Source organism: Pristiophorus japonicus, chromosome 18 (genome assembly GCF_044704955.1).
Source record: "Pristiophorus japonicus isolate sPriJap1 chromosome 18, sPriJap1.hap1, whole genome shotgun sequence".
NCBI lineage: Eukaryota > Metazoa > Chordata > Chondrichthyes > Pristiophoridae > Pristiophorus > Pristiophorus japonicus.
This window is the reverse complement of record NC_091994.1, coordinates 3,014,957-3,086,376: the sequence shown is the minus strand read 5'-3', so window position 1 is coordinate 3,086,376 and position 71,420 is coordinate 3,014,957. Positions and strand designations below refer to the sequence as shown.

The following is a 71,420-nucleotide window of genomic DNA, read 5'->3' as shown; positions in this document are numbered from 1 at the left end:
CACAAAGGGACAGTGAACCGACTTCCCCTCTGGATTGTCCCCGGAGACCCCCCCAGCACTGCTGGGGAGAAGCTGGCTGGTAAAACTAAACTGGAAATGGGATGATATCCATGCCATGTCATTAGAGGAACAGACCTCCTGCTCAACAGTTATAAAGTGATTTGAACATCTCTTTCAGCCAGGTGTGGGCACTTTCAAAGGGGCCAAAGTCAAAATCTACATCACACAGGATGCTAGACCGGTCCATCACAAGGCCAGAGCTGTACCCTATGTGATGAGGGAAAAGATTGAACACGAACTAGACAGGCTTCTGCGGGAAGGCATTATATCACCTGTGGAATTTAGCGACTGGGCAAGTCCCATCGTCCCAGTCATGAAGCCTGATGGATCCGTACGAATCTGTGGGGACTACAAATCTACCATAAACAGAGTCTCCCTACAGGACCAGTACCCGCTGCCCAGAGCGGAGGACTTATTTGCCACATTGGCTGGAGGTAAATTTTTCTCAAAATTAGATCTCACATCTGCGTATATGACGCAAGAATTGACCGAGGAATCCAAGCTACTCACCACCATCAACACATATCGAGGCCTTTTCATGTACAATCGATGCCCATTCGGCATCAGGTCGGCAGCTGCCATATTCCAGCGCAACATGGAGAGTCTGCTCAAGTCCATCCCGGGGACGGTTGTATTTCAAGACGACATACATATCACGGGCAGGGACACCGACTCCCATCTCCGTAATTTGGAGGAAGTACTAAAGCAGTTGGATCGGGTAGGCCTACGAGTCAAGAAATCCAAGTGCCTGTTTCTCGCACCCGAGGTTGAAATTTTGGGCAGAAGGATTGCCGCTGATGGAATCCGCCCAACAGAGTCCAAAACAGAAGCAATTCGCCTGGCACCAAGGCCCCGGAATGTCTCAGAACTGCGCGCCTTTCTCGGGCTACTCAATTACTTTGGGAACTTTATGCAGAACTTAAGCACGCTGCTGGAGCCTCTCCACGTGCTACTCAGGAAGGGGTGCGATTGGTTTTGGGGGGACGCCCAGGAACGTGCCTTCAATAAGGCACGCAACCTTCTGTGTTCCAACAGTGTTTTGACTTTCTTTGACCCAGGTAAAAAGCTAGTTCTCACATGCGATGCGTCAGCGTATGGGGTCGGGTGCGTTTTGCAACATGTCAATAGTACGGGCAAATTACAACCCATAGCTTATGCCTCCAGGTCACTTTCGCGGGCGGAGCGTGGGTACGCTATGGTAGAGAAGGAGGCGCTCGCGTGCGTTTACGGTGTCAAAAAGATGCACCAATACCTTTTCGGGGCCAAGTTCACGTTAGAAACCGACCACAAGCCTCTCACGTCCCTCCTATCCGAGCGCAAGGCAATAAATGCCAACGTCTCGGCGCGAATTCAACGGTGGGCACTCATGCTGGCGTCCTACAACTATACCATAAGGCACAGACCAGGCACAGACAACTGTGCCAACGCGCTCAGCAGGCTACCCCTGGTGACCATGGAAGGGTCTGATGAACAGGACTGTGAGATAGTCATGGCAATCAATGCCTTTGAGTCCACAGGTTCGCCCATGACGGCTCACCAAATCAGAGTCTGGACGGCCAGCGACCCCACGTTATCCTTAGTAAAAAGATGTGTCCTAACCGGTGACTGGGCAGAGGCTCGTGATGCCTGCCCCGAGGAATTAAAACCCTTTCACAGGCGCATGCATGAGCTATCACTACAAGCAGACTGCCTGATGTGAGGCAGCCGAGTAGTCATGCCTCTGCGAGGCAGAGAGGCATTTTTCCGGGAGCTCCACCGTGATATGGTTTTATCGTTTTTCACTTACCCGGTGAGGCGGGGAGGCGAGCCCTGAGGGGCTCTCGTTTCTGGTCGGAAGTGCCCGGGCGGCAAGGAAGCAGTTGAGGCTAGCTCATTGAATGTATTCAAATCACAGATAGATAGATTTTTAACCAATAAGGGAATTAAGAGTTACGGGGAGCGGGTGGGTAAGTGGAGCTGAGACCATGGCCAGATCAGCCATGATCTTGTTGAATGGCGGAACAGACTGAGTACCATGACAGAAATTCGAGGGGGAGATGGAATGAGATAGGGGACAAAGTGTTTGTACTAAACTATGGCAGGGGTGCCAAATGGCTTGCAGGGACAGTAACGGGCAAGGAAGGAAACAGGCTACTGGTAGTACAAATGAACAATGGCAAAACCTGCCGGAGGCATGTAGACCAAGTCAAAAGCAGATTTACCAACAACACTGTGGAACCAGAGGCAGACTACAATGTGGAACTCGCACCACACCTGGTGGACAGACAGAGGGAACAACCTGAGGAAAGGGCAATCCCAACAGACAGCCCAGGTGAGTCAACAACAATCACACCAATCGAAACAGACAGCCCAGGCGAGATACCAGCAACCACACCCAAAAAAAAACAGACACCAAGGCGACCAACTGAACCACAACTCAGACGCTCCACGGGAGAGCGTAGACCACCTGAGAGACTGAACCTATAAAGACAATAAGACCTTGGGGGAGAGTGATGTCATGTATCTTACATTATTATATATAACTGTATCCTAACATGCTATACATGACTGTAATAAGATATGACCTGTAACCACCAGCATACCTTACCACCAGGGGTGCACTTGCAAGAGACAGGTATATAAGGGCAGGTCTCAGGCAAGTGCAGCATTCCAGAGCTGTGAAATAAAGGTGCAGGTCCAGAGTGACCTTGACTTCACTACATGCCTCATGTGAATCTGTACTGAGGGGACAGGACTTTACAGTAACCATGTTTCTCACCACACAATTGTTAGAAAGATTTGAGGGAGGTTAAGGAGAGTTTTTTTTCGCCCAGAGGGTGGTGGGGGTCTGGAACTCACGGCCTGAAAGGGTGGTAGAGGCAGAAACCCTCACCACATTTAAAAAAGTACTTGGATGTGCACCTGAAGTGCCGTAACCTGCAGGGCTACGGACCGAGAGCTGGAAAGTGGGATTAGGCTGGATAGCTCTTTGTCGGCCGGTACGGACACGATGGGCCGAATGGCCTCCTTCCGTGCTGTAAATTTCTGTGATTCTGTGAGGACACAAGGTCACTGCTCTGTCACCACACTTCACATGCTCAGCAACAAGCAGAGTCGCCAACGCACCAGGATTGGGCCGGAGTCTCCGGGAATCGTGGATTAATCTCCGGGACACTGCAAACGACACCCAGGAGAAAAATCATCGGGGCAGTAAATAAAAAATTGGGAGTGAAAATTGACTTAGGTACATCACCTCTGGAGCCTGTTGCACATCCTGTCCAAGATTTACTTCCAATGACTTCAATACAGCAGGTACAGCAAGTGATCAGGAAGGCAAATGGAATGTTGGCCTTTATTGCAAGGGGGATAGAGTATAAAAGCAGAGAAGTCCTGCTACAACTGTACAAAGTATTGGTGAGGCCACACCTAGAGTACTGCATACAGTTTTAGTCTCCATATTAAAGGAAGAATATACTTGCATTGGAGGCTGTTCGGAGAGAGTTCACTCGGTTGATTCCTGAGATGGGGCTGTTGACTTATGAGGAAAGGTTGAGCAGGTTGGACCTATACACATTGGAGTTTGGAAGAATGAGAGGTGATCTTATTAAAACGTATAAGATTCTGAGGGGGCTCGACAGGGTAGATGCAGAGAGGATGTTTCCCCTCGTGGGGGAATCTAGAACTAGGGGCATAGTTTCAGATTAAGGGGCCGCCCATTTAAAACTGAGATGAGGAGGAATTTCTTCTCTCAGAGGGTGGAATTCTCTGCCCTTGAGAGCTGTGGAGGCTGGGTCATTGAATATATTTAAGGTGGAGATAGACAGATTTTTGAATGAAAGGGGAGTAAGGGTTATGGGGAGCGGGCGGGGAAGTGGAGCTGAGTCCGTGATCAGATCAGCCACGATCTTATTGAATGGCGGAGCAGGCTCGAGGGGCCAAATGGCCGACTCCTGCTCCTATTTCTTATGTTCTCTCTGTTCCTCCCCCCCCTCTCTCAGGGGAGGGAAGGGGAAGGTGAGGGGAGGAGGAGGGAGGGGAGAGGGGGGGAAGAGGGGGAGGGGAGGGCGGAGGGGCATGGTGGGTGTCTGAAGACTGAGTTAGCAGCAGTTTGCGCCCAGGTGTTGACAAACTACACGATGGGAGAGTCACCAACCCAAGGCAGCAAAGGAGGGTTCACCACCTGCCGCCCCTCCGACTCCCGGCCCCTGACCCCCGGCTCCGACCCCCAGCCTCCGACCCCCGGCCCCCAGCTTCGACCCCCGGCCCCCAACGCCCGGCCCCTGACCCCCGGCTCCGACCCCCAGCCTCCGACCCCTGACACCCCGCCTCCGACCCCCGGCGCACGAACCCGACCCTGACCCCCCGACTCCGACCCAGAACCCCGGCCCTCGACCCCTGACCACTGACTCCAACACCCGACTCTGACCCCCGGCCCCCGACCCGACCTGCGAACCCCGACTCCGACCCTGACCCTCAGCCCCCGACCCCCGACTCCAACCCCGACCCCCTCCCCCAGCCTCCGACTCTGACCCCCGGCCCCTGACCACGACCCGCGACCCCCGACTCCGACCCCGACCCCCGACTCCAACCCCGACCCCCTCCCCCAGCCTCCGACTCCGACCCCTGACCACCACCCGCGACCCCCGACTCCGACCCCGACCCCCGACTCCGACCCCGACTCAGACCCCGGCCCCTGACCCCTGACCTCCAGCCATCGACCCCCAGCCCCTGACTCCAACCCCCGGCCCCCAACCCCCGGTCCCCGACCCCCGACACCCGGCTTCAGTCCCCCCCACAGCCAAGCTCGAGACAGTATTAAGTGTGTGTGTGTGTGTGTGTGAGCTGATTGCACAGTGTTCAGTGCCATTCGTAACTCCTCAGATAATGGAGCAGTCCGTGCCCGTATGCAGCAAGCCCTGGACAACATTCAGGCTTGGGCTGATAAGTGGCAAGTAACATTCGCACCACACAAGTGCCAGGCAATGACTATCTCCAACAAGCGAGAGTCTAACCACCGCCCCTTGATATTCAACGGTATTCCCATCGCCGAATCCCCCACCATCAACATCCTGGGGGTCACCATTGACCAGAAACCTAACTGTACCAGCCACATAAATACTGTGGCTACAAGAGCGGGTCAGAGGCTGGGTATTCTGCGACGAGTGTCTCACCTCCTGACTCCCCAAAGCCTTTCGGCCGTCTACAAGGCACAAGTCAGGAGTGTGATGGAACACTCTCCACTTGCCTGGATGAGTTGCAGCTCCAACAACACTCAAGAAGCTCGACACCATCCAGGACAAAGCAGCCCGCTTGATCGACACCCCATCCACACCTTAAACTATCTCCAACAAACGAGAATCTAACCACCGCCCCGTGACATTCGAAGGCATTAGCATCACCAAATTCCCACCATCAACATCCTGGGGTTCACCATTGACCAGAAACTCAACTGGACCAGCCACATTTCCACCACCAGTGCACCGTGGCTGTAGTGTGTACCAGTGCGAGTGTGTGAGCATGTGTGAGTGAGTGTGAGTGAGTGTGTTGTGTGTGTATGAGAGTGTGTGTGAGTGTGAGTGTGTGTGAGTGAGTATGTGTGTAAGAGAGTGTGTGAGAGTATGTGTGTGAGTGAGTGTGTTGTGTATGTTTGAGAGTGTGTGTGGGTGTGTGAGTGTGTGTGTGTGAGTGAGTGTGAGTGTGCATGTGAGTGTGAGTGTGTGTGTGAGTGTGAGTGTGAGTGTGTGCGAGTGTGTGCGAGTGCGTGTGAGCGTGTGTGAGTGTGAATGTGAGTGAATGTGTGTGGGTGTTTATGTGTGTGAGTGTGAGTGTGTTTGGGTGTGTGTGAGTGTGAGTGTGTGTGAGTGTGTGAGTGTGAGCGTGAGTGTGAGTGTGAGTGTGGGTGTGGGTGTGGGTGTGAGTGTGAGCGTGAGTGTGAGTGTGGGTGTGGGTGTGGGTGTGGGTGTGAGTGTGGGTGTTTATGTGTGTGAGTGTGAGTGTGAGTGTGAGCGAGTGTGTTTGAGTGTGTGTGGGTGTGCAGTACAGTGTGGGGAGCAGAGCGATCAGCGTGGGGCACGTGCTCCTCAGTGTTACTCTGTTTCCGGGGATTCCCTAGTCCAGAGTTAATCTGCTGCAGCCACTCACACAGCCCAGTGAATCTCTTATCAACCTCATACAGCCACAGCTCACAGCTCAGGGAACGCACACACTGCCTGCCCAGCACCACGCACAGCACGTACACACTCACACCATCGCTCCACCGCACGTACACACTCACACCATCGCTCCACCGCACATACACACTCACACCATCGCTCCACCGCACGTACACACTCACACCATCGCTCCACCGCACGTACACACTCACACCATCGCTCCACCGCACGTACACACTCACACCATCGCTCCACCGCACGTACACACTCACACCATCGCTCCACCGCACGTACACACTCACACCATCGCTCCACCGCACGTACACACTCACACTCACACCATCTCCCCACAACATGTTCATCATCATAGGCAGGCCCTCGAAACGAGGATGACTTGCTTCCACGCCAAAAAAAGGACGAGTTCACAGGTGTTTCGAATGAAGAACCCGAACTACATGTTGAAGGGTGGAAGGTGCCTGTGCGTGGATTTTTTTAACGTGGGGCTTGACCGAGCTAGATCTTGGTCCAGTGGCAAGGATTAACCAAGCCAACTGGAGACCAGCTCTGCTGCACGGACCTAGTGCGCCCACATATCGCACAGTGTGGGCTGGCCCGTGCTGCCCCTGGGCCCCTGGGCCCCTGGCCCCGAAGTCACGCCTCCCCATGGCCCCGATCACGTTCCTCTACAGTCTCTCACCGCTCCTGCTGCATCTGCCCACGCTCCAATCACGACCTGGACCTTGGTGACGTCACGCTTCGCTGCCGTTGCCCTCCTGCACCAGCTCGCGTGGCAGGCCAGACCTGCGAGAGCACACACACACTCACTCACACCATCTCCCCTCCGCGCATATCACGTACAACAACCACAACTTGCATTTATATAGCTCCTTTAACTTTGTAAAACATCCCCAGGCGATTCACAGGAGCGGTTATCAAACAAACTTTGGTACCAAGCCACACAAGGGGATATTAGGACAGGTGACCAAAGGCTTGGTCAAAGAGTTAGGTTTCAAGGAGCATCTTAAAGGAGGAGAGAGAGGTGGTGAAGTTTGGGGAGGGAGTTCCAGAGCTTGGGGCCCAGGCAGCTGAAGGCAAGGCCGCCAATGGTGGAGCACTGGAAATGCATGGGTGCTGATGTCAAGCAGAGTTGGCAGCAAACTGAGGCCACACAGATCAGAGGGGCGAGGGGGACGGGGGTGAGGGGTCCTAAATTAGACACTCAGGGTGTGAAGTTAGCTGCTCTCAGCCTCTAAGCTCAGGGTTCCTGCTCCCGATTGCTCTCCAGTGACTTCCTGCTAGGTCAGCACGGGGCAAGAACCGGTTCCGGCTCAGTTTGTGATGCTCCCCATGGTAGAATGTCCGACTGACACGCACTGTCTATATCAGTCTTTACGGTAGAGGACACTAACAATATCCCAACAATGGATAGTCAAGGGGCTATAGGGGGGGAGGAACTTAACACAATCACAATCACTAAGGAGGTGGTACTCAGTAAGATAATGGGACTAAAGGCAGATAAATCCCCTGGACCTGATGGCTTGCATCCTCGGGTCTTAAGAGAAGTAGCAGCAGGGATTGTGGATGCATTGGTTGTAATTTACCAAAATTCCCTGGATTCTGGGGAGGTCCCAGCAGATTGGAAAACTGCAAATCTAACACCCCTATTTAAAAAAGGAGGCAGACAAAAAGCAGGAAACTATAGACCAGTTAGCCTAACATCTGTGGTTGGGAAAATGTTGGAGGCCATTATTAAAGAAGCAGTAGCAGGACATTTGGAAAAGCAAAATTCGGTCAGGCAGAGTCAGCATGGATTTATGAAGGGGAAGTCACGTTTGACAAAATTGCTGGAGTTCTTTGAAGATGTAACGAACAGGGTGGATAAAGGGGAACCAGTGGATGTGGTGTATTTGGACTTCCAGAAAGCATTTGACAAGGTGCCACATAAAAGGTTACTGCACAAGATAAAAGTTCACGGGGTTGGGGCTAATATATTGGCATGGGTAGAGGATTGGCTAACTAACAGAGAACAGAGAGTCAAGATAAATGGTTCATTCTCGGGCTGGCAACCAGTAACTAGTGGGGTGCCGCAGGGATCAGTGCTAGGACCCCAACTATTTACAATCTATATAAACGACTTGGAAGAAGGGACTGAGTGTAACGTAGCCAAGTTTGCTGATGATACAAAGATGGGAGGAAAAGCAATATGTGAAGAGGACACAAAAAATCTGCAAAAGGACATAGACAGGCTAAGTGAGTGAACAAAAATTTGGCAGATGGAGTATAATGTTGGAAAGTGTGAGGTCATGCACTTTGGCAGAAAAAAATCAAAGAGCAAGTTATTATTTAAATGGAGAAAGATTGCAAAGTGCTGCAGTGCAGCGGGATCTGGGGGTACTTATACATGAAACACAAAAAGATACTATGCAGGTACAGCAAGTGATCAGGAAGGCCAATGGTATCTTGGCCTTTATTGCAAAGGGGATGGAGTATGAAAGCAGGGAAGTCTTGCTACAGTTATACAGGGTATTGGTGAGGCCACACCTGGAGTACTGCGTGCAGTTTTGGTTTCCATATTTGCAAAAGGATGTACTTGCTTTGGAGGCAGTTCAGAGAAGGTTCACTCGGTTGATTTCAGAGATGAGGGGGTTGACTTATGAGGAAAGGTTGAGTAGGTTGGGCCTCTACTCATTGGAATTCAGAAGAATGAGAGGTGATCTTATCGAAACATATAACATTATGAGGGGGCTTGACAAGGTGGATGCAGAGAGGATGTTTCCACTGATGGGGAAGACTAGAACTAGGGGGCATGATCTTAATAAGGGGCTGCCCATTTAAAACTGAGATGAGGAGGAATTTCTTCTCTCAGAGGGTTGTTAATCTGTGGAATTCGCTGCCCCAGAGAGCTGTGGAAGCTGGGACATTGAATAAATTTAAGACAGAAATAGACAGTTTCTTAACCGATAAGGGAATAAGGGGTTATGGGGAGCGGGCGGGGAAGTGGAGCTGAGTCCATGGTCGGATCAGCCATGATCATATTAAATGGCGGAGCAGGCTCGAGGGGCCGAATGGCCTACTCCTGCTCCTATTTCTTATGTTCTTATGACCACTAGAGGGAGGTAGCAGAAGGTGACTGGCGCCAAAGATAGTCTACCCCAGCCAGAGTTGAGGGGGAAGGGGGGAGAAAATAGGTGGAAACTGACTGCAAATATAAAAGGGACGACATATTGGGTGACCCTAATGGTGGCGGCAGAAACTGGGGTTCGCACCCCACTTACACTTCTAAAATGTGGAGAAATCACCCAAAGATCCGTCGCAGTGTGAGATCGGACCTGAGCAGGGATTGGAGGAGAGTTTGAGGAAAGATACAGCATAGAAGGAGGCCATTTGGCCCATCGTGCCTGTGCTGGCTCTTTGAAAGAGCAATCCAATTAGTCCACCTCCGTAACTTCGCCCGTTTCCGTCCTTGCCTCAGCTCATCCGCTGCTGAAGCCCTCATCCGTGCCTTTGTTATCTCCAGACTTGACTATTCCAACGAACTCCTAGCCGGCCTCCCACATTTTACCCTACGTAAACTAGAGGTCATCCAAAACTCGGCTTCCCGTGCCCTAACTTGAACCAAGTCCCGCTCACCTATCACTCCCTGTACTCGCCGACCTACATTGGCTCCCGGTTAAGCAACACCTCGATTTCAAAATTCTCATCCTTATTTACAAATCCCTCCATGGCCTCGCCCCTCCCTATCTCTGTAATCTCCTCCAGCCCCACAATCGCCCGAGATGTCTGCACTTCTCTAATTCTGCCCTCTTGAGCATCCCTGATTATAATCGCTCAACCATTGGTGGCCGTGCCTTCTGTTGCCTGGGCCCCAAGCTCTGGAACTCCCTCCCTAAACCTCTCTGCCTCTCTTTACTCCTTCAAGATGCTCCTTAAAACTTACCTCTTTGACCAAGCTTTTGGTCACCTGCGCTAATTTCCACTTATGCAGCTCGAAGTCAAATTTTTATCGCATAATACTCCTGCAAAGCGCCTTGGATGTTTCACCACATTAAAGGCGCTATATAAATACAGATTGTTGTTGCTGTAGTCACACTGCCCTCCCCGCTCATTCTCTATAAGTTGCGGGAAGAGTAGCAAAGCTCCAGAGAGTGGTGGCGATGGGCACAGGCTGGCATTCGGGCAGGCGGAGAGCTCAGGGTTGGGTACAGAGATCCTGATGGACATTGAAAGCCATGGACGGTGTTTCTAAGCCACATACAGGTGCAGCGCTGCGTAGCGCCACCAGAAACCATGTGGTGTAACCTTCTGCCAACGCGCGATGCCCTCGAGATCTGAGCAGTTAGTGCGTGTGAAACAATGTTTGTGTGTTTTTCTTCATCGAGAGATGCTGTAGGACTTTTCCCTTCGGGTTTTAAACACCGTATACGATCACTGAGACACAACAAAGATTAGATTTTTCCAATACAATGGACTTTTATTAAAAGAAGAAAAGAAAGACTTGGATTTATATAGCGCCTTTCACAACCACCAGACGTCTCAAGGCGCTTTACAGCCAATGAAGTACTTTTGGAGTTTGGTCACTGTTGTAATGTAGGAAACGCAGCAGCCAATTTGCACACAACAAGCTCCCTCAAACAGCAATGTGATAATGAACCAGATAATCTGGGCTTTTTTGTTAAATTGGTTGAGGGATAAATATTGGCCCCAGAACACCGGAAATAACTCCCCTGCTCTTCTTTGAAATAGTGTCATGGGATCTTTTATGTCCACCCGAGAAAGCAGACAGGGCCTCAGTTTAATGTCTCATCCAAAAGACGGCACCTCCGACAGTGCGGCGCTCCCTCATTACTGCCCTTCCGACAGTGCAGCGCTCCCCCAATACTGCCCCTCCGACAGTGCGGCACTCCCTCAGTACTGCCCCTCCGACAGTGCGGCACTCCCTCAGTACTGCCCCTCCGACAGTGCGGCGCTCCCTCATTACTGCCCCTCCGACAGTGCAGCGCTCCCTCAGTACTGCCCCTCCGACAGTGCGACACTCCCGCAGTACTGCCCCTCCGACAGTGCGGCACTCCCTCAGTACTGCCCCTCCCACAGTGCGGCGCTCTCTCAGTACTCATAGGCGGTCCCTCGAACGAGGATGACTTGCTTCCACAAGATTTCACAGATATTTCAATGAAGGACCCGATGTTCCAGTCTTGAAACATGAGGGGTTGGAAGATGCCTGTGTGTGGATTTTTTTAACGTGTGGTGACCGTTGCACAGTATCTCCCTCAGTACTGCACTGGGAGTGTCAGCCTAGATTTTTTGTGTGCTGTCTTGAGCCCACAACCTTCTGACTCAGGCGAGTGTGCTACCCACTGAGCCACAGCTGATACTGACAAAATAATCAAAAGACTTTAAGTTCCCTAGTTCAACAATACTGAGTTCAGTTTTTAAAAGTATCAAAAAGAAACTACAGATTTAAAATTCCTTTCCCGCAATGAGTGTGCGCCAAATTCAGCTGGTATACATACAGTCCTTCTCGAGGGATCAGTTCGAGTTGGTCGTAGACTCCAAGATTCGAATGGCCTGATCGAACACCTCCCTGTAGTTCTTCCTCAAGACACGTATTCTACAGCCTTTGTTCTTCATTCAAATACTGTCTTGCACGCTTCTTTTGTGCTCAAGGAGGAATTTCTTCTCTCAGAGGTTTGTAAATCTGTGGAATTCTCTGCCCCAGAGAGCTGTGGAGGCTGGGTCATTGAATATATTTAAGGTGGCGATAGACAGATTTTTGAACGATAAGGGAGTAAAGGGTTATGGGGAGTGGGCAGGGAAGTGGAGCTGAGCCCATGATCAGATCAGCCATGATATTGAATGGCGGAGCAGGCTCGAGGGGCTGAATGGCCGACTCTTGCTCCTATTTCTTATGTTCTTACATTCTTCGTGATTGACCTGTCTTCCAGCTTCTGTCTGGCCAGAGATAACTTACTCCTTTGGCTGATTGGCCAATTCTGCCGTCAAATGGCATGCTGTCTGCCTGACAGACTGCACATCCCCACCCCATTGTCTCTTTTTTCAGTCTTAAACACAGATTTTTCACCCACAAGCCTTCAACGTGAGGAGGGGTCAGGGCTCTGGGCAGAGGTGGCCTGCTGTGTCCTCTCTCTAGCCAGGCCAGATTAAAGGCCTGATGGGCCTCGGGCAAACTGATCCAAATGGATCTGTCATTATCTTTGTTCATGTTCATTACATTCCGTACATGATTCTGATTCTGAGTTCGAAAACATAGACCGGTATATTCAACAATGAAAGCATATGTTCTGATTCTGGTAACATTGCATTACTAGATCCCTATTCATAGTTGCTCTTTTATTGTCTATTCTACAGCCTATTTGGGAGGCCTTATATTTTTTTCCTTCAGTTATTGGTGGGCCTGAGGCTGTAGCCCCATGGTCAATCCGCCCGTGTCTCTAGCACTGTCCCAAGATCAATTCCTGTAGGAAGAATTCATGTAGTGCCTTTCAGCACCACTGGACATCCCAAAGCGCTTTACAGCACCACCGGACAACCCAAAGCGCTTTACAGCCAAACAAGTACCTTTATGGAGTGTAGTCACTGTTGTAATGTGGGAAATGCGATAGCTGATTTGCGCACAGCAAGCTCCCACAAACAGCAATGTGACAATGACCGGATACTCTGTTTTAGTGATGTTGGGTGAGGGATAAATATTGGCCCCAGGACACCGGGGAGAACTCCCCTGCTCTTCTTTGAAATAGTGCCATGGGATCTTTTACATCCACCCGAGAGAGCAGACGGGGCCTCGGTCTGACAATGCGGCACTCCCTCAGTTCTTCCCCTCCGACAGTGCGGCGCTCCCTCAGTACTGCCCCTCCGACAATGCGGCATTCCCTCAGCACTGCCCCTCCGACAGTGCGGCGCTCCCTCAGTACTGCCCCTCCGACAGTGCGGCACTCCCTCAGTATTGCCCCTCCGACAGTGCGGCACTCCCTCAGTATTGCCCCTCCGACAATGCAGCACTCCCTCAGTACTGTCTTTCTGACAATGCGGCACTCCCTCAGTTCTTCCCCTCCGAAAGTGCGGCGCTCCCTCAGTACTGCCCCTCCGACAATGCGGCATTCCCTCAGCACTGCCCCTCCGACAGTGCGGCGCTCCCTCAGTACTGCCCCTCCAACAATGCGGCATTCCCTCAGCACTGCCCCTCCGACAGTGCGGCACTCCCTCAGTACTGCCCCTCTGACAGTGCAGCACTCGCTCAGCACTGCATTGGGAATATCAGCCTAGATTTATGTGCTCAAGTCCCTGGAGTGGGACTCGAACCCACAACCTTCTGACTCAGGTGAGTGTGCTGCCCACTGAGCCACAGTTGACACTGTATAGCGCAGGTGGATGTAAAAGATCCCACGGCACTATTTTGAAAAAGAGCAGGGGGAGTTCTCCCCAGTGTCCTGGGGCCAATATTTATCCCTCAATCAACATAACAAAAAAAAAATCTTGTCATTATCACATTGCTGTTTTTGGGAGCTTGCTGTGCGCAAATTGGCTGCCCCATTTCCCACATTACAACAGTGACGGTTAACCAGGCCAATATCCCCAGCATTGAAGCACTGACCACACTCGACCAGCTCCACATAGTCCGCATGCCTGACACGAGACTCCCAAAGCAAGTGCTCTATGCAGAGCTCCTTCACTGCAAACGAGTCAAAAGTGGGCAGCGGAAACGTTACAAGGACACTCTCAAAGCCTCCCTAATAAAGTGCAACATCCCCACCGACACCTGGGAGTCCCTGGCCAAAGACCGCCCTAAGTGGAGGAAGAGCATCCGGGAGGGCGCTGAGCACCTCGAGTCTCGTCGCCGAGAGCATGCAGAAACCAAGCGCAGGCAGCGGAAGGAGCGTGTGGTAAACCTGTCCCACCCTCCCCTTCCCTCAACCACTGTCTGTCCCACCTGTGACAGAGACTGTAATTCCTGTATTGGACTGTTCAGCCACCTGAGAACTCATGCTAAGTGTGGAAACAAGTCTTCCTCCATCCCGAGGGACTGCCGATGATGATGAGTACAAGTGACTACACTTCAAAAAAGTACTTCATTGGCTGTAAAGCGCTGTGGGAGTTCCGGTGGCCGTGAAAGGCGCTATAGGAATGCAAGTCTTTTCGATAAATGGAAGTATTTCCCTTTTTTGGCCGTGCCCAGTGCATCGGGGCTTTTAGGAGGCGGGGCATAGCTTGAAGAAATTTGTTATTTTTTGCAAATAAAAAGTCTGTGCCCCAATTGGTGGAGGCAGTGACTCCCCCTCCTGGCCGGCCATTGGCTACATGTCTGAGATCTTGTCAGTTTCAGACATTAAAGTGTTTGCGAGAAGCCCGAAGGGGAAGGGGAGACAAACCGAGAGAGAGAGAGAATCGGCGCATCAGGTGCTCTGTCCGCTGTCCGCGCCGCAAACAGCGACCAGCGGTGCGGTAGATGAGCGAGCCAGCCGCACAGTGACTTTGCTTGAAGACAAGGCAGAGATGAAGGTGGGCAAGATCCGCGGGTTTAGCCTGGAGGCGGACAGGGCGGACGATGCGGTGTACAGCCGCGGACAGTCCGTGTGTGGCCGGGTGGTCGTGGAGCTCCGCGCAGCCGTCAGGGTTCGCTCGCTGGCCGTCTACGCCAAGGGCATGGCCTCCGTGCACTGGCTGGAGAGCAGGAGCGTGGGCATGAACACCGTCTACTCCGACTACAGCTCCTTCCACACATACTTCAAAAAGCGGCAACAGGCCATCCCAGGTCAGTGTGCGGGCCATTGGCACACTCGGTGTGAGTGTGAGCATCGGTGTCTGAGAGTGTGTGAGAGTGAGCATTGTGAGTGTGTCAGAGAGATCCTTGTCAACAAGTGTACAGTGTGTGAGAGAGTTTGTGAGTGTGTCAGAGAGATCCTTGTGGACGAGAGATTGAGTGTGTGTGTGTGTGACATTCATACACCCCGTTTGCTGAATGTTGATATAGGGAGGTGGGGGAGACTTGTCCCAAAATCTAGCTGTGGGATCCTGCTGTCTGTCAGTTGTGTAATTTGGCTGCGATACAGAATTGAGTTAAACACAAACAACAAAGAAATTATTGGGAATCTCCTTCAACTGTCTGATGTTTAGTAAACAACCGATAAAGCAGGCGATTCTCTCCAATATCCCCCCGCCCCCGCCCCCTTCCCCCCCCCTCGCGCCCCCACCCCCCGTACCCTCCCCCCCTCCACCCTCGCCTGCACCCATCAAGTTCATTCCTTTAAACTTTAACGGCGTAACCTATTTAGATACATTGCTCTTTAACACACCAAGCAGGGTTTAATTTTTGAGAAGGTCTGTAATCTGTTTACACTCATTTTGAAGCTAACTCTTACTCCTGCTATTTCCTGTATTGACCGCTCAAAAACACTCCGATGTGCGTACACATACACACACATCCACACCCAAACGCAGCCTCCAGCTCCACATGTGCACACACTTGCATGCACACACAATCTCAATGTTCATGTGTGCACACATGTGCAAAATACTTGGAGTCACTCATGCATTGCTACATCCACACTCTCTGTTACAAGCACACACTCTTCTGTGTGCACACCATTATGCACTCACAACACTCACATATAGGGGTTCCATGTTGTCATCATCATAGGCTGTCGCTCGAAATCGAGGAAGACTTGCTTCCACTCTAAAAGTGAGTTATCAGGTGACTGAACAGTCCAATATGGGAATTACAGTCCATGTCACAGGTGGGACAGACAGTGGTTGAAGGAAAGGGAGGGTGGGGAGTCTGGTTTGCCGCACGCTCCTTCCGCTGCATGCGCTTGGTTTCTGCATGCTCTCGGCGACGAGACTCGAGGTGCTCAGCGCCCTCCCAGATGCTCTTCCTCCACTTAGGACGGTCTTTGGCCAGGGACTCCCAGGTGTCGGTGGGGATGTTGAACTTTATCAAAGTTTGTCGCCATCCTCCGCCTGTTACAGGATGCCATGCATTCCCTGAGATAGCGAGATAGAAAAAAGGATCAGGACTATGACTGTCCTTTTAGAAAAACCTATCCTTCATGCTGCAGTATGTACCACCACCTGTCCAATCCAAAACTCTGCTGCCCCTATCCAAACTCATGCCAAGTCCCCTGCGCTCATCACCAATGTTTAGACTCATTTGTGTTTGGCCCCTTTTAATGGGCTGCCATTCAAATTTCTGCACATGCGCATTTTTTTCATTTACGCACCAGTTGTGCAGGACCTCCAGACTGCCGCATGGCCACGCAGATTATCGGGGGCACTGCCCATCACCCCCTATGCTCGCTGACCTACTTTGGCTCCCAATCCAGCAACATTGCGATTTTCAAAATTCTCATCCTTGTTTTCAAATCCCTCCAGTGCCCTTGCCCTTCTCTATCTCTGTAACCTCCTCCAGCCCCACAACCCTTCCGGCACGGACACAATGGGCCAAATGGCCTCTTTCTGTGTCATAATTTTTCTATGATTCTATAAGCCCTCTGAGATCTCTGCACTCCTCTAATTCTGGCCCTTTACGCAGACCCGATTCCCATCGCTCCAGCACTGGTGGCCGTGCCTTCAGCTGCTGGGCCCCAAGCTCTGGAATTCCCTCCCTAAACCTCTCTACCTGTCTCTCCTCCTTTTAAGATACCCCTTTAAACCTCCCTCTTTTTGATCAAGCTTTTGGTCACATGTCCTAATATCGCCTTATGTGGCTCGGTGTCAAATTTTGTTTGCTAATCGCTCCTGTGATAGGCCATGGGACGTTTTACTACGTTAAAGGCGCTATATAAATGCAAGTTGTTGTTGTTCACATTCTGCATCAAGATTGCTTCACCCCAGACTCCTTCAATCCTGGACTGAGGATGCTGCTCTTTCACAGCTCGGTCCCTGTCAACTGTGACTCAGAAGGCAGCACTCTCTCTCACCTGTGGGTTTAAGCCCTACTCCAGATAATCGAACACATAATTCAGGCTGTCACTCCCAGTGCAGTGCTGAGGGAGCGCCGCACTGTCGGAGGGGCCGTACTGAGGGAGTGCTGCACTGTCGGAGGTGCCATCTTTTGGATGAGACGTTAAACCTGCTCTCTCAGGTGAACTTAAAAGATCCCACGGCACTATTTCAAAGAAGAGCAGGGGAGTTATCCCCGACGTCCTGGAGCCAATATTTATCCCTCTATCAACATCACAAAAAAACAGATTATCTGGGTTATCATATTGCTGTTTGTGGGAGCTTGCTGTGCTCAAATTGGCTGCCTCCTTTCCCTACAGTGCAACAGTAACTACTGTTGTAAAGTACCTCAATCTCTGTAAAGCGCTTTGGGTAGTGAAAGGCGCTATAGAAATGCAAGCTTTTCTCCCAGAGTTACCCGTAGCAGTGACTGCGAGATTAATCTTTAAATCCTGGAGACTGCAGGGTCAGTTGGCCATCCCTTGGTTCACCCCCCTCTCTCCCCGCTCCCTCAGCATCGGACTACTCCTGGAGTGGGCTACACAGGGTGCAGAGGTGAGGCATTGCTGCCAGTCTCGGCCGGGAGTGCGGGAGAGGGTTCAGACTACGCCCTATGCCTGCCTGTTTATGTGTCGCTGACTGCCTGAGGCGAGGGAGGGAGGGAGGGAGGGGGGAGGGAGTTGGCTCAGGCTCCTGCTTGCTCTCCAGTGCTTGGGGTGATTGCTGGGAGCCTTTGAACACAGAAAGAGGCTCATTCACAGCATTTGGTCATAAGGTTGCCTCGTGAGAACACGGCATCAGTGCCTGCCTTATACTGGCAATTTTGTGCTAAATTTGCACCCACCGCATAGAACAGCCAGATCACACAGTACTTCATTAATCTCTCCCCACACATCAAAGTGGGGTTAGCCTTTGGGTCAAGCAGGCATTACAGAAAGAACTTGCATTTATATAGCGCCTTTCATGACCCAAGGACCAAAGTTCCCGCTAAGCGGCCGTGCAGAGATGGGACGGGTCCCGCACAGGCCGTTCACCGGGTTCCCCATCGTGCACATGTGGACATTTAACGGGACCACGCACTGAAATAAACAGGCCACGCAGAACAAAGGGCGCTCACGGGGAACGTTGCTCGGAGCGTCGCAGCTAATGTACGTTTGAAGTGTAGTCACTGTTGTAATGTAAGAAACGAGACTGCCAATTTGCGCACAGCAAGCTCCCACAAACATCAATGTGATAATGACCAGATAATCTGTTTTAGTGATGTTGGTTGAGCGATAAATTTTGGTCCCAGGACACCGAAGAGAACTCCCCTGCTCTTCTTCGAAATAGTGCCGTGGGATCTTTTACATCCACCTGAGGGGGCAGACCGGGCCTCGGTTTAACACCTCATCTGAAAGACCGCCCCTCCGACAGTGCGGCGCTCCCTCAGCACCGCCCCTCCGACAGTGCGCCGCTCCCTCAGCACTGCCCCTCCGACAGTGCGGCGCTCCCTCAGCACCGCCCCTCCGACAGTGCGCCGCTCCCTCAGCACTGCCCCTCCGACAGTGCGCCGCTCCCTCAGCACTGCCCTCCGACAGTGCGCCGCTCCCTCAGCACTGCCCCTCCGACAGTGCGCCGCTCCCTCAGCACTGCCCCTCCGACAGTGCGCCGCTCCCTCAGCACTGCCCCTCCGACAGTGCGGCGCTCCCTCAGCACTGCCCCTCCGACAGTGCGGCGCTCCCTCAGCACTGCCCCTCCGACAGTGCGCCGCTCCCTCAGCACTGCCCCTCCGACAGTGCGGCGCTCCATCAGCACTGCAGTATTGTCAGTTTGGCTTATGGACTGCAATCTTGGACCCACAACCTTCAGGAGGGAAATGTGTTGAGGAAGGGATGTTTCCTTTATGACTGGGCGCTTATGTGACTCTGCGGTTGGGTGGGGCTTTGGTTTAATGTCTCGTCCAAAATACGTCATTCCGATAATGCAGCATTCCCTCAGTACTGCCCCTCCGACAGTGCGGCTCTCCCTCAGTACTGCCCCTCCGACAGTGCGGCACTCCCTCAGTACTGCCCCTCCGAAAGTGCGGCGCTCCTTCAGCACTTCTGTAATATTTCAAAAGTTAACACAATTATTGTAACATCTCCTCTGCAAGATGAACAGGGCACTTTTCTCTTAAAGGGGCAGTGTCTTCATGCAAAGGGAATTGGGTGAACCATTTACTTTTAGCCAGTGGAGTGAGTGCAGTTGAAGTCACTGCCGACACGATGCTGTCACACACACGGGACACGATGAAGTAATTTTTTTTCAATGCCATTTAATCTTGCTTCTGGACTTTCCTTTTTTTAAAACAAAAATAGCCTATTTTTCAGAAGATACGGTCCAAATATTGATACCATGACCCTGGGACGTGGCGCTGACCTGAAGGTCACTCACTCATTCCTCATTCTTTAATATGTTGCAATGGCCTCAGGTGGAATGTGGTCTGGTCAGGGAGCAAACTCTGTTTGCACTGTGAGGGCAAAGTACCGTGAGTTCATGCATACAGAGACAGCGGAGCAGGCAGGAAGTGCGACTGTCACCCCACTGCTGTTACCCCTCCCCCCACCCCCACCCCCACCGAGGGTCCCTACAGATTGGCAGCTCAAGCCCCACGCATGGGACGGGCCACATCGTCCACATGCCCAACACAAGATTCCCAAAGCAAGCGCTCTACTCGGAGCTCCGACACGGCAAGCGAGGAAGCGAGGTCCGGTTGTGGGCAGAGGAAACGCTTCAAGGACACCCTCAAGGCCACCTTGAAAAAGTGCAACATCCCCACTGACACCTGGGAATCCCTGGAGCAAGACCCCCCAAAGTGGAGGAGAAGCATCCGGGAAGGCGCTGAACACCTCGAGTCTCTTTGCCGGGAGCACGCAGAAGCCAAGCGCAAACAGCGGAAGGAGCGCACGACAACCCAGGCTCCCCACCCACCCACCCGTCCCTCCAACCACCGTCTGCCCCACCTGTGACAGAGATTGTAGGTGCTGCATTGGTCTCATCCGTCACCTGAGAACTCGTGTTGGTGTGGAAGCAAGTCATCCTCGACTCCAAGGAACAGCCTAAGACGGGTGGGTGGAAAGCTCGGTCCGCATGAGGCTCGAGACTCCGTCTAAATTGTCAGACTGCTTGTCCGACATCCAGTAGCAGATGAGCAGAAATTTCCTCCAACTAAATATTGGGAAGACTGAAGCCATTGTCTTCGGACCCCGCCACAAACTGCGTTCCCTCTCTGTCGACTCCATCCCTCTCCCTAGCAACTGCCTGAGGCTGAACCGGGTTGTTCGCAACCTTGGTGTGGTATTTGATCCCAAGCTGAGCTTCCAACCACAGATCCAGGCCATCACCAAGATGGCCTACTTGCCTTGGTGTCCTCCTGCAGCCCCTACAACCCCCCGAGATCTCTGCGCTCCTCCAATTCTGGCCTCTTGTGCAGCTCCAGATTCCCATCGCTCCACCATTGGCGGCCGTGCCTTCAGCTGCCTGGGCCCAAAACTCTAGAATTTTCTCGCTTAACCTCTCCACCTCTTTATCTCTGTCTCCTTCTTTGGGAAGCTCTTTAAAACCTACCTCTTCGACCAAGTTTTTGGTCACCTGCCCTTATAAATCCTTATGATGTTCGGTGTCAAATTTTGTTTGACAATTGCTTCTGTGAAGTGCCTTGATGTATTGCTATGTTAGAGGCACTATATCATCAAAGACATTATATATTCAAGGCAGAGATAGATGGATTTTTGGAGTTTAGGGGAATCAAGGGATATGGGGATCAGGTGGGAAAGTGGAGTTGAGGTCGATGACCAGCCGTGATCTTATTGAATGGCGGAGCAGGCTCGAGGGGCCAAAAGGCCCACTCCTGCTCCTATTTTTTTATGTTCTTATTTATATGTGATATGCGCGGTGGGGAAGTGGCAGATGGAGTATAATGTCGGAAAGTGAGAGGTCATGCACTTTGGCAGAAAAAAATCAAAGAGGAAGTTATTATTTAAATGGAGAAAGATTGCAAAATGCCACAGTACAGCGGGACCTGGGGGTACTTGTGCATGAAACACAAAAGGTTAGTATGCAGGTACAGCAAGTGATCAAGAAGGTCAATGGTATCTTGGCCTTTATTGCAAAGGGGATGGAGTATAAAAGCAGGGAAGTCTTGCGACAGTTATACAGGGTATTGGTGAGGCCACACCTGGAGTACTGCGTGCAGTTTTGGCTTCCATATTTACGAAAGGATATACTTGATTTGGAGGCAGTTCAGAGAAGGTTCACTAGGTTGATTCCGGAGGTGAGGGAGTTGACTTATGAGGAAAGGATGAGTAGGTTGGGCCTCTACTCATTGGAATTCAGAAGAATGAGAGGTGATCTTATCGAAATGTATAAGATTATGAGGGGGCTTGACAAGGTGGATGCAGAGAGGATGTTTCCACTGATGGGGGAGACTAGAACTAGAGGGCATGGTCTTAGAATAAGGAGTTGCCCATTTAAAACTCAGATGAGGAGGAATTTCTTCTCTGAGGGTTGTAAATCTGTGGAATTCTCTGCCCCAGAGAGCTGTGGAAGCCGGGACATTGTCTATTTCTGTCTTAAATTTATTCAGTTTCTTAAACGATAAGGGAATAAGAGGTTATGGGGAATGGACAGGGAAGTTTGCCTGAGTCCATGATTGGATCAGCCATGATCGTATTAAATGGCGGAGCAGGCTCAAGGGGACATATTGCCTACTCCTGCTCCTATTTCTTATGTTCTTATGAGTGTCAGGAGGTAGCGTGTGTAAATGTGGGCTGCCCCGACCTGTGTGAGAATACCACCGCAGGTCGGGGTTATAGAGCTGGAGTGCCGGGCCCTGGAACATCGTGGGTGGAGGTGCGGGGAATGAGGGTACGGGGCCCAGAAGAGGCGAGGGCCCAGAGGCAGCACGGGCCCAGCCCACACTGCGATATGTGTGCGCACTAGGTCCGTGCAGCAGAGCTGGTCTCCAGTCATCCTGGTTAACCCTTGCCACTGGATAAAGGCCTAGCTCTGTCGAGCCCGTGTGGTGGCTGGTGTGCAACGGTCAACACATGTTAAAAAAATCCACGCACAGGCATCTTCCACCCCCTCAATTGGAGTTCAGGACTGGAACATCGGGGCCTTCATTGAAACATCTGTGAACTCGTGGAAGCAAGTCATCCTCGTTCGAGGGACCACCTGTGATGTGCGCTGGGAAGATGGTGTGAATGAGTGTGTGCTGTGGGGAGGTGGTGTGAGAGTGAGTGTGTGAGTGGGGAGGTGGTGTGAGAGTGAGTGTGTGAGTGGGGAGGTGGTGTGAGTGAGTGTGTGCTGTGGGGAGGTGGTGTGAGAGTGAGTGTGTGAGTGGGGAGGTGGTGTGAGAGTGAGTGTGTGAGTGGGGAGGTGGTGTGAGTGAGTGTGTGAGTGGGGAGGTGGTGTGAGAGTGAGTGTGAGATGTGGTGAGACTGAGTGAGTGTGTGAGTGGGGAGGTGGTGTGAGTGAGTGTGTGAGTGGGGAGGTGGTGTGAGAGTGAGTGTGAGATGTGGTGAGACTGAGTGAGTGTGTGAGTGGGGAGGTGGTGTGAGTGAGTGTGTACGTGCTGTGCGTGGTGATGGGCAGGCAGTACGTGAGTTCCTTGAGCTGAGCTGTGGCTGTGTCCGGTGGATAAGGGATTTGCCGGGCTGTGTGATGCCAAGCTGCAGAGTGGCTGCAGCAGATTAACTTTGATTTTTTTCTGATGATACTCCTGCGGAGCCTCTTGGGGAGTTTTACTCCGCTGAAGGAGCCGTTGTTCCTGTTCTTCTTCTTTTTGTTGTTCTTGTTTTTTTTTATCTCACAATCAGTCCTGTGAAGCGCCTTGGGGTGTTTCACCACGTTAAAGGTGCGAATACACGTCGTTCTTCTTGTCCTTGATGATGGCGATGTTGACATTAGCCACGGTTCCCGCTCCTCATCACTGTCCAGCGACCCCGCCGCACAGCTCCCGATTGCAAGGGGTGTTTATAGACATTGGGTGAGAGGAGAAGGGGGCTCTCCACCCCCACATTAACCTGATGACACTTGGTGTCTGAACTCGGGCAATAATGGACCAGTGGGTGACAGATCAATGGGTGGTCAGTGTGTGTGGGACTGTGCCCCAGTGAGAGTCAGTGTGTGTGGGACCCCCCAGTGAGAGTCAGTGTGTGTGGGACTGTGCCCCAGTGAGAGTCAGTGTGTGTGGGACTGTGCCCCAGTGAGAGTCAGTGTGTGTGGGACCCCCCAGTGAGAGTCGGTGTGTGCGGGACCCCCCAGTGAGAGTCAGTGTGTGTGGGACTGTGCCCCAGTGAGAGTCAGTGTGTGTGGGACCCCCCAGTGAGAGTCAGTGTGTGCGGGACCCGTACCCCAGTGAGGGTCAGTGTGTGCGGGACCCGTACCCCAGTGAGAGTCAGGGTGTGCGGGACCCGTACCCCAGTGAGAGTCAGTGTGTGCGGGACCCGTACCCCAGTGAGAGTCAGTGTGTGCGGGACCCGTACCCCAGTGAGAGTCAGTGTGTGCGGGACCCGTACCCCAGTGAGAGTCAGTGTGTGCGGGACCCGTACCCCAGTGAGGGTCAGTGTGTGCGGGACCCGTACCCCAGTGAGGGTCAGTGTGTGCGGGACCCGTACCCCAGTGAGAGTCAGTGTGTGCGGGACCCGTACCCCTGTGAGAGTCAGTGTGTGTGTGAGAGTCAGTGTGTGTGGGACCCATACCCCAGTGAGAGTCAGTGTGTGTGTGAGAGTCAGTGTGTGTGGGACCCATACCCCAGTGAGAGTCAGTGTGTGTGGAACCCGTACCCCAGTGAGAGTCAGTGTGTGTGGGACCCGTACCCCAGTGAGGGTCAGTGTGTGCGGGACCCGTACCCCAGTGAGAGTCAGTGTGTGCGGGACCCGTACCCCTGTGAGAGTCAGTGTGTGTGTGAGAGTCAGTGTGTGTGGGACCCATACCCCAGTGAGAGTCAGTGTGTGTGTGAGAGTCAGTGTGTGGGACCCGTACCCCAGTGAGAGTCAGTGTGTGGGACCCGTACCCCAGTGAGAGTCAGTGTGTGTGGGACCCGTACCCCAGTGAGAGTCGACCTGATCAGGAGAATGGGTGAAATAGGAAATGCCTTTAATGCCAAATGGGGGAAGTTTTATGCTGCCTTTAAACATCAATGATCCCTTTAAAGAGTGACAGTCCCCTTCCGCATGAGAATGTGCAGATATGGTGAGACGTGACTTGCTGACAGGGCGGTGCCGGAACAAGGCTGATGGAGTTCGGGACGTCATTGAGTAGAATCCGCGCTGTGTTAGGCCGGATTACAGCCCACCAGCCTGGGTTGCTGCAGTTTCGATGCAATTAAAACTTTCATTTTTGGAATGAAATCGCCATTAATTTTCCACCGACTGAAATAATGCCTCAGAAATGTTGCAATTTATGGATCACATTTTAAGTAGTTACATGACATTATTAGTTGAGCATTTATTTATCTGTAATTGAATTAGGAAAGACAGGGCATGGATAAATGTAAAGCAACACGCTATTTACGAGACCTTTATTGCGAAATTTAATAATTTTATAAAGGTAATTAATCCGACAGAGATTCCCCCAAAAATGTGTTGCTAATTTAGTGTGGGATAAGCACCATTAAAATGGCATTTCATGCGTTTCATTGAATTTTGCAAATTTTCGGTTTAAAAACGTGCTACGAAATGTTGTCGCTGCCTTAATATTGAGATTGGGCTAGCCAAACTGGAAGCAATACGGTGGAGGAGGATTTCCTGGAGTGCATAAGGGATGGTTTTCTAGACTAATATGTCAAGGAACCAACTAGGGGGGAGGCCATCTTAGACTGGGTGTTGTGTAATGAGAGAGGATTAATTAGCAATCTCATTGTGCGAGGCCCCTTGGGGAAGAGTGACCATAATATGGTGGAATTCTGCACTAGGATGGAGAATGAAACAGTTAATTCAGAGACCATGGTCCAGAACTTAAAGAAGGGTAACTTTGAAGGTATGAGGCATGAATTGGCTAGGATAGATTGGCGAATGATACTTAAGGGGTTGACTGTGGATGGGCAATGGCAGACATTTAGAGACCGCATGGATGAACTACAACAATTGTACATTCCTGTCTGGCGTAAAAACGAACCCGGGGACTGGGAGAAATTTAGAACTCAGCAGAGGAGGACAAAGGGTTTGATTAGGGCAGGGAAAATGGAGTACGAGAAGAAGCTTGCAGGGAACATTAAGGCGGATTGCAAAAGTTTCTATAGATATGTAAAGAGAAAAAGGTTAGTAAAGACAAACGTAGGTCCCCTGCGGTCAGAATCAGGGGAAGTCATAACGGGGAACAAAGAAATGGCAGACCAATTGAACAAGTACTTTGGTTCGGTATTCACTAAGGGACACAAACAACCTTCCGGATATAAAAGGGGTCAGAGGGTCGAGTAAGGAGGAGGAACTGAGGGAAATCCTTATAAGTCGGGAAATTGTGTTGGGGAAATTGATGGGATTGAAGGCCGATAAATCCCCAGGGCCTGATGGACTGCATCCCAGAGTACTTAAGGAGGTGGCCTTGGAAATAGCGGATGCATTGACAGTCATTTTCCAACATTCCATTGACTCTGGATCAGTTCCTATCGAGTGGAGGGTAGCCAATGTAACCCCACTTTTTAAAAAAGGAGGGAGAGAGAAAACAGGGAATTATAGACCGGTCAGCCTGACCTCAGTAGTGGGTAAAATGATGGAATCAATTATTAAGGATGTTATAGCAGCGCATTTGGAAAAAGGTGACATGATAGGTCCAAGTCAGCATGGATTTGTGAAAGGGAAATCATGCTTGACAAATCTTCTGGAATTTTTTGAGGATGTTTCCAGTAAAGTGGACAAGGGAGAACCAGTTGATGTGGTGTATTTGGACTTTCAGAAGGCTTTCGACAAGGTCCCACACAAGAGATTAATGTGCAAAGTTAAAGCACATGGGATTGGGGGTAGTGTGCTGACGTGGATTGAGAACTGGTTGTCAGACAGGAAGCAAAGAGTAGGAGTAAATGGGTACTTTTCAGAATGGCAGGCAGTGACTAGTGGGGTGCCGCAAGGTTCTGTGCTGGGGCCCCAGCTGTTTACATTGTACATTAATGATTTAGACGAGGGAATTAAATGTAGTATCTCAAAATTTGCGGATGACACTAAGTTGGGTGGCAGTGTGAGCTGCGAGGAGGATGCTATGAGGCTGCAGAGTGACTTGGATAGGTTAGGTGTGTGGGCAAATGCATGGCAGATGAAGTATAATGTGGATAAATGTGAGGTTATCCACTGGTGGTAAAAACAGAGAGACAGACTATTATCTGAATGGTGACAGATTAGGAAAAGGGGAGGTGCAACGAGACCTGGGTGTCATGATACATCAGTCATTGAAGGTTGGCATGCAGGTACAGCAGGCGGTTAAGAAAGCAAATGGCATGTTGGCCTTCATAGCGAGGGGATTTGAGTAGAGGGGCAGGGAGGTATTGCTACAGTTGTACAGGGCCTTAGTGAGGCCACACCTGGAGTGTTGTGTACAGTTTTGGTCTCCTAACTTGAGGAAGGACATTCTTGCTATTGAGGGAGTGCAGCGAAGATTCACCAGACTGATTCCCGGGATGGTGGGACTGACCTATCAAGAAAGACTGGATCAACTGGGCTTGTATTCACTGGAGTTCAGAAGAATGAGAGGGGACCTCATAGAAACGTTTAAAATTCTGACGGGTTTAGACAGGTTAGATGCAGGAAGAATGTTCCCAATGTTGGGGAAGTCCAGAACCAGGGGTCACAGTCCAAGGATAAGGGGTAAGCCATTTAGGACCGAGATGAGGAGAAACTTCTTCACCCAGAGAGTGGTGAACCTGTGGAATTCTCTACCACAGAAAGTAGTTGAGGCCAATTCACTAAATATATTCAAAAGGGAGTTAGATGAAGTCCTTACTACTAGGGGGATCAAGGGGTATGGCGAGAAAGCAGGAATGGGGTACTGAAGTTGCATGTTCAGCCATGAACTCATTGAATGGCGGTGCAGGCTAGAAGGGCTGAATGGCCTACTCCTGCACCTATTTTCTATGTTTCTATGTTTCTATGAGATGATGCGTTAACAAGACGGGTCTGCGGTTGCTGTATATATTTTGCAGGTTTTAATACTGTGCCCCGGAAGAGAGATGAGCAAATAGCGGCTGCTTTAAAAAAATAACCTAAGGTCTTTAGCTTAAAAAATGCTGCAGGGGTTGCCAGAGTGACAGTCAGTGATTGACTGGCGCGTGAGCCCTTCAACTTAAGGAGGAACGCAACCTCTTTAAGGTCGTATCTTGCAAAAACCCTTAAAGACAGAACTGTTACTGAGAACTAAATTATACACGATTTTGGCAATTTTTTTTAATGCCACAAAGGTGCAAAGTTCTCGGTAGCTTCCCACCAAACTCTCCAATATTTATTAAAGGGGTATTACCAATGTATTTCTGCATGGTGAAAAAAGAACTTGCATTTCTATAGCACCTTTCTCGACCATAGACGTCCCAAAGCGCTTTGCAGCCAATGAAGTACTTTATTTTGAAGTATAGGCAACGCGGTAGCCAGTTTTCCGCACAGCAAGCTCCCATAAACAGCAAAGTGACGTTGACCAGATAATCTGTTTTTAGAGATGTTGGTTGAGGGATAATTATTGGCCCCAGAACTCCCACCAAAATAGTGGCCGTGGGATCTTTTACAACCACCTGAGAAAGCAGACAGGGGGGGCCTCTTTTTAACATCTCATCTGAAAGACGGCACATCTGACAGTGCGGCATTCCCTCAGCACTGCACTGAACAGAGGAACCCATGACCAGGAGGAGGCCATTCAGCCAGTTCTGCCATTCAATTAGATCGCAGCTGATCTGTACCTCATTTTATAACCTTTACTTTTTTTTAATCAGTCTTGTGTTGGGGCGAGGAACAATATTTCTCCACGTAGAGCACCCACTGTCCCATCAAACATTCCCAGGACAGGTACAGCACGGGTTAGATTCAGAGTAAAGCTCTTTATTACTATCATTACACAGCATGTATAGCACCTCTTGGCATAGAAGCTGCCCACTCTGTTTCAGAGATCTAATTAATTAATAAAAATGAATGCTGAGCCAGATAAGGAGATATTGGGACAGCTGGCAAAAAGCTTGGTGGAAGGAGGAGAGGAACGTGAGAGGTTTAGGGAATTCCCGAGTGTGGGGCCGAGGTAGCTGAAGGCATGGCCACCGATGGTGGGGCAAAGATCATCTCATCGAAAAGACGACACATCTGACAAAGCAGCACTCCCCCAGTACAGCACCGGGCTTGAATCCGCAACCTTCTGACCCAGAGGCAGAGGTGCTACCAATTTAAAGCAAGTTGCTTCAGGCGGCTGTGCAAGTGAGTGGCCATCATGGATCCGGCCCGACTGTGATGCCACACATGGACGAATAGCTGCCTGCCGCTTGGTATCCAGGCAGTGACGCAAAGGGTCACTTGGATGAGGGGCACCAGAGGGAACCCAAGGGTGCCTGGCACTCTCTCCCAGCAAGAAAACAACAGCTTAAGGGGGGAGGGGGAAGTGATCATTAGCAAAACCAAATTTAAATATAAAATAGTCTAACATCTTCCCATTGTTTTATCGCTCATCTTTCTCAGAGTGCTTGCTACAGATGTTGGTGTCACCTGTCAGGTCTTGCATGGGATGGCTTGTTTACCAGATTGTGGGGTGTGGTTAAGTTCTGTGTGCAGAATGTACAGGTACTGCTGCAGCAATCTGTGGCTGTGCTCACCAAACCTCCATTCCGTACCCCAGAGCGCTAATCTGACCACCTGCTCCATACCCCAGGACACTCCCCCTCTCTGAATAGTAGCAACTCCATTCATATTCTCTGTGACTCTCTGGCTCTGTCTCTGTCTCTGTCTGTCGCTCTCTCTCTCTCTCTCTCTCTCGTCGTTCTCTAGCTCTAGCTCTCTCTCTCTGTCTCTCATTTTTGATTTTTAAAGTGAAATTGAAACACCTAAACCCTGAAACAGCTCATTACCTCGAAGTGTTGTTGGGCCACAAAGTAACCCTTTAAATAAACTCGTGACCACGACTGAGTGACAAGCTAAAGCAGCACTGACCACTACACCATTATTTTGAAGGAGAGCAGGGGAGTTCTCCCTGGCCCTGAGCCAACATCACTAAAACAGACAACTAGTCAATATCTCATTGCTGTTTGTGGGAGCTTGCTGTGCACAAACTGGCTGCCGCATTGCCCACATTCCAACAGTGACCACGCTTCAAAAAGTACTTCATTGGCTGTAAAAAGGGCTTTGGGACGTCTGGAGGAGAAAGGCGCTATAGAAATGCAAGATTGCTATCTCTGGAATGTGCAGGATCAGAAGATGGGGTCTGTTTTGATTTTCACAACTGCAATATTCCTGTTCCAAACTGTGCCTGAAGCCCACAGCTGGACCCGATGCATAAATAAATCTGTGTAGATTTTCATTTTTCTCTTCCTACCTCTCGGGGAATTGTTGGACCACACACTGCGCCCAGCCCCGGGCTCGAGTCCCCAACTTTGGCTCGATGTATTCCTGGAGAATGCATCACATGACCTCCCTCGACCAACCCACCTGCGCTCCTGCCATTGGTCACCCGACACGGCGCTCGGCCTTCCCCACAGCCAATCGCAACAGACTCTTCCTCACCCGATTTGGATGATTCTTGACTGTCAATCAAACAGCCTTTATTCGCCACCTCCGATATTTTCCTAACTTTTCTAGTATCCACTGTGGCTCAATGGGCAGCATTCTCGCCTCCGCGTCCGAAGGTTGTGGGTTCAAGCCCTTCTCCACTGACTTGAGCACAAAATCCAGGCTGACACTCCCAGTGCAGTACTGAGGAAGCGCCGCACTGTCGGAGGGGCAGTACTGAGGGAGCGCCGCACTGTCGGAGGGGCAGTACTGAGGGAGCGCCGCACTGTCGGAGGGGCAGTACTGAGGGAGCGCCGCACTGTCGGAGGGGCAGTACTGAGGGAGCGCTGCACTGTCAGAGGGGCAGTACTGAGGGAGTGCCGCACTGTCAGAGGGGTAGTACTGAAGGAGCGCTGCACTGTTGGAGGGGCAGTACTGAGGGAGTGCTGCACTGTTGGAGGGGTAGTAATGAGGGAGCGCTGCACTGTCGGAGGGGCAGTACTGAGGGAGTGCTGCACTGTCGGAGGCGCCGTCTTTCGGATGAGACATTAAACTGAGGCCCCAACTGCTCTCTCAGGTGGATGTAAAAGATCCCATGCACTATTTTGAAGAAGAGCAGGGAAGTTCTCCCTAGTGTCCTGAGACCAATAATTATCCCTCAACCAACATCACTAAAATAGATTATCGGGTCATTATCACATTGCTGTTTGTGGGAGCTTGCTGTGCGCAAATTGGTTTCCTGCGTTTTCCACATTACAACAGTGACTACACTTCCAAAAAGTAATTCAATGCCCGTAAAGCGCTTTGAGATGTCCGATGGTTGTGAAAGGCGCTATATAAATGCAAATCTTTCTTTTCTTTTTCTTTTATCTAACGAACAAAAGTGTTCAAAGTAAATAGAACAAAATTCTTGTTAATGCCCCTATGATTTCTCTCCCGGGTCTTGATCGCAATGTCCCGAAGATTAATCTTCAATTCCTGGAGACTCCAGGACGGTCCTGGAGGGTTGGCAACCCAGGACCCAGTGGCAGAACACACCAGGGCTACAATGGTCAGCCAACCTTTCCTCACAGGGCAGCTCCCTCGTGACGGATGGTTAGAATTGGGAGTTGGGGCTCCCGGGCGATGATTGGAGACGAAGAACATAGAAACATGGAAAATAGATGCAGGAGTAGGCCATTCGGCCCTTCGAGCCTGCACCACCATTCAATAAGATCATGGCTGATCATTCACCTCAGTACCCCTTTCCTGCTTTCTCTCCATACCCCTTGATCCCTTTAGCCGTAAGGGCCACATCTAACTCCCTCTTGAATATATCCAATGAACTGGCATCAACAACTCTCTGTGGTAGAGAATTCCACAGGTTAACAACTCTGGGTGAAGAAGTTTCTCCTCATCTCGGTCCTAAATGACTTACCCCTTATCCTTAGACTGTGACCGCTGGTTCTGGACTTCCCCAACATTGGGAACATTCTTCCCGCATCTAACCTGTCCAGTCCCGTCAGAATTTTATATATTTCTATGAGATCCCCTCTCATTCTTCTAAACTCCAGTGAATACAGGCCCAGTCACTCCTCATATGTCAGTCCTGCCATCCCGGGAATCAGTCTGGTGAACCTTCGCTGCACTCCCTCAATAGCAAGAACATCCTTCCTCAGATTAGGAGAGCAAAACTGAACACAATATTCCAGGTGAGGCCTCACTAAGGCCCTGTACAACTGCAGTAAGACCTCCCTGCTCCTATACTCAAATCCCCTGGCTATGAAGGCCAACATGCCATTTGCCTTCTTCACCGCCTGCTGTACCTGCATGCTAACTTTCAATGACTGATGAATCATAATACCCAAGTCTCGTTGCACCTCCCCTTTTCCTAATCTGCCGCCATTCAGATAACACGATGTCAAGAACTCCTCATTTACCTCTCTCTGACACAGACCCATCACTCCATGGCCAGTGAGCTCTCTTCCACGGCGTCAAATCTTTATAACAACAAGTTGGGCCCAGCTGGAGGATTGTGTCCAATTCTGGGCCCCACACTTTTGGAAGGATGTGAAGGCCTTGGAGAGGGTGCGGAGGAGATTGACCAGAATGATCCCAGGGATGAGGGACTTCAGTTATTTTTAGAAGCTGGGGTTGTTCTCCTTTTGAGCAGAGAAGGCTAAGGGGAGATTTCATAGAGATGTTCAAAATCATGAAGGGTTTTGATGGGCTAAATGAAGAGAAACCATTTCCAGTGGCAGGAGGGTCAGTAACCAGAGGGCACAGATTGTAGATAATTAGCAAAAGAACCAGAGGAGGAGATAGAGATGGATAGAGGATCGGCTAACTAACAGAAAACAGAGAGTCGGAATAAATGGGTCATTCTCGGGTTGGCTATCAGTAACTAGTGGGGTGCCGCAGGGATCAGTGCTGGGACCCCAACTATTTACAATCTATATTAATGACTTGGAAGAAAGGACTGAGTGTAATGTAGCCAAGTTTGCTGATGATACAAAGATGGGAGGAAAAGCAATGTGTGAGAAGGATACACAAAACCTGCAAAAGGACATAGACAGGCTAAAAATTTGGCAGATGGAATATAATGTTGGAAAGTGTGAGGTCATGCACTTTGGCAGAAAAAAATCAAAGAGCAAGTTATTATTTAAATGGAGAAAGATTGCAAAGTGCTGCAGTACAGCGGGACCTGGAGGTTCTGGTGCATGAAACACAAAAGGATAGTATGCAGGTACAGAAAGTGATCAGGAAGGCCAGTGGTTTCTTGGCCTTTATTGAAAAGGGGATGGAGTATAAAAGCAGGAAAGTCTTGCTACAGTTATACAGGGTATTGGTGAGGCCACACCTGGAATACTGCGTGCAGTTTTGGTTTCCATATTTAACAAAGGATATATTTGCTTTGGAGGCAGTTCAGAGAAGGTTCACAAGGTTGATTCTGGGGATGAGGGGGTTGACTGATGAGGAAAGGTTGAGTAGGTTGGGCCTCTACTCATTGGAATTCAGAAGAATGAGAGGTGATCTTATCGAAACATATAAGATTATGAGGGGGCTTGACAAGGTGGATGCAGAGAGGATGTTTCCACTGATGGGGGAGACTAAAACTAGAGGGCATGATCTTAGAATAAGGGGCCACTCATTTAAAGCTGAGATGAGGAGAAATTTCTTCTCTCAGAGGGTTGTAAATCTGTAGAATTCGCTGCCTCAGAGAGCTGTGGAAGCTGGGGCATTGAATAAATTTAAGGCAGAGATAGACAGTTTCTTAACTGATAGGGGAATAAGGGGTTATGGGGAGCGGGCGGGGAAGTTTGCCTGAGTCCATGATCAGATCAGCTATGATCATATTAAATGGCGGAGCAGGCTCAAGGGCTGACTCTTGTTCCTATTTCTTATGAGGAGAATGTTTTTACGCAGCGAGTTGTTGTGATCGGGAACGCGCTGCCTGAAAGGGCGGTGGGAGCAGATTCAATAGTGACTTTCAAACCGGGAATTGGATAAATACTTGAAAAGGGAAAAGTTTGCAGGGCTGTGGGGAAAGGGCAGGGGGACTGGGACTAACTGGATCGCTCGGTCACAGAGCCGGCACAGGCATGATTGGCCCAATGGCCTCCTTCTGTGCTGTGAGATTCTGGTCTATGAATGAACATCCTATCATCCTCGAAATACATTGTGCGTTGTGGTACTGCGTCACCAGACTGGAGAACATTTCGACTTTTGATCCATGCTCTGCGCTGAGCTCATGGATCAGAGTCAAGGCGGTTAATCGAGATCTAGCAATCTGCCTTAGCACCTGGGCTGGACCGAGTGACACTCTCCCCGGGTTCCTGCTCCTCATCGCCATCTAGTGACTGCTGCTGAGACATTTGCATTTCTGTGTACAACAACAACGTGTATTTATATAGCGCCTTTATCGTAGTGAAACGTCCCAAGGTACTTCACAGGAGTATTCTAAGACAAAAATTTGCCACCGAGCCACAAAAGAAAAACTTACAGCAGATGAATAAAAGCTTGGTCAAAGAGAGGCTTTAAGGAGCATCTTAAAGAAAAAAAGAAAGACTTGCATTTATATAGCACCTTTCACGACCACCGGACGTCTCAAAATGCTTTACAGCCAATTGAGTACTTTTTGAAGTGTAGTCACTGTTGTAATGTGGGAAACATGGCAGCCAATTTGTGCACAGCAAGCTCCCACAAACAGCAATGTGATCATGGAAAAAAGAGAGGTAGAGAGGAGAAGAGGTTTAGGGAGAAAGTTCCAAAGCTTAGGGCCTAGATAGCTAAAGGCATGGCCGCCAATGGTGGAGCGATTATAATCACAGATGCTCTAGAGGGCAGAATTAGAGGAGCGCAGACATCTCGGGAGGTTGGGGGGGGGGGTGTTGTGGAGCTGGAGGAGATTACAGAGATAGGGAGGGGCGAGGCCATGGAGGGATTTGAAAACAAGGATGAGAATTTTGAAATTGAGGCATTGCTTAACCGGGAGCCAATGTAGGTCAGCGAGCACAGGGGGTGATGGGTGAGTGGGACTGGGTGTGAGTTAGGACACGGGGCAGTGAACACAGGGGGTGATGGGTGAGCGGGACTCGGTGTGAGTTAGGAAACGGGGCACAGGGGCTGATGGGTGAGCGGGACTCGGTGTGAGTTAGGACACGGGGCACAGGGGGTGATGGGTGAGCGGGACTGGGTGCGAGTTAGGACACAGGTCAGCGAGCACAGGGGGTGATGGGTGAGCAGGACTTGGTGCGAGTTAGGACACAGGGCAGCTGAGTTTTGGATCACCTCTAGTTTACGTAGGGTATTGCGGACAAGGGAGGAATGTAGGCTTAGCTGCGATGCCACTGTAGCCAAATAGCTTGCCTACGCTCAATGCGGGAATAGTGGGCACTTGGACGAGGTACAAGAGGGCTGGCTGCACCGTTCTCCCAGCAAGAGTCGGCACCCTCAGGATGGGCAACATGACTCCTTCCCACCGGTCAATTGGCTGATGCCAAGTATAATAAAGCAGAAGGGAGTTACTCCTCTCCTTCCTGGGATTGTAGAAAGGAATAGTTGGTTAAAATCTAGCTGAATACTAGGGGAATGGAACTGAAAAGTAGAGACGTCATGTTAATAGAACCTTGGTTAGACCACCTTTGGAGTACTGTACACAGTTCTGGTCTTCATATTACAGAAAGAATATAGAGGCACTGGAGAAGGTGCACAGAAGATTTACATGGTTGATACCAGAACTGAGAAGTCATAACTATATCCGGAAAGGCTGAACAGACTGGGGCTCGTTTCTCTAGAGAATAGAAAGCTGAGGTCTTTAAAATTGTGAAGGGGTTGACTTATGAAGAAAGGTTGAGCAGGTTGGACTGTACTCATTGGAGTTTAGAAGAATGAGAGGTGATTTTATTGAAACATATAAGGTTCTGATGGGGCTCGACAGGGTAGATGCAGAGAGAATGTTTCCCCTCGTGGGGAAATCTAGAACTAGGGTGCATAGTTTCAGAATAAGAGGGCGTCCATTTAAGACTGAGATGAGGAGGAATTTCTTCACTGAGGGTTGTGAATCTTTGGAATTCTCTACCCCAGAGAGCTGTGGAGGCTGGACATTGAATATATTCAAGGCTGAGATAGACAGATTCTAGAACTACAGGGGAGTCAAGTGTTATGGGGAGCGGGCAGGAAAGTGGAGTTAAGCCCAAGATCAGATCAGCCATGATCTTATTGAATGGCGGAGCAGGCTCGAGGGGCCATGTGGCCTACTCCTGCTCCTATTTCTTGTGTTCCGATGATATGGTGATGGGGTTAGATGAAGAGGGGTGGGAGGAGGCTCGGTGGAGCATAAACCCCGGCACGGACCCGTTGGGCTGAATGGCCTGTTTCTGTGCTATATATTCTGTGAAGACTTCAATCGTAGTCATGGGTCACCCTGAAGGAACCGACCATATCGCTCTCGTGTACAAGTCCTATGCTGATCTGTACAGTGTGCGGTAAATGGTCACGAAAATCCTTCTGCTTTCAAAGCACTTCTGGTTATTGTCCCATTGCTGATTGCAGTCACGGCCGGTAACCATGGGGAAATACCAGGAGTGTGGTCACACCCACCAGGGTGACACAGAGTCGGAGAAACAGGTGAGTGAGTGGTGGTTGGGTTATGTGACACCAAGTTTGGAGTCTGGAACAAGGGGGCACAATCATAACATTAATACTAGGCCATTTAGGAAATAAGAACTGGAGAATTTTAGCGATGAGGAAAGATTGGATAGGCTGGTGTTGTTTTCTTTGGAACAGAGGAGGCTGAGGGGAGACCTGATTGAGGTGTATAAAATTGACAGGCCGAGATAGAGTGGATAGGAAGGACCTATTTCCCTTAGCAGAGGGTCAACAACCAAGGGACATAGATTTAAAGTAATTGGGGGGAGGTTTAGAGGGGATTTGAGGGGAAATTTCTTCACCCAGAGGGTGGTGGGGGTCTGGAACTCACTGCCTGAAAGGGTGGTAGAGGCAGAAACCCTCACCACATTTAAAAAGTACCTGGATGTGCACCTGAAGTGCCGTAACCTGCAGGGCTACGGACCGAGAGCTGGAAAGTGGGATTAGGCTGGGGAGCTCTTTGTCGGCCAGCGTAGATACGATGGGCCGAATGGCCTCCTTCCGTGCTGTAAATTTCTATGATTCTATGAAAAGCACTTTGCACAAAGAGTGGTGGATATCTGGAACTCTCTTCCCCCCAAAATGGCTGCGGATGCTGGGGGATCATTGGAGCCTTCAAGACTCCGATCGCTAGATTTTGGTTGGGTGAGGGTATCGAAGGTTACGGAACCGCAGCGGGGAGACGGAGTTATGATACAGATCAGCCATGATCTAATTGAATGGCGGAAGAGGCTCGAGGGGCTGAATGGCCTCCTCCTGTTCCTATGGAGAGAGGGGAGGGGCCGCATGGTTTGAAAGTCCGAGGAAAGGAGTGCGATGTCTGGAGTTCCGTGCACTGAGGGGAGAGGGGCCAAATGGCCTACTCCTGCTCCTAATTCTTATGTTCATATCCAAAACAGGCTTAAATGAAGAGACCCCCTCACTCAACATCATGTATAAAGAAGGAACACACTTGCATTTATATAGCGCCTTTCATGACCTCAGGACATCCCAAAGCGTTTTACAGCCAATGAAGTAGTTTTTAAAGTGTAGTTACTGTTGTAGTGTGGGAAATGTGGCAGCCAATTCGCGCACAGCAAGCTCCCACACACAGCAGATAATCTGTTTTAGTGACGTTGATTGAGGAATAAATATTGGCCCAGGACACCCTGCTCTTCAAAATCTTGTACAGCCACCCGAGACAGCAGACGGGGCCTCGGTTTAACGTTTCATCCCAAAAGACAGCACCTCCGTCAGTGCAGTGCTCCCTTGAGCATCTCTGATTATAATCGCTCAACCATCGGTGGCCGTGCCTTTTGTTGTCTGGGCCCCAAGCTCTGGAACTCTCTGCCTAAACCTCTCTGCCTCTCTACCTCTCTTTCCTCCTTCAACACGCTCCTTAAAACCTACTTCTTTGACCAAGCTTATGGTCACCTGTGCTAATTTCTACTGATGTGGCTCGGTATCAAATTTTTGTTGCAGAACGCTCCTGTGAAGCACCTTGGGACGTTTCACTATGTTAAAGGCGCTATATAAATACAAGTTGTAATTGTTGTCCTAATATCTCTAACAAAAGCAAAATATTGTGGTTGCTGGAAATCTTTTCGTTTGGCTCGGTGTTTATGAGAACGCTCCTGTAAAGCACCTTTGGATGTTTGTTGGCGTTAAAGGCGCTATATAAATGAGTGTTGTTGTCAAAGGCGCTATATAAATGGGTGTTGTTGTGTTTTAAAACCTTGGGCATTTGTATCTAACCACCACCAGATGGCAGCAGCGCTCATCTCCTGAAGCCTTACTTGCAACTACAGCTGTCGTTTAAAAAGTTGCAAAGACAATTTGCATTGATGTAGCAAGGACTCAGTCAATCTATAGTGAATTACTTTCAAATACAGTCACTGTTGCTATGTGCTAGAAGATTCTACAGAGGCAAACGTGGGCAGCCATTTTATGCATAGCAAGATCTCTAAAACAGCAATCAGATAAACAATCAGTTCGGCCACTTTTATTTTCTAGAGCTTGTAGTTAAAGGAAGAAAGACTTGCATTTATATAGCGCCTTTCACAAACACCAGATGTCTCAAAGCGCTTTACAGCCAATGAAGTACTTTTGGAGTGTAGTCACTGTTGTAATGTAGGAAACACAGCAGCCAATTTTGCGCACAGCAAGCTCCCACACACAGCAACATGATAATGACCAGATAATGTTTTAATGTTGGTTGAGGGATCAATATTGGCCCCAGGGCACCAGGGATAACTTCCCTGCTCTTCTTCGAAATAGTGCCATGGAATCTTTTACTTCCACCTGAGAGAGCAGACAGGGGGCCTCGGTTTAACGTCTCATCCGAAAGAGGGGAGATGTTGGCCCGATAATCACTTGGATGAGGGGACGAAGTGTAATATATCCAAGTTTGTTGATGATACAAAGCTAGGTGGGAAAGTACTCTGAGGAGGACACAGAAGTTTCAAGGGGATATAGACGGCTCAGTGAGTGGGCAAGATCATGGCAAATGGAATATAACGTGAAGAAATGCAAAGTTATCCTCTTGGTAGGAAAAATAGAAAAGCAGAGTATTTTTTAAATGGTGGGAGATTGGCAAATGTTGGTGTTCAGAGGGACCTCAGCTTTCCTCCTTCAACACGCTCCTCAAAACTACCTCTTTGACCAAGCTTTTGGTCACCTGTGCTAATTTCTACTCATGTGGCTTGGTGTCAAATGTTTTTATCTCATAATACTCCTGTGAAGCGCCTTGGGATGTTTCACTACGTTAAAGGCGCTATATAAATGCAAGTTGTTGACCTGGGTGTCCTTGTACACAAATCACTGACAGTTAACATGCAGGTACAGCAAGCAAATGGTTGGCCTTTATTACAAAAGGAGGTTGGACCTCTCTAGACCGGCACTCTCGGGAGCAGACCGGTGCCGGAACAGAGAATTTTCCGAACCACGAGAGGTCATACCGAGCCTAGGTTTACTGATGCCTGTAGACAGCGCCCGGGCTCCTGAACGCCTCCGCCACGCTCCGACTGTGACACTTGGACCTCGCGCTCACTCCGCGCTGGTTTGCTGCACGTTACTTAAGGTCGTGTCGTCCTCCACCTTCACACTCCTCCCCAGCTCCAATCACTCCACACTGAACCGGGCCACCCACGCTGGGACTGATGCCGAACCACGGATGTTCTGGATTAGAGAGTCCCAGACAAGAGTAAAGCTGTCTTACTACAATTATATAGGGTCCTGTTGAGACCGCAACTGGAATATTGTGGACAGTTTTGGTCTCCTTACCAAAAGAAGGATATACTTGCCTTAGAGAGAGTGCAATGAAGGTTCACCAGACTGATTCTTGAGATGGAGGATTGTCCTATGAGGAGAGATTGAGGAGACTAGGCCGATATTCTCTAGAGTTTAGAAGAATGTGGTGAAGAATGAAATGTATAAAATTCTTAAGGGGATTGACAGAGTCGATGCAGGGAAGATGTTTCCTCTGGTTGAGGAGTCCAGAACCAGGAGTCACAGTTTCAGGATAAGGGAATCAGCTGTTTAGGACTGAGATGAGGAGGAATTTCTGCACTTGGAGGGTGGTGAATCTTTGGAATTCTCTGCCTCAGAGGGCTGTGGAGGCTCAGTCATTTGAGTATATTCAAGGCTGAGATAGAAAGATCTTTAGACTCAAGGGGAATCAAAGGATATGGGGATAGTGCAGAAAAGTCTTCTCTTCACCTTAGGCAGTCCCCCGGAGTCGAGAATGACTCGCTTCCACACTAACATGAGTTCTCAGGTTACTGATGAGCCCAATGCGGGACCTACAGTCTCTGTCACAGGTGGGGCAGACAGTGGTTGGAGGGACGGGTGGGTGGGGGGCTTGGGTTGTCGTGCGCTCCTTCCGCTGTTTGCGCTTGGCTTCCACGTGCTCCCGGTGAAGAGACTCAACGTGTTCGCTGCCTTTCTAGATGCTCCTCCTCCACTTTGAGCGAACTTGGGCCAGGGATTCCCAGGTGTCGGTGGGGGTGTCGCACTTTTTTCAAGGAGGCTTTGAGGGTGTCCTTGAAGCGTTTCCTCTGCCCACCTGGTCTCAAAGTGGGACCCCAGAAAAACGGAGTTGAGGTCGGAAGATCAGCCATGATCTTATTGAAAGGCTCAAAGGGCCGAATGGCCAACTCCTGCTTCTAATTACTTGTGTTCACTGGGGATAATTCCCCACTCCTCTTTAAATATAACTGTGGGATCGTTAATGTTTCCCAAGCCAGTGGAGCAGGCTAACAGCATCTCAGCTTAATGTCTCATCCAAAAGACAAATTTCAAAATTCTCTTGAATTCAGGAAAACAAGCAAATATTTTTTACATGGTATCATATTCCATTGTTGCAGTGATTTTAAAAGGTTGCCATTTGAAAGAAAAAAGTGAAACTCCCAGTATAATGTGACAGTCCTTTGTCCCAAACTAATGCTGTTTTTGGAGATGGCTTGTTCTGTCGAGGAATGGCATCTTTTTATTTTTGCAAAAGAGGGAAAAAACTCAGACTGAATCGATCAGAGTTTGATTTGCAGAGAGACCAGCAATCGCTCTGGGAAAAGACTTGTCGGTCGTGAAAATGTAGAAGTTTTTTTTTAAGTTGCATAACCTGAGTTGTTGACCATGCTTTAAAATCTGGAATAGAAAGTTTGCAAAATATTTGTTTTAAAACACAGCAAATATTCCCTCGAACTGCCTTTAGAATAATATTGGCGCTGAGTATCAAGTTTTAAAAATTATTTTTGAAACAAATTAATAACTTTGGGAGCAAGAACATCCTTCGCGTGTTTTTAAGTTTGATTTAATGGCTAAAGGAATTTGCAATCGGTTTAAAGGGAATAAAAGTTTCGGAACTTTTCCAAAAGTTGGTGAAACTTTCCTGGAAGTTGTTTTTGTCTTTTGACTCAGTGTTTCTCGTTTTTTTTAAAATGTGACCTCCCCCCTCTGCTTGCTGGAATCTCTCGTGATGTTTTCCTTCCAATAGGCGGAGAGATTTATGTCTTGAGAGTCGAACCCTGGGCTCCGGCTCGGCTCTGCTTTAAGAGGAACAACAAGCGAGGTGGGGACAGCCGGGCCCGGGCGCATGCGCGGGACTACTTGTTTTTCTCTTCCCGGGAACTGTCAATCAAGCGGCCGGAGAGGTCCCGCCCCCACGCTGCGTTGCGATTGGGTGGCCTGGGGGACGGCGCGCCCCGCCATTGGCCCGCCACGCCTGTCAATCTCCGGCGAGCCAGCAGCCCGAGCGCTGAGCAACTATTTAAAGGGACAGCCACCCCGGCTCAGCGCAAGTTCCTTGTTGGAGTCTTTAGTGCGGTGGCAAGGGAATTTTTTTTTTGTTGGTTTGTTGTTACATTTAATTCAAAACGAAAGAATAAAAGAAGAGAAGAGAAGAGATGATTCTGGACAAGTTGAAGAGGTTTTCAATGATGTTAGACAGCCCAGACCCCAGCTCGGTGCCAGTTTACAGCACTGGCGATGAGGTGTCCGGGAAAGTGATTCTGGAACTGGCGTCTGCGATGAAAATCCAGTCCTTGAAGTTGCACACAGAGGGCTACGCGAAAGTGCATTGGACCGAGTCCCGGAGCGCCGGCTCCAGCACGGCTTACACCCAGAATTACAGCGATGAAGTGGAGTATTACAACAAGCGGGTGAATCTCCTGCAACTGGGTCAGTAACCTCTCTCTCTCGCCTCATTTATTTATAACTCTTGCTCGTCCCTCTCCTCACAGCATTGACTGAAGGATGGAGGGTATGTGTGTGGTGTGGGGGGGGGGGGGTGTTTTTGGCAGGGACAGTGGGATTAATTGGATCGCTCTTTGCAACAGAGCCAGCACAGGCTCGATGGGCTGAATGGCCTCTTGTGCTGTGTTTGATTCCAGGGCAAAGGAGGGGCAGGGGGCACAGTCTGAGGCTGCAAACTTTCGGCTGGAAACCAGGGCCATTCCTCACCTGCTCAGTGATGCTGTTTCATTGCGGGTGTGTACCTCAAGACGCACTGGCATTCCTGGAGTTTAGTGAGTTCTCTGTGATACTGATGCTTCTAGAGCAAGAACCTTTCTCTGAAAACAGAAAGCCAGTTTCATTTTCATGTTGTCTTGCTGGTTCATGGACTTGTCCTTTTTAAAAAGACAGTGTGATAAGTAATTTTTGCGTTACTATTGTGTGCCCCTTCAGTGATTGTGGAGTGTATTGCCTGTGCTGACTGACTCTCGGAATTGAAGCAATTGTGAAATTCAGGTCCTGAGTCTGTCTCGGCGCTTTGGACACACTGTCCTTTTAATTGTGTAAACATCTATTTTAACTTTTCTATAAATGCGAGTCTTTTGCCTCTCTCACTGGGCCGTTCATCACACCATCCGAGTGAACTTTTGCTCTGCAGGCTGGTTCCTTTCAGTCGATCACGTTTCTGTTCTTGCTAATTTTTTTTAATGAAATGTAATTAAATGACCGGACTTTTATTTCTCCACTTGAGACCCTGAAATGCTGGTTTATTTTTCTGTCTGACTCTCTCTCACTGCCTGTCTCTGGCTCCCTCTTTCTGTCTGTCTCTCTCTCTCTCTCTCTCTCTCACTGTCTGTGTTTGTGTGTGTGTGTGTGTGTCTCTCATTGTCTCTCTCTCTCTCTCTCTCTCTCTTCTCCTCCCCCCCCCCCCCCCCCCCTAGCAGTATTTGCTTTTGGGCAGGGCACAGCGGTGAGGGGGGGGCGCGCAGATGCTGGGAACACCGTGGGTCAGACAGTAACAGCAGAGAGGGGAGAGGGTCGACAATTCAGCTGTAATCCTTGGTAGGAACTGAGGAGATTCTACAGACAAACTGCTGAAAAAAATGAGCCTAACAAGGGGAAGGGGGAAGAGAAACGCAAGGAAAATATACAGGTGGTGGACTTTGACTCTGACCAATGTGGCAATTAATTGTCACATTAATATAAATCTTACTGTCCTGTATAATCTCAACACTCTCTCCATTCATAATCTGAGATCTGTGTAGATCGCGGTGCCCAAGTTGCTTTCTGGGTTAAATAAATTGAGAAACTAATTCTTGCATTTAGCTAGAGCCTTGTACCATTGAAATACCTGCCAGTCCCCACTGGATTCACCTTGGACCTGTAGGTAGAGGCTGATCTTGTAGGGGTGAAGTGGGGTGGGGGGAGGGAGCAAGAGATTGTTTCTGTACATTGATCAACAAGTGAGAGCATGCCTCTCCCTGCCAAGCTGCTTTTTGTTTTGTTTTTCACTTTGACAATTAGTCATTACTGCTAGAGAGGCTGAGTATCGTGGAGCAGACAGACTAATAATGACAGAGAGCAAGGGTAGAAGAAGGAAAGTAAGACTTGAATTTATATAGCGCCTTTCCCGACCACTGGACGTCTCAAAGCACTTTACAGCCAATGAAGTGTAGTCACTGTTGTAATGTGGGAAATGCAGCAGCTAATCTGCGCACAGCAAGCTCCCACAAACAGCAATGTAATGACCAGATTATCTGTTTTAGTGATGTTGATTGAGTGATAATTATTGGCCCCTGGACACTGGGGATAACTCCCCTGCTCTTCTTTGAAATAGTGCCGTGGGATCATTGATATCCACCGGAGAGCGTAGATGGGTCCTTGGTTTAATGTCAGCACTGCACTGGGAGTATCAGCCTGGATTTATGTGCTCGGGTCCCTGGAGTGGGACTTGAACCCACAACCTTCGGACTCAGAGGCGAGAGTCTCTGATCCAAATATTAACGAGGATCGGGGTGGAGCTAAATATCAGCCCACAAATCCTGAAGGGCAGATGTTGTTTTTTAAACTTATTTTTAACTTATCCCTTTGCATCCTTTTATTTCCTCTCCATTTTACCACAGAATAGGAATTGTGGCAGAATCTCTCTCCTCCCCCCCCCCCCCCCCTCCCCTCCCTGGTGTGGGGGGTCTGAGGCTAATTGTAGCCCCCCATCCCGCTCCCCCACATCTTTTCTCCAATTGAATATTGGGAAGACCGAAGCCATTGTTTTCGGCCACAAACTGCGTTCCCGAGCCACTGACTCCATCCCTCTACCCAACCTCTGTCTGAGGCTGAACCATACTGTTTGTAACCTTGGTGTCGTATTTGACCCTGAAATGAGCTTTCGACTGCATATCCACACCATAACTAAAACCACCTATTTCCACCTCTATAGCATCGCCCATCTCTGCCTTGCCTCAGCTCATCCGCTGCTGAAACCCTCATCCATGCCTTTGTTACCTCCAGACTTGACTATTCCAACGCACTCCTGGCTGGCCTCCCACATTCTACCTAACGTAAACTAGAGGTGATCCAAAACTCTGCTGCCCTGTGTTCTAATTCTCACCAAGTCCCGCTCCTCCATCACCCTCTGTGTGGAGAGGTTTAGGGAGGGAATTCCAGATCTTGGGGCCCAGGCAACAGAAGGCACGGCCACTGATGGTGGAACGATTTTAATCAGGGATGCTCAAGAGGGCAGAATTAGAGAAGCGCAGACATCTCTCATCTAGGGGAGGGGGGGGGGGGGGGTTGTGGGGCTGGAGGAGATTACTGAGGTAGGGAGGGGCGAAGCCATGGAGGGATTTGAAATCGAGGCGTTGCTTAACTGGAAGCCAATGTAGGTCAGTGAGCACAGTGGGTGATGGATGAGTGGGACTCGGTGCGAGTTAGGCTCATGGTTCTTTCCAAGGGGGAAAGATGCAATGATAGGAAAACAAGGCCATCACCATCCCGCCAGACTGTTAATCAGCTCTGCGATTACCTGCTTCACACTGTTCTCCCTGAGGAGGAAGAGCGCCACGATAGGAATCAACAAACAAATGAGGTAGACTACGTTTAGAATTTCATGTCACGCATCCTCCAACTCTGCAGATCCCAGCACCGAATTAGTGAGGATATGGGGGCTCTGCAGGGGCTGTTCTCCCTTTCAGTCTGCCTTACCCCCCCCGCCCCCTCCAGGCCTGCCCTGTGAATGATCCCTGGAACTCGGTCGGCCTTGCATTGTGGTGGTTTTTGATTAACTGGGGATGAAGTTATGGGTAATTAATAATGCACCCTGCGTGCAAAGTAGCAACAGGAGGAGGCCATTCAGCCCCTCGAGTCTGTTCTGCCATTCAATTAGATCACAGCTAGTCTGTATCTTAACTCCACCTCCCTGCCTTGGTTCAGCAACCCTTAATCCCCTTGCCTAACAAAATCCATCAATCTCAGGTTTGAAATTGTCAATTGACACCCCCCCCCCCCCCCTGGCCTCAACAGCGTTTGGGGGAGGGGGGGGGGGGGGGAAAAGAGAAAGAGTTCCAGATTCCCACTGCCCTTTGTGTGAAGAAGTGCTCCCTGCCATCACTCTGAACGGCCTGGCTCTAATTTTAAGGTCCTGTCCCTTGTTCTGGACTCCCGCCCCCCCCCCCCCCCCCCCCCACCACCCCAGGGAATAATTTCTCTCGATCTACCCTGTCTACAACACAATGAACACCAGGCTCAGTCCCACTGCCGCAAATATCTGGACCAAAATGCACCCCCCATCTTGCCCGTGATCCGGGACAGCGCTTTAACAATCCTCTCTCCTCCAATCTCTCTCTCGATTTCGCCAATCCTATCACACTGAGTGCTCCTCAGGACACCTTCTTCAAGCTCAGTATCCCTTGTCCTACGCTCTTTCTCACCCCCCCCTCCCCCCGTCACCCCCCCACCCCGTGAGTTGAAACCGAAATTCGTTGCACTTTCTCCTACTCTTCGACACTATTGGACTCCTCGCCTCCCTCAGTCTTCCTTTTCCCTCCGACAGTCTTTGAGGACCCAAGGCTTGGGATCCACCTCATCGACACTGCCCGACCCGACCACCATCGCCTTCCTCGGAAGCCTCGTGGAGGCCCGTTGCCCTCGGCTTGGTTTCCCAAAGCTGACGATGAGGATTCCTCTTGTCGACGCTCTTGTCACCTCGGGCTGACTCACCACTCGCTCGTGTCATTAGCACTCGGGCAGAGGCCATTTGGCTGAACCCGAGAGCGATTGGGTTCGCTGATCATCAGCGCGGTCTGGCATCGCGCCAACGATCTTCACTCCCCTGTGGAATGTGGGTGGCTAGCCATCCGGAACATTCCGACAGAGTTGACCCGCCTAGAGAGTCCGAAGGTCATCGAATCGCATATATATAAATATATTTTTAAAAAAAGATCATCAACTTGTGACTGTCCCGTTGACGGTGGGACCCATCTTTTGTTGACTGACCCTGTGTGTGGAGATCTGTTAGATTTAGCTTCAAAGCGGGAGGTGGAAGCCTTGGCGAGCAGTAGTTGGAACCCGTCGATTTCTTCTCATTACATCAGCCTTGCTGTTGCTAAGGCAACCCAATTTGACAAGAAACAGACAACCCCAAAAATATCCTGGCACGGGTAAGGCAAGGCATCTTTCTTTAGCAAGACCTCCCAGTGTCATCTAACTTTGGGGGGGAGGTGGGGGTGTTTGAAAGCAGGTTGGGGGTGGGAGAAGTGATGTGCTGTGATTTGTAAATTGATCATTGAGGAGCAGGCCACATCATATTGGACTTCCATTAAGTTGGGGTTCAGCAACTGCAGGTTCTACCTGGTTCCAGTCGGCAATCTTACTCCAGGCATACGCTTCCATTTCCTTCCCCTCCCCCAACATTCATTGGACAAAAAGAAAACTTTGGTATTCAGTTTGAAGTTGTGATCTCCCGACTGTGGCTGTACAATGTCCTAGTGCTGGATGCCAAAGAGTTTGCATTTCTGCAGTGCCTTTTCTGACATCCGCAAACCCCAAAAAGCTGCACAGCCAAGTACGTACTTTTCTGAAGTGGTGTGATGGGGTAAACACTAATTTGGCACAGCAAGCTCTCACAAACCACAGAGATCATGACCAGATAATGAGTTTTAGTGATGTTGGTTGAGGGACAAATATTGGCCAGGACACTGGGGAGAACTCCCCTGCTCTTCTTTGAAACAGTGGCCATGGGATCTTTTATACCCATCTGAGAGGGCAGATGGGGCTTTGGGTTAACATCTCATCCAAAAGACGAAACCTCCGACAGTGCGGCGCTCCCTCAGCACCGCCCCTCCGACAGTGCGGCGCTCCCTCAGCACCGCTCCTCCGACAGTGCGGCGCTCCATCAGCACTGTCCTGGAGTGTCAGCTTGGCTTATGGGCTCCAGTGTTGGGGTGGGGCTTGAACCCACGAGCTTCAGGAGGGAAGCGTGTTGAGGAGGGGGTCAGTTTTTAATTTTTGTTAATTCCCACATCGAGGAGAAGAGGCCAATGGATAGTCTCCATCGCACCTTTGTGTCCTGAGCTCTCAAACTAACACATCAGTACGGCGATATCGGATAGCGAGCCATTGATTTTAAATGTTTTGTCTCTTCCATTTCAGATAATGGTGAAGTCACTGTTCTCCAGGCTGGTCGACACGAATTCCCGTTCAGCTTCCAGCTTCCTGAAGAGTGAGTATCCGAACTGCTCGCTAATTCCCAGACTGCCCGAGGGTAATTGCTGCCCTGTAGAACCACTCGCTGGATTCCTGACCTCCAAGTCGCTATAGTAGATGGTTGGGGAGGAAGGCTTTAATCGACAAGAGACCCCACGAAGTTTGCTTGTCATGTTCCAATCATTGGCCCCCATCATATCTCCCTATTGGCTTCCAGGATAATGCAACTGGCTGCCATAATGTCTGCGCATGTGAGCATGCTCACAGGTTTGTAGAGCTGTTGCATTGTGAGTGGCTTAGCCAGTCACATGATGTTCACAAGACTCAATAAAACCCCAGTCAGTTGAATCTAGGTCATCCACGATGAGGTATACAGTTGTGAGCCTAGTGGATGAATTGGTAATGTGTCGTGTGATTGTTAAACCTTTGTTAATAAACCAACCAGTTCTTAATAGCAACGCTGCTCTAGAACATGTTTCCATTTAATAATCCTGCAATTTGTGCCAATTTTATTTTTTCCCCACCGTGTTTGTTAATGTGTGTATTTTGTGTTTTTCCCCCTCTCCCTCCCTGCCTGCAGGAACTTGGTGACCTCCTTCGAGGGGAAACACGGCAGCGTGCGGTACTGGGTTAAAGCCAAGCTTCACCGTCCGTGGGCCACCGTGAAGAAAATCAAACGAGAGTTCACGGTGATCGAGCCCATCGACATTAACACCCCCTCATTGCTGGTAAGCCCGGCCCCCCATCAACGCTAAGATCCAGCGATTATGGTCAGCTGTTTGTATCTTACCATTATCTCAAGGGGATTGGGATACAAAGGGGAAGTGGTGTTATAGTTATATAAAGCTCTGTTCAGACCCCATCGGGAGTAACCATGTCCAGTCCTGGGCTCCGCCCCTCGGGGAGGGTATATTGGCCTCGGAGGGGGAGCAGCGCAGATTCCCCAGGGTGATACCGGGGCTGAAAGGGTTAAATTTAAGAGGGCAGGTTGCACAGACTGAGCCTGTATTCCCTCGAGTTTAGCAGACTGAGAGGGAGATCTGATCGAGGTGTTTAAGATGATTTAAGGAGTCGATGGAGTTGATCGAGAGAAACTATTCCCTCGGGTGGGGGGAGTCCAGAACAAGGGGCAGGACCTTAAAATTAGAGCCAGGCCGTTCAGGGTGATGGCAGGGAGCACTTCTTCACACAAAGGGACACAATGGTTCTGTGCTGTAAAAGACAGGCTGGAGCGTGATGGTTTTTACTGTCGAGTAGCAGGTCAGGATGAATATTCTGAAATTCTGTTCGATTCCCTTTTTGCAAGGGGGATCATGGAATGTTTATGGACAACTTTCTCCGGAGATTAAATGGGAGGGTAGAGGCCGTGATAGGGGAGAGTGTCCATGGGCTGTGGGATGAGTGGGATTGATGAGGTAACTGGCCTTTTCTCGTTCCCTGTGACTTAAGGTTCTCCCCTTGCTCCCACCAGGCTCCTCAGGCAGGTACAAAAGAGAAGTTGGCTCGTGTCTGGTACTGTAACCTGGGTCACGTGTCCCTGACAGCAAAGATTGACCGGAAAGGCTACACGCCAGGTAAGAGAATTTTCACAAAACATCCTTTATTCGTTAAAAAAAAAGAACTTGCATTTCTATAGCGCCTTTCACGTCCTCTGGAGTGTAGTCACTGTTGTAATGTGGGAAATGCAGCAGCCAATTTGCGCACAGCAAGCTCCCACAGACAGCAATGTGATAATGACCAGATAACGTTTTAGTGATGTTGATTGAGGGATAAATATTGTCCAGGACAATGGGGAGATATCCCCTGCTCTTCTTTGACATAGTTGATGTGGGATCTTTTACATCCAGTGCAAGTTCACCAGAATAATACGGGGCCTTAAAGGGTCCAATTGTGGGGGCAGGTTGCACAGACTGAACTAGTATTGCCTTGCGTTTAGACGGTTGAGGGGTGATCTAATCGAGGTGTTTAAGATGATAAAAGGGATTCGATAGAATAGATACGGAGAAACTATTCCCTCTGGTGGGGCAAGCTCAGAACAAGGGAGCATCACCTTAAAATTAGAGCCAGGCCGTTCAGAGGTGGATGCTGGGAGTCAATTGAAACCTTCAAGACTGCGATGAATAGATATTTATTGGGTAAGGGATATCGAGGGGATACAGAGCAAATGCAGGTAAATGGGGTTGAGGTACAGATCGGCCGTGATCTGATAGAATAGTGGAGCAGGCCCGAGGGGCTGAATGGCCTCCTCCCGTTCCTATGGCGATGCAAAACGCACAAGGCGGAGGTGGGGCAGGAATGGTGTTTTGAGGGGAGATCATGTGTGTGAGGCAACGTTGAGCTAATCGCCCCTCGGGAATCTGATGCCTGTCTTGCATGTCTCCTGATTTTTATTCCCCACTGGGGTCAGTGCGGAGCAATATGGGGCATGGGATAAAAGCGGTGTTCCATGCCCATCCCCCGGGGTTCCCATCCAGTGCGTCCGGCTAAAATGACCCCCCCCCCCCTCCGTGTGTGTCCATGACGGTAACCCTGCTTTTGTTTCCCCAGGCGAGGTGATCCCCATTTTTGCTGAGGTGGACAATTGCTGCTCCCGCACAGTGATGCCCAAAGCGGCCATCGTCCAGATGCAGACCTTTATCGCCAGGGGCACCATGAAGCAGAAGAAGTCCGTGGTGGCGACCCTGCAGGGGGAGGGGGTCGCTACCCGCAAGAGGGGGTCTTGGCATGGCCGTCCCCTGAAGATCCCGCCCGTCTCCCCCTCCCTCCTCCAGTGCCGGGTGATTCGTGTGGAGTACGTACTGCGGGTAAGTGAGCGCGGGATGGTGGAGTGGAGAGAGAGAGAGAGAGAGAGAGAGAGAGAGAGAGAGGTGGTGTGTGTGTGTGTGTGTGAGATGGAACAAATTATTTTCTAGTTTTCTTTCTGTGGACCGAGGCCTTTTGTAACGGGAGGAATGATTGTGTTTGGCGGTTTCAGGTTTATGTTGAAATCCCGGGCACGTCGAAGCTGTCGCTGGAGCTGCCCCTGGTGATCGGGACCATCCCCCTGCACCCGTTCGGCAGCCGTACGTCCAGCGTTGGGAGCCAGTACAGCGTGGACATTGACTGGCTACGCCTCGCCCTCCCAGAGAGACCCGAGCGTGAGTACCTCGCCTCGCCCCTCCCTCCCTCCGTGTCGCACGTGGAACTATGGGGGTGGGGGCGGAGCAGCGGACTGCGTGCTCTCAGAACCCTGGCCCCCCACCCTCACCCCTCCCCCAAAAGCTGTTGAGGCTGGGAAGGCGGGGCGGCGGAGGGGGGGAAATTGAAAATTTCAAAATTGGGATTGCTAGACTTTTGTGGGGTAAGGGTATTAAGGGTTACGGAACCAAGTCGGGTAGATGGAGTTCAGACACTGATCAGCTGTGATCTCATTGAATGGCGGCACAGGCTCGAGGGGCTGAATGGCCTCCTCCTCTTCCTTTGAGAAGTGGGGAGTGACCCACTGAGTACAGCAGCAGTCCCCGTCTATCACCTTCAAGGCTTTGTGGCTAACCGCTGTGTCCCTGGCCCCTCCCCCCTCGCTGGTGGGCTGTGGGAGAGTTCAGTTCCTTTTGTTAAATTTCCACCCCCTCTACTTCCAGCTTTGTCCTAACGTTGACCTGATTCTCTTCCAGCTCCCCCTGAGTACTCAGCGGTGGTTTCGGATGAAGAGGCTGAGCGGACGGACCAAAGACTGTCCATCCCGGAGGATGAGGAGGAGCTGGGAGGATTACTGGAGCGACCATTCTTTGCCTATGTGCAGGAGTTCCGATATCGCCCTCCGCCCATTTACTCTGAGGTAAGATCTCTCAAACCTTTTCTTGCATGGAATGTACAGCTCAGAAACAGGCCATTCAGCCCCACCGCTCCGTGCCGGGGTTTATGCTCCACACCAGCCCCCTCCCACCCCTCTCCATCTCACCCAACCACCATATCCTTCTATTCCCTTCTCCCTCGTGTGTTTATCCAGCTTCCCCTTAAATGCATCGATACTATTTGCCTCAACCCCTCCCTGTGGCAGTGAGTTCCACATTCTCACCCCTCTCTGGGTAAAGAAGTTTCTCCTGAATTCCCCATTGGATTTATTAACACTGTCTTATATTGATGGTCCCTAGTTCTGATCTCCCCCACAAGGGGAAACATCTTCTCTACATCTACCCTATCGAACCCTTTCATAACCTTACAGACCTCCATCAGGCCACCCCTCAGCCTTCTCTTTTCTGTTCAGTCTTTCCTGATGGTTATAACCTCAGTTCTGGTATCATCCTGTAAATCTTCCTTGCACCTTCTCCAGTGTCTCCACACCCCTTTTTATAATGGCAACCAAAACTGTTCACAGTAACTCCAAGTGTGGCCTAACCAAGTTTGTATACAAGTTAACATAACTTTGCTGCTTTTCAACACTGTCCCTTTAGAAATGAACCCCAGTACCCGGTTCGCTTTTATCTAATGACCTCATTAACCTGCATTGCTAGTTTTAGAAAGTCTTTTCCCTGGGCGTTAAAGTTCAGAATTCAACGAACATTTCTGAGTGTGAGAAAGATCCCAGCCTGTTTCATATTCTGAGGTGTAGAAGCTTCACAGTTAGCTGAGCAAAGCCGTAGTCTATGACGGAGTAACCGAAGATGATGTTAATGTGCTCCGTTGTCAGGCCATGTCAATACCACTTCCTGCTGCCGTGCTTGCTTTGTTTTTGTGGCCTTAACCTGCAACGCACCTTTGCGTGATCTGTCTCTGTGCTGCCCCGCTCTTGTCTGTTTCTAAAGTCGTTTCCTCTTGTGCACCCCTCGCCTGGCCAACACACACAATCCGTCTTTCAGATGAGACGTTAAACCGAGACCTCGTCTGCCCCCTCAAGTGGATGTAAAAGATCCTAAGGCCACTATTTAGAAGAGGAGCAGGGGAATTATCCTCCGAGTCAATATTTATCCCTCAACCAACATCACTAAAAACAGATTATCTGGGTCATTATCACATTGCTGTGTGTGGGAGCTTGCTGTGCGCAATTTGGCTGCTGCGTTTCCCACATTACAACAGTGACCACACTCAAAGTACTTCATTGGCTGTAAAGCACTTTGAGACTTCCGATGAGCATGAAAGGTGCTATATAAATGTAAACCTTTCTTTTTCTTTCTCTCACGCACGCTTTTCCATTTTGTGTGTTTTCTACAGATTGATCCTCATCCCCAGAGATCGGACATGCGTCGCCGCTGTATGACCTGCTGAAGAATTCACCTCGACATGCAAACCAAAAACAGAAGAGAAATTTTAAAACCGCCTTGAGGGCCTTGGGACACTACGCAGGCACCTCGAGAGGACATTCTGGATACTGCCATGCCGAAAAGGAACAGGGCCAGCCCTTGTAAAGGGGCAGAGCGGATGACCTGTGACCTCTGTGGAGACGGTACCAGCCAGATTGGGATCCTCACACATCGTTCTCCCCTCTAGCTGTGCTGTTTTGCCATCTCTTTTTGGGCACTCTGCTCTGCCGAGCTCGGCATCTTATCGAACAGTTCCATGCTGCCGCCGTCTTGAGGGGGGCAGCCATGCCAGGACGGGCGAAGGGGCCTTCTCTGCGTATTGGTTGTGGGCGGTGGTTAAACCGGCCCGGACCTCCTTTCCCTCCCCCCGCCCCCCTCCTCCCGACTGTTGGGGTGTTGCGTGCGTCCGTCCTGCCCCCCACCAAGCTTGCTGCTGTTCTGCTTTGCGCCTCCAAACTTGTACAGACTGGGTATAGTGCACGTCGGAGATTGGGGAGGAAGTGGGGGTGGGCGCGCTTGAGTGTGTCTGTCTTTGACCGTCGGCTCCCGTACGCCTACCGAAATCTAGGGGTCCACCCCAGGTTAAGACGCCGAGGCTCGAGATTCGGCGCGGGTTAGGCACAGACGTCGCCAAGCAAATCTTTCCAGATTTACTCCCTCGCTTGTGTGCGCCGCCCGTCTCTCGACAGTGCGATTCGCTAATCTGTATTGTTCCGACCACCCACCTCTGCCAATACACGTACTGCCTCTGGAGAGGGAATGGGTTCCCACTGGCAGTCAACAAACCAGTGGGTGGGAGCGTTTGGCTTTCAATGGGAGAGGGATGAGTATTATTTTTTTTAAAAAGTAAGTTCAAAGGAAATTTTCAAGAACTATTCCTCCATGCAATTCCCTTTGGCCCAGCCCTCCAGTCCAAAGTCCAAGAAACCCCTCTTGGGTGTCAAACACCTGTGAGGGTAGGGGTGTGGGTTAAGGGTTAGGCAGAATATCTCGAGCTGAGGATATTTATTACGTAAAGGTGATTTCTTTCAGAGCCCTGAGCAATAACCATTTGTATTCATACTGTGCCTTTAACGTTTATGTAAAAACAAACTGTCCCAGGGTTTTCCCCCCAGATGGGCATAAGGAGAAATGGACAGCAAATCAGGAAGAGCGAGATGAGGAGAGGTGATTGGTCAGCAGTCGTGGGTTTTGAGCAGGTTTTTTTTTTAAAAAAGGGGCGAGGTGGAGAAGCAGAGGAGGTTTTTGGGAAGGAATTCCAGCAAGTAAGAGGACGGTGGCACAAGTTTGAGAGAATCGCTGCCCAATGGTGACCAGACATGGTCACTCACGGTAACGCTGATTCATGCGTCATGATAGCGGGATCTGCAAAACTCTAATAATTTGGTTTTTCAATGTCCCTGTTAACACATTAAGGGCCTTCATTGTAAATAATGTGTAATGGGACAGACAGAGAGAGAGAGAGAGAGCGAGACAGAGACATGATCACGTCAATGAATTGGACATCTCCGTTATTGTGGAGTTGGGCCTGTAACCTGACCAGGTTGCTAGGCCTCTTGCTGCCTCAGAAGAGGAGGCAACTTCTCTCTGTATTTAAACCACTAATTCAGCGAGGAACTGAGAATGTTTTTTGACTGTTGCCTTGCCTATTTTATTTTGTTGAAGTAAAGTTTGAGGCTTGAAGAGCCACGATGACAACTCCTTGTGATGGGCTGGTAATGACCCAGTGGGTGAGGTTAGGGTTCGCCAACCCTCCAGGAATTAAAGATTGCTCTCCGGGACACTGCTCCGAGCAACAAACCAGGGAGAAAAATCATAAGTGCACTTATTTTCTTTTTTAAAAATGTTTTTTTTTCATTGCACATTTATTGGTTATAAAAATATTGGAGATGGCATAAAAAGGCCCTCTGTCAAACATTGTCCAATCGGGGGGGGGGGGGGAGGGGAGGTGAGGAAGAGTCTGTTTGCCTTCCGATTGGCGGTGGGGCGGGGTGCCGTGAGGATGGGCGTGCTGGACAACCAATGGCGGGAGAGTGAGGGCGGGGCGATTAAAGACGGGCGGTCACGTGATGAATCCACCCAGCCAGTGTTGGGGGAGGGGCAGGGGAGTTATGGAAAATGTTTCCCGTTACTGTACGGACGAAGATTGAACGTAAATCCATCTTCCATTGTGTATAAAATCCGACACGTTTTTCAGACTGTTCGATTGTGTCTTTTTTTTGTAAAAAGAAAAGATATTTTTGTATTTTTTTTGTTCTTTACAATAAAACATTATAAGAGAAACTCTCCCACGATTTGGTCTTTTTTATCTTGTCTGATATTGTTAACGGAAATTGTTGAAGCCGCCCACTCACCTCCCCCGCCTGTTGGTACATGTGCCATGCAGTGTGATACTGAGGCCAACAGTGCGGGCTCCATCTCCTGACTGCCTCTTTGACCAAGCTTCTGGTCACCTGTCCTAAAGAAAGAAAGACTTGCATTTCTATAGCGCCTTTCACGACCACCGGACCGTCCCAAAGCGCTTTACAGCCAATGAAGTACTTTTGAAGTATAGTCACTGTTGTAATGTAGGAAACGCAGCAGCCAATTTGTGCACCGCAAGCTCCTACACACAGCAATGAGATAATGACCAAATAATCTGTTCGTGATGTTGATTGAGGGATAAATATTGGCCCCAGGACACCGGGGAGAACTTCCCTGCTCTTCTTCGAAATAGTGCCCTGGGATCTTTTACATCCACCCGAGAGAGCAACTGTTTCCCAGTAGTCAGTGCGAGAGTTGGAGTTTAAAGACGGCACCTCCGACACTGCAGCTCTGGGAGTGTCAACCTAGATTTTTGTGCTCTAGTCCCCTGGAGTGGGACTTGAACCCACAACCTTCTGACTCAGGTGAGAGTGCTGCCCACTGAGCCACACTGACACTGTCCTAATATCTCCTTATGTGACTCTGTTGTCAAATTTTGTTTGATGATCGCTCCTGTGAAGCGCGTACGTTAAAGTTGCTATAGAAACATAGAAATTAGGTGCAGGTATAGGCCATTCGGCCCTGCGAGCCTGCACCACCATTCGATAAGATCATGGCTGATCATTCCCCCAGTACCCCTTTCCTGTTTTCTCTCCATACCCCTTGATCTCTTTAGCCGTAAGGGCCATATCTAACCCTCTCCTGAATATATCCAATGAACTGGCATCAACAACTCTCTGCGGTAGGGAATTCCACAGGTTAACAACTGAGTGAAGAAGTTTCTCCTCATCTCAGCCCTAAATGGCTTACCCCTTATCCTAAGACTGTGTCCCCTGGTTCTGGACTTCCACAACATCGGGAACATTCTTCCCACATCTAACCTGTCTCGCCCCGTCAGAATCTTGTATGTTTCTATGAGATCCCCTCTCATCATTTTAAACTCCAATGTATAAAGCCCAGTTGATCCAGTCTCTCCTCATATGTCAGTCCGGCTATCCCGGGAATCAGTCTGGTGAACCTTCGCTGCACTCCCTCAATTGCAAGAACGTCCTTCCTCAGATTAGGAGACCAAACCTGAACACAATATTCCAGGTGACTCCTCACCAAGGCCCAGTACAACTGCAGTATGACCTCCCTGCTCCTCTATTCAAATCCTCTAGCTATGAAGGTCAACATACCATTTGCCACCTTCACCCCCTGCTGTACCTGCATGCCTACTTTCAATGACTGATGTACCATGACACCCAGGTCTCGTTGCACCTCCCCTTTTCCTAATCTGCCACCATTCAGATAATCTTGATAGGTGATTCCCGGGATGGCGGGACTGACCTATCAAGAAAGACTGGATCAACTGGGCTTGTATTCACTGGAGTTCAGAAGAATGAGAGGGGACCTCATAGAAACATATAAAATTCTGACGGGGTTAGACAGGTTAGATGCAGGAAGAATGTTCCCAATGTTGGGGAAGTCCAGAACCAGGGGTCACAGTCTAAGGATAAGGGGTAAGCCATTTAGGACCGAGATGCGGAGGAACTTCTTCACCCAGAGAGTGGTGAACCTGTGGAATTCTCTACCACAGAAAGTTGTTGAGGCCAATTCACTAAATATATTCAAAAAGGAGTTAGATGAGGTCCTTACTGCTAGGGGGATCAAGGGGTATGGCGAGAAAGCAGGAATGGGGTACTGAAGTTGAATGTTCAGCCATGAACTCATTGAATGGCGGTGCAGGCTAGAAGGGCCGAATGGCCTACTCCTGCACCTATTTTCTATGTTTCTATGTTTCTATGTCTTTGCGTTTTTGCCCCCAAAGTGGATAACCTCACATTTATCCACATTATACTGCCTCTGCCATGCATTTGCCCACTCACCTAACCTGTCCAAGTCACCCTGCAGCCTCATAGCGTCCTCCTCACAGCTCACCGCCACCCAGCTTAGTGTCCTCCGCAAACTATAAATACAGGTTGTTGACCCTTGCTTAGTTTCACTTCAATTTTGCAGAGACGATGAGCTATGTAAACTTCCCCATCTCCAGAAACAGCCGCTGCCCTGTCGGTGTGGTTTATAATCTGACTATCCACACGTACATCGACGTCAACCCCGATATCATCGCTGTGGAGGAGGGAGGACGGGGGACATTACCTGCGGCCCACACCGAGATCTGTGCCCGTCTGATCTTGCATTTTTCACATTGCGAAGTCCGCAGGTGACAATTACTGCAGCAAGGATTCTTCATTTTCTAAAAGTCTCACATTATCAACAAACGAGCGATCGGCACAGAGAGTTGAGCAACTCCCACACTGACTACTGGGCAACAGTAATCCACGTAGACTGCAGTCGCTGTAGTATCAAATCAATAAGACCCCTCCATTCCAGCACAGCGCTATATTGAACAGCGACTCGCAATACCGACTGAGCCAGGGTGGCACGACTCCATACAACGGCCATTGTTACCTGTGAGCTCAGGTGTGTGTGTGTGTGTGATGGCCAGGTATTGCACCATGTGGGGCATTACTACGTGCCCCAACTCCATCCTCTGCCAAGGTCCATCTACCCACAGCTTTTGGTTAGGGGGATGGGGGGGGTCGAGGGTCACGGGGGAGGGCCGAGGGTCATGGGGGGGTGTTGAGGGTCACAGAGGGAGGGTCGAGGGTTACAGGGGGAGGGTCGAGGGTCACAGGGCGGAGATTCAGGAGCACAGGCTGAAAGATTTTGACTCGCCAGGCCCGGGGTGCTCCGATGCTCAAGGTTGAGGACAGTCCAAGGGAGATCCTCCTCTGTACGGGCAGTCCATTGAGACACCAAAGGCCACAAAGAGAAAACGCTGATGGAGGTGGAAGCCACAACATAAATGTAAATTGTTTTTCCCTTTACCAAAGGGCAGCGAGTGCTTGAGAATCTCCTGCCAGCGCCGTTAAGAGAGGAGAGACAGCAGAGGTATTGGCACTGACGAGGGCCATTCGGCCCGTCCTGCCTATGCCGGCTCTTTCAAAGAGAACGAAAAAAGAAAGACTTGCATTTACGTAGCACCTTTCATGACCACCTGACGTCTCAAAGCGCTTTACAGCCAATGAAGTACTTTTGGAGTGTAGTCACTGTTGTAATGTGGGAAACGCGGCAAGAGCTATCCAATCAGCCCATCCCCGCTGCTCTTCATTGATTCGCTGAGTATTGAGTCCCCGGGCAAAGTCCAACCCCGTGGAAAAATCGGACTGTCCCACATTCTGCACGGCAAGAAACTCCGATGGTTCACGGTCAGATTTACCGCAATGTCAATGTTCCCAAGATCTCCGCTTCGAGCACAATCCTGACTGACACACATCAGAACCCATTGGTCAACCCCTACGGCATACAGCCCTACAACCCTCCGACATCTCTGCGCTTCTCCAATTCTGGCCATTGGTGGCCGTGCCTTCAGCTGCCTGTGCCCTAAGCTCTGGAACTCCCTCCCTAAACCTCGCCACCTCCTCCTTTAAGATGCTCTTTAAAACATATCTCTTCAACCAAGCTTTTGGTCACCTGTCCTAATATCTCCTTATAGTGTCAGCTGTGGCTCAGTGGGGAGCACTCCTGCCTCTGAGCCAGAAAGTTGTGGGTTCAAGTCCCCCCCCCCCCCCCAGAACTGGAGCACGTAAATCCAGGCTGATACTCCAGTGCAGTGCTGAGGGAGCGCTGCACTGTTGGAGGAGCCGTTTTTCAGGTGGATGTAAAAGATCCCATGGCCACTATTTTGAAGAGCAGGGGAGTTATCCCCAGTGTCCTGGAACCAATATTTATCCCTCAATCAACAGAACAAAAACATCAGATGATCTGGTCTTTATCACATTGCTGTATGTGGGAGCTTGCTGTGCGAAAATTGGCGGCCGCGTTTCTTACATTACAACAGTGACTACACTCCAAAAGTACTTCATTGGCTGTAAAGTGCTTCGAGACGTCCGGTGGTTGTCAAAGGCACTATAGAAATGCAAGTTTTTCTTTATGTGGCTCAGTGGGCAGCACATTGAGCATGAAAAATAAATCCAGGCTGACACTGCAGTGCAGTACCGAGGGAGCGTCGCACTGTCAGAGGGCAGTACTGAGGGAGCGCCGCACTGTTGGAGAGGCAATACTGAGGGAGTGCCACACTGTCGGAGGGCAGCACTGAGGGAGTGCCGCACTGTCAGAGGGGCAATACTGAGGGAGTGCCGCACTGTCGGAGGGCAGCACTGAGGGAGTGCCGCACTGTCGGAGGGCAGTACTGAAGGAGTGATGCACTGTCAGAGGGGAAGTACTGAGGGAGTGCCGCACTGTCGGAGGGGAAGTACTGAGGGAGTGCCGCACTGTCGGAGGGGCAGTGCTGAGGGAGTGCTGCACTGTGGGAGGGGCAGTGCTGAGGGAGTGCCGCACTGTCGGAGGGGCAGTGCTGAGGGAGTGCTGCACTGTCGGAGGGGCAGTACTGAGGGAGCGCCGCACTGTCGGAGGGGCAGTACTGAGGGAGCGCCGCACTGTCGGAGGGGCAGTACTGAAGGAGCGCCGCACTGTCGGAGGGGCTGTACTGAGGGAGTGTCGGAGGGGCTGTACTGAGGGAGTGTCGGAGGGGCTGTACTGATGGAGTGTCGGAGGGGCTGTACTGGGGGAGTGTCGGAGGTGCGGTGCTGAGGGAGTGTCGGAGGTGCGGTGCTGAGGGAGTGTCGGAGGGGCGGTGTTGAGGGAGGGCCGCACTGTCGGAGGGGCAGTGCTGGGGGGGCGCCGCACTGTCGGAGGGGCAGTACTGAGGGAGCGCCGCACTGTTGGAGGGGCAGTACTGAGAGAGCGCCGCACTGTCGGAGGGGCAGTACTGAGGGAGCGCCGCACTGTCGGAGGGGCAGTACTGAGGGAGTGCCGCACTGTCGGAGGGGCAGTACTGAGGGAGCGCCGCACTGTCGGAGGGGCAGTACTGAAGGAGCGCCGCACTGTCGGAGGGGCTGTACTGAGGGAGTGTCGGAGGGGCTGTACTGAGGGAGTGTCGGAGGGGCTGTACTGAGGGAGTGTCGGAGGGGCAGTACTGGGGGAGTGTCGGAGGTGCGGTGCTGAGGGAGTGTCGGAGGTGCGGTGCTGAGGGAGTGTCGGAGGGGCGGTGTTGAGGGAGGGCCTCACTGTCGGAGGGGCAGTGCTGGGGGGGCGCCGCACTGTCGGAGGGGCAGTACTGAGGGAGCGCCGCACTGTTGGAGGGGCAGTACTGAGGGAGCGCCGCACTGTCGGAGGGGCAGTACTGAGGGAGCGCCGCACTGTTGGAGGGGCAGTACTGAGAGAGCGCCGCACTGTCGGAGGGGCAGTACTGAGGGAGCGCCGCACTGTCGGAGGGGCAGTACTGAGGGAGTGCCGTACTGTCTGGGGGGCAGTACTGAGGGAGCGCCGTACTGTCTGGGGGGCAGTACTGAGGGAGCGCCGCACTGTCGGAGGGGCAGTACTGAGGGAGTGCCGCACTGTCGGAGGGGCAGTACTGAGGGAGCGCCGTACTGTCTGGGGGGCAGTACTGAGGGAGCGCCGCACTGTCGGAGGGGCAGTACTGAGGGAGCGCCGCACTGTCGGAGGGGCAGTACTGAAGGAGCGCCGCACTGTCGGAGGGGCTGTACTGAGGGAGTGTCGGAGGGGCTGTACTGAGGGAGTGTCGGAGGGGCTGTACTGAGGGAGTGTCGGAGGGGCTGTACTGGGGGAGTGTCGGAGGTGCGGTGCTGAGGGAGTGTCGGAGGTGCGGTGCTGAGGGAGTGTCGGAGGGGCGGTGTTGAGGGAGGGCCGCACTGTCGGAGGGGCAGTGCTGGGGGGGCGCCGCACTGTCGGAGGGGCAGTACTGAGGGAGCGCCGCACTGTTGGAGGGGCAGTACTGAGGGAGCGCCGCACTGTCGGAGGGGCAGTACTGAGGGAGTGCCGCACTGTCGGAGGGGCAGTACTGAGGGAGTGCCGCACTGTCGGAGGGGCCGTCTTTCGGATGAGACGTTCGATGGAGCGATGAGCAACGGAAATCGGGGGATGCGGAAGGAGCGAGAATTGGAGGAGCGCAGAGATGAGAGAGGGTTGTGGGGCTGTATGCCGAGGGGTTCTGCTGTGGGTCAGTCAGGTCCGTGTCTGAAGCTGAGCTCTCGGGAACGATGACATTGCGGTAAATCTGACCGAGAACCATCGGAGTTTCTTGCCATGGGGAAATGGTGTTTCAACAGTCGCTGCTGTGAGGGCTGGGGATGTTTAGGCTGCAGTGTATAAATGCAAGTTGTTTGCAAACCGCTGGGCTTTTGGGGAAGTGTCTCTGTCGGCCGACCCCCCCTCCCCCAGAGCAGGCAATGCTGACATCAGGAGTTGGCCGGTGACCAGACCCGGAGAAGCCCGGACTGGTTTTAGAATCTTGTATAATGCATTCCGCCGGGTTTTAATTTCAGCGCACAGCTGTGAAGTGTAGCCTTGGCTGTGAGCTCCCTCACCCTGTTATTCTGACCTGTGTTCTGGGAATCAGCATACCTTCCCTGAATTGCAACAACAAGCGGGAGCCGGCGCTATTGGAGACGTTATCGGGATATTCGTGATCGGCACGGGTGCGCGATTTAATGACCTCCCCTCCCACCTTGCCTTCTCATCCCAAACTATTTCACTGCTGGGGAGGGAGGGGGATTTGTAAATATCTTTCCTCTCCCTCCCTACAACCCGCCTGACTGTACAGCGGAGCCAAAAGGAAAGTTCAGAGCAGGACAGAGCCAAGAACTAATTCTGTCCCCAACTGTTTATTTTAATTATTTGCAATCGTTACGCAGTTTGATGTTGACAGGGATTGAGTGACTTCTCCAACCCGCGCACATTCTGTGCTACAGCAATTCTTGCTTTGTGAATTAAGGGACATCTTGTGCAAATATTTTCCTGATTATTTTTCGGGGGGGTTTAGATGAGGTGCCTTTTGGCACGAATCCCTCCCGAACCCATCGTACGGTTCACCAATCCGTACCATTTCAGTATCTGAGCTATGGTCAACCACTCAGTCCCCACAGTGTGGTCCGGGAAACCCAGCAGCCTTAGTCCTGGTAGCCGGCCTCAACCTCTGAGTCAGAAGGTTGTGGGTTCGACTCCTATTCCAGAGACTTGAGCACAGAATCCAGGCTGACACTCCCAGTGCAGTACTGAGGGAGCGCCGCACTGTCAGAGGGGCAGTACTGAGGGAGTGCCGCACTGTCGGAGGGGCAGTGCTGAGGGAGTGCCGCACTGTCGGAGGGGCAGTGCTGAGGGAGTGCCGCACTGTCGGAGGGGCAGTGCTGAGGGAGTGCCGCACTGTCGGAGGGGCAGTGCTGAGGGAGTGCCGCACTGTCGGAGGGGCAGTGCTGAGGGAGTGCTGCACTGTCGGAGGACAGTACTGAGGGAGCGCTACACTGTCGGAGGTGCCGTCTTTCGGATGAGAAGTTAAACCAAGGCCCCGTCTGCCCTCTCAGGTAGACGTAAACGATCCCATGGCCACTATTTTGAAGAAGAGTGGGTGAGTTCTCCCGGGTCCTGGGGCCAATATTTATCCATCAACCAACCGGTCTGCACCTGGGCAGGACTGGAACCATTGTCCCAGAGGGAGTGTTTGCAAGTGCTGTTGGGGAGGAGTTAAATTAATATGGCAGGGGGATGGGAACCAATGCAGGGAGACAAAGGGAAACAAAATGGAGACAGAAGCAAAAGACAGAAAGGAGATGAGTAAAAGTGGAGGGCAGAGAAACCCAAGACAAAAAACAAAAAGGGCCAATGTACAGCAAAATTCTAAAGGGTCAAAGTGTAATAAAAAGGCAAGCCTGAAAGCTCGGTGCCTCAATGCGAGGAGTATTCGGAACCCAGGAGAGGGCTCTGAGCTAGTTAGAGTGGGTGAGAGCTCAGATGAACAGGACCCCAAGAAAGAATGCAAAAGGCAGGAAGCAACAGAGCAGAGTAGCACTGGGGTAAGTGTAAACCACAAGGTGATAGGAAGGGACAATATGTATGAATATAAAGGGGCTGCAGGAGGGGTCAAAACTAAAAATCATGGTTTAAAAACTAGTATTAAAACACTCTACCTGAACGCACGCAGCATTCAAAATAAAGTAAATGAGTTGACGGCACAAATCATTACAAATGGGTATGATTTGGTGGCCATTACAGAAACGTGGTTGCAGGGTGGCCAAGACTGGGAATTAAACAGACAGGGGTATCTGACAATTCGGAAGGATAGACAAGAAGGAAAAGGAGGTGGGGTAGCTCTGTTAATAAAGGATGATATCAGGGCAGTTGTGAGAGATGATATTAGCTCTAATGAACAAAATGTTGAATCATTGTGGGTGGAGATTAGAGATAGTAAGGGGAAAAAGTCACTGGTGGGTGTAGTTTATAGGCCCCGAAATAATAACTTCATGGTGGGGCGGACAATAATCAAGGGAATAATAGAGGCATGTGAAAAAGGAACGGCAGTAATCATGGAGGATTTTAACCTACATATTGATTGGTCAAATCAAATCGCAGTCTGGAGGAGGAATTCATAGAATGCATGCGGGATTGTTTCTTAGAACAGTATGTTACAGAACCTACAAGGGAGCAAGCTATCTTAGATCTGGTCCTGTGTAATGAGACAGGAATAATAAACGATCTCCTAGTAAAAGATCCTCTCGGAATGAGTGATCACAGTATGGTTGAATTTGTAATACAGATTGAGGCTGAGGAAGTAATGTCTCAAATGAGCATACTATGCTTAAACAAAGGGGACTACAGTGGGATGAGGGCAGAGTTGGCTAAAGTAGGCTGAGAACACAGACTAAACGGTGGCACAATTGAGGAACAGTGGAGGTCTTTTAAGGAGCTCTTTCATAGTGCTCAACAAAAATATATTCCAGTGAAAAAGAACGGCGGTAAGAGAAGGGATAACCAGCCGTGGATAACCAAGGAATTAAAGGAGAGTATCAAATTAAAAACCAATGCGTATAAGGTGGCCAAGGTTAGTGGGAAACTAGAAGATTGGGCTAATTTTAAACGACAGCAAAGAATGACTAAGAAAGCAATAAAGAAAGGAAAGATAGATTACAAAAGTAAACTTGCGCAAAACATAAAAACAGATAGTAAAAGCTTTTATCGATATATAAAACGGAAGAGAGTGACTAAAATAAATGTTGGACCCTTAGAAGATGAGAAGGGGGATTTAATAATGGGAAATGTGGAAATGGCTGAGACCTTAAACAATTATTTTGCTTCGGTCTTCACAGTGGAAGACACAAAAACCATGCCAAAAATTGCTGGTCACGGGAATGTGGGAAGGGAGGACCTTGAGACAATCACTATCACTAGGGAGGTAGTGCTGGACAGGCTAATGGGACTCAAGGTAGACAAGTCCCCTGATCCTGATGAAATGCATCCCAGGGTATTAAAAGAGATGGCGGAAGATAGCAGATGCATTCGTTATAATCTACTAAAATTCGCTGGACTCTGGGGAGGTACCAGCAGATTGGAAAGCAGCTAATGTAACGTCTCTGTTTAAAAAAGGGGGCAGACAAAAGGCAGGTAATTATAGGCCGGTTAGTTTAACATCTGTAGTGGGGAAAATGCTTGAAGCTATCATTAAGGAAGAAATAGCAGGACATCAAGATAGGAACAGTGCAATCAAGCAGACGCAACATAGATTCAGGAAGGGGAAATCATGTTTAACTAATTTACTGGAATTCTTTGAGGATATAACGAGCATGGTGGATAGAGGTGTACCGATGGATGTGGTGTATTTAGATTTCCAAAAGGCATTCTATAAGGTGCCGCAGAAGATAAAGATACGCGGAGTCAGAGGAAATGTATCAGCATGGATAGAGAATTGGCTGGCTAACAGAAAGCAGAGAGTCGGGATAAATGGGTCCTTTTCGGGTTGGAAACCGGTGGTTAGTGGTGTGCCACAGGGATCAGTGCTGGGACCACAACTGTTTACAATATACATAGATGACCTGGAAGAGGGGACAGAGTGTAGTGTAACAAAATTTGCAGATGACACAAAGATTAGTGGGAAAGCGGATTGTGTAGAGGACACAGAGAGGCTGCAAAGAGATTTAGATAGGTTAAGCCAATGGGCTAAGGTTTGGCAGATGGAATACAATGTTGGAAAATGTGAGGTCATCCACCTTGGGAAAAAAAACAGTAAAAGGGAATATTATTTGAATGGGGAGAAATTACAACATGCTGCGGTGCAGAGGGACCTGGGGGTCCTTGTGCATGAATCCCAAAAAGTTAGTTTGCAGGTGCAGCAGGTAATCAGGAAGGCGAATGGAATGTTGGCCTTCATTGCGAGAGGGATGGAGTACAAAAGCAGGGAGGTCCTGCTGCAACTGTATAGGGTATTGGTGAGGCCGCACCTGGAGTACTGCGTGCAGTTTTGGTCACCTTACTTAAGGAAGGATATACTAGCTTTGGAGGGGATACAGAGACGATTCACGAGGCTGATTCCGGAGATGAGGGGGCTATCTTATGATGATAGATTGAATAGACTGGGTCTTTACTCGTTGGAGTTCAGAAGGATGAGGGGTGATCTTATAGAAACATTTAAAATAATGAAAGGGATAGACAAGATGGAGGCAGAGAGGTTGTTTCCACTGGTCGGGGAGACTAGAACTAGGGGGCACAGCCTCAAAATACGGGGGAGTCAATTTAAAACCGAGTTGAGAAAGAATTTCTTCTCCCAGAGGGTTGTGAATCTGTGGAATTCTCTGCCCAAGGAAGCAGTTGAGGCTAGCTCATTGAATGTATTCAAATCACAGATAAATAGATTTTTAACCAATAAGGAATTAAGGGTTACGGGGAGCGGGCGGGTAAGTGGAGCTGAGTCCACGACCAGATCAGCCATGATCTTGTTGAATGGCGGAGCAGGCTCGAGGGGCTAGATGGCCTACTCCTGTTCCTAATTCTTATGTTCTTATGTTCTTAACATCTAAAGACAGATTATCTGGTCATTATCACAGTGCTGTTTGTGGGAGCTTGCTGCGTTTGTTGGCTGTCACGTTCTCTACATTACAACAGTGACTACACTTCAAAAGTACTTCATTGGCTGTAAAGAGCTTTGAGATATTATGCTTTATAAATGCACATTTTTTTGTATCCAGGAGTGAGGGAAACAATCCCTCACATAACAAGCCTGGTGTCTTCTGATGTGGACCGGACACCGCCTGATTAATGAGTCGGCCATTCGGCCCCTCGAGCCTGCTCCGCCATTCAATAAGATTTTTTTTCCTACCAAAGTGGATAACCTCACATTTCTCCACATTATATTCCATTTGCCATGTTCTTGCCCACTCACTTAGCCTGTCTATATCCCCTTGAAGCCTCTTTGTATCCTCCTCACAACTTACATTCCCACCTAGCTTTGTATCATCAGCAACCTTGGATATATTACACTTGGTCCCTTCATCCAAATCATTGATATAGATTGTGAATAGCTGGGGCCCAGGCACTGATCCTTGTGGTACCCCACTAGTTACAGTCTGCCAACCCGAAAATGACCCGTTTATTCCTACTCTCTGTCCAGTAACCAATCCTCAATCCATGCCAGTATATTACCTCCAATCCCATGATTGTCTGGATTCATGACAAGAATCTATATATTATTGATTCTTGACTGGCCCCGTACATTATAGACCCAACCGGCTCTGTATCCCGGAGATTCCTGTACAGACTCTACAAATCCCCGTCTCGCAACTCCACACAGTTTACTATCTGGTCGTGTAACCTATTGATTCTCAGCTGGCTCAGTATCCCATGGACTGCCAATTGGCTATGTGCCCTATAGATTCCCAGACCCTGCATCACATACATTCCCAGCTGCCTCTAAATCCATAGATGTCCAACTAACTTTGGTAGCCTATAGACTTCCAACCAGCTCAGGATCCGATAGATTTCCAACTGACTCTGTATCCTATAGGTTCCAGGCTCTGTATCCTAGAGATTTCAGACTCAGTGGCCTATAGATTCCTGACTATGTGCCTATGGATTTCTGGCTCCATGTCCTATAGATTCCTGGCTCCATGTTCTTTGGATTCCTGGCTCCATGTCCAATTGATTCTTAGCTCTATATCCTATAGATGCATGGCTCCGTGATCTATCGATTCCTGGCTCCATACCCTATTGATTCCTGGCTCTGCATCCTATAGATTTCTGGCACTATGTCCTATAGATTTGTGGCGCTGCATGCAGTAGATTCTTCACCCTGTGTCCTATAGAATCCTAGCGCTGTACCTTATAGATCCCTGGCTCAATATCCTATAGATTCATGGCTCCATATCCCATAGAATCCTGTTATGGTGTCCTCTAGATTTCTGGCTCGGTGTCCTACATATTCCTGGCTCTGTCCTATATATTCTTGGCTCAATATCCTATAGATTCCTGCCTCCATATCCTATAGATTCCTGTCATGGTGTCCTATATATTCCTGGCTCTGTATCCTATATATTCCTGGCTCCAAATCCTATATATTCCTGGCTACGTATCCCATAGATTCCTGCCTCTGCACCCTATAGACTCCTGACTCCGTGTCCTATAGATCCGCAGTTTTTCCTGTGTCTTGTACCATTTTCCAGATGTCAAACCTGGGAAACTAAGGACGGGCAATAAATGCCAGCCTTGCCGGTGAAGCCCATATCCCGAGAATGAATTTTTAAAATGCTTAATACGTCAGAACAAAACAAAAGAATGGGGTTAAAATCGAGAACCAAGAGTACTGACTGCTGGCTGAAAGGGTTAAATCCCGAGGGCAGGTTGCACAGACTGGGCCTGTATTCCCTCGAGTGTAGAAGATTAAGGGGAGATCTGATCGAGGTGTTTAAGATGATTAAAGGAGTTGATGGGGTCGATCGAGAGAAACTATTCCCTCGGGTGGGGGGAGTCCAGAACAAGGGGCAGGACCTTAAAATTAGAGCCAGGCCGTTCAGGGTGATGTCAGGAAGCACTTCTTCACACAAAGGGCAGTGGGAATCGGGAACTCTCTCCCCCGAAAATCTGTGGGTGCCAGGGGTCAATTGGACATTTCAAAACTGAGATTGTTAGATTTTGTTGGGGAAGGGTATTAAGGGTTACAGAACCAAGGCGGGTAGATGGAGTTACAATACGGATCAGCTGTGGTCTCATTGAATGGCGGGGCAGGCTCGAGGGGCTGAATGGCCTCCTCCTGTTCCTATGTTCCTATAACTGACTGCTGTCACAAAGAGGGGATAATGGGTTCAATGTTCTCTCCCCCGCCCCCGTCCTCCCCGGTTTGCTTCGTGCAGACTCAGTAAGGGCCTGGCTTGGTTCTGATGATGATGAGTGAACAATTCGTGGTGTTTCCCTCTCACGAACTGGCAGACCTGCTGTGTACTGTCCTTTCAGGAGATTCTGTGTCTGTTTCAGATTTCCACTGATTGTCATTTTGGGCTGGCGGTTCCCGCGTCCCAACCGCACGTTGCGGAGGAGGGGGAGAGGGTGGGGGGACCCAGGAGACAGCGGGAAGCTCGGAAGGTTGTGTTTCCTGACACGCTAACTCCACAGCGTGTGTGTGACGTCTGTGACGCAGGTTCCCTGCCCGGAAAAGCAGCTGGATTGGCAGGATTGCTTCCAGCCATGCGGGGAACATCAGAACACAAGAAATAGGAGCAGGAGTCGGCCATTTGGCCCCTCGAGCCTGCTCCGCCATTCAATAAGATCATGACTGATCTGATCATGGGCTCAGCTCCACTTCCCTGCCCGCTCCCCATAACCCTTCACTCCCTTATTGCTCAAAAATCTGTCTATCTCTCTCTTAAATATATTCAATGACCCAGCCTCTACAGCTCTCTGGGGCAGAGAATTCCACAGATTTACAACCCTCTGAGAGAAGAAATTTTTCCTCATCTCAGTTTTAAATGGGCGGCCCCTTATTCTAAGACTATGTCCCGTAGTTTTAGTTTCCCCTATGAGTGAAAATATCCTCTCTGCATCCACCTTGTCGAGTCCCCTCATAGAGAAACATAGAAAATAGGTGCAGGAGTAGGCCATTCGGCCCTTCTAACCTGCACCGCCATTCAATGAGTTCATGGCTGAACATGCAACTTCAGTACCCCATTCCTGCTTTCTCACCATACCCCTTGATCATTATTTTATAAATTTCAATAAGATCACCTCTCATTCTTCTGAACTCCAATGAGTATGCTGGGAACATGCAATAGGAAATGTTACCCTCATACTCCTTCCTTAAAGGCCTCCTTCCACCACCATAATATCGCCTGTCTCCAACTGTGCCTCAGTCCATCTGCTGCTGAAAACCTCATCCATGATTTTGTTACCTCCAGACCAAAATATTCCAAAGCTCTCCTGGCCAGCCTCCGAGATCTCTGCGCTCCTCCAATTCTGGCTTCTTGAGCATCCCCAATTTTAATCGCTCCACCAGTGTACAGTTTTGACCGTGCCTTCAGCTGCCTGGACCCCAAACTCTGGAATTCCCTCCCTAAACCTCTCCGCCTCTCTCTCTCCTCCTCAAAACCTTCCTCTTTGACCAAGCTTTCGGTCACCTGTCCTAATATCACCTTATGTAGATCGGTGTCAAATTTTGTCTGATTACCATCCTGGGAAGTGCCTTGGGACGTTTTGCTACGTTAAAGATGCTATATAAATGCAGGGTGTTGTTGTTGTGCCGAGTTAAGAGAACAATTGGAGGACTGTGTACAGTTTTGGGCTCCACTCTATAGGAAAGATGGTGAAGCAATAGAGGGAGGGAGCAGCACTCGGATGTTGCCTGGTATGAGGAAGAACAAATACGAAGAAGAGTTGCAAAATTGGGACCGTTTTCTTAAGAACGGAGGAAATTGTGGGGTGCTGTGATAAGAGGTGTCGATAATTATGATGGAATGGGACCGAGCAGTTAGAAACAGACTCATTCATTTTTAATTCGTTTTGGGATGTGGGCGTCGCTGGCAAGGCCGGCATTTATTGCCCATCCCTAATTGCCCCTTGAGAAGGTGGTGGTGAGCCGCCTTCTTGAACCGCTGCAGTCCGTGTGGTAAAGGTGCTCCCACAGGTTGGGGCCCAGGCAACAGAAAGCACGGCCACCAATGGTTGAGAGATTATAATCAGGGATGCTCAAGAGGGCAGAATTAGAGGAGCGCAGACATCTCGGGGGGTTGTGGGGCTGGAGGAGATTACAGAGATAGGGAGGGGCGAGGCCATAGAGGGATTTGAAAACAAGGATGAGAATTTTGAAATCGAGGCATTGCTTAACCGGGAGCCAATGTAGGTCAGTGAGCTCAGGGGGTGATGGGTGAGTGGGACTTGATGCGAGTTAGGACACGGGGCAGCCGAGTTTTGGATCACCTCTAGTTTACGGAGGGTAGATTGTAGGAGGCCAGCCAGGAGTGCGTTGGAATAGTCAAGTCTAGAGGTAACAAAGGCATGGATGAGGGCTTCAGCATCGGATGAGCTGAGGCAGGAGCGGAGACGGGCGATGTTACAGAGGTGGAAATAGACGGTCTTAGTTAAGGTGCGGATATGTGGTTGATAGCACATTTCAGACTCAAATATGTCCCCAAGGTTGCGAACAGTCTGGTTCAGCCTCAGACAGAGGTTGGAGAGAGGGAGATGGTGTCAGTGGCTCGGGAACAAGGTGACGAAAGAAAGATCTTGCATTTTTATAATGCCTTTACCATCCTCAGGATGTCCCAGAGTGCTTCACAGTCAGTGAGATACTTTTGAATTGCGGTCACTGTTGTGATGTAAGGAAATGCGGCAGCCGATTTGTGCACAGCAAGCTCCCACAGACAGCAATGTGGTAAAAGACTGGTTAATGATGCTGGCCAAGAGAGGAAATGTTTACAGGGCACCAGGAGAACTCATAGAATCACAGGATGGTTACAACACGGAAGGATGCCATTCGGCCATCGAGCCCGTGCCGGCTCTTTGCGAGAGCGCTTCAGCCAGTCCCACACCCCCGCCCTTCCCCCCGTAGCCCAGCAAATCTGTTTCCTTCAGATACTTATTCAACTCCTTTTTGAGTCTGCCTGCACCACCCTCTCAGGCAGCGTATTCCCAATCCTAACCACTCGCTGCGTAAAAACGTTTTTCCTCCTGTCACCTTTGGTTCCTCTGCCAATCCGTCATGGGATCTTTTACGTCCGTCTGAGAGGGAAGATGAGTTCCATTGTTTAGCTGTGGCAACGTGGAACCTTACCTTAGGACAGGAGGAAAGGAAAAAAATTAGTTTCTACAGACTTTAAGACACAAGAGTTCCAGAAACAATGGTTGGGTGAAGACCAGGATTGGATGATGGGGGGTGGAGGCATTTTTGCCTTTTCTCAGGGAAATGAGAGACAGGCAAGGGAGAGTTCGAATGCCCTTCACAT

The 71,420-nt window shown here is 50.1% G+C and overlaps 1 protein-coding gene across 3 annotated transcripts; it reads left to right on the top strand.

Moving 5' to 3' along the window:
* Nucleotides 1-14,485: 14,485 nt before the first annotated feature.
* Nucleotides 14,486-54,930, top strand: arrdc2 (arrestin domain containing 2). 3 transcript variants are annotated; one of them, XM_070859563.1, is made up of 8 exons: nt 14,486-14,958; nt 47,312-47,381; nt 47,946-48,093; nt 48,837-48,939; nt 49,913-50,169; nt 50,340-50,502; nt 51,019-51,182; nt 52,556-54,930. In XM_070859563.1, the coding sequence occupies exons 1-8, from the start codon at nt 14,505-14,507 to the stop codon at nt 52,607-52,609; spliced, it is 1,413 nt and encodes a 470-aa protein (XP_070715664.1). In that variant the 5' UTR covers nt 14,486-14,504; the 3' UTR covers nt 52,610-54,930. The 3 variants fall into 3 exon arrangements, with proteins under 3 accessions (XP_070715664.1, XP_070715665.1, XP_070715666.1); XM_070859565.1 differs by lacking the exon at nt 14,486-14,958 and adding an exon at nt 41,252-41,611; XM_070859564.1 differs by lacking the exon at nt 50,340-50,502.
* Nucleotides 54,931-71,420: the final 16,490 nt, after the last annotated feature.

Coding starts and splice junctions, on each gene's coding strand:
- arrdc2 (XM_070859563.1), top strand. CDS start 14,505: ATGTCTGAGATCTTGTCAGTTTCAGACATTAAAGTGTTTGCGAGAAGC. Junction 48,940..49,912: donor CCGGAAAGGCTACACGCCAG/GTAAGAGAATTT, acceptor TTGTTTCCCCAG/GCGAGGTGATCCCCATTTTT. Junction 50,170..50,339: donor GTGTGGAGTACGTACTGCGG/GTAAGTGAGCGC, acceptor TGGCGGTTTCAG/GTTTATGTTGAAATCCCGGG.